At 44.3% G+C, this 72,089-nt stretch overlaps 1 protein-coding gene across 1 annotated transcript; it reads right to left on the bottom strand.

Annotated features, from left to right (window-relative positions):
* Positions 1-25,370: 25,370 nt before the first annotated feature.
* DAZL (deleted in azoospermia like) lies at positions 25,371-50,409 on the bottom strand. The gene is made up of 10 exons (XM_077809314.1): positions 50,275-50,409; positions 49,831-49,922; positions 48,826-48,877; positions 48,039-48,105; positions 47,465-47,601; positions 44,543-44,620; positions 36,727-36,777; positions 27,459-27,566; positions 26,388-26,486; positions 25,371-25,424 (listed from the first exon to the last, which is right to left on the bottom strand). The coding sequence occupies exons 1-10, from the start codon at positions 50,311-50,313 to the stop codon at positions 25,371-25,373; spliced, it is 777 nt and encodes a 258-aa protein (XP_077665440.1). The 5' UTR covers positions 50,314-50,409.
* Positions 50,410-72,089: the final 21,680 nt, after the last annotated feature.

Genomic DNA, 72,089 nt, shown 5'->3' with positions numbered 1-72,089 from the left:
GGCATACCAATCCCCTGGATCCAGGGACGGGATGAAGGCGGTCAAAGAAACCATACAGAACTTTAGTTTCTTCATGGACCTGTTGAGACTGCACAGGTCTAGGATGGGTCTGAAACCCCTTTCACTTTTGGTATGAGGAATTACCAGGAGTAAAACCCCTGCCCCTTAGTTCCTGTGGAATCTCCTCTACTGCTCCTGCCAATAGGAGGGTTTGTACCTCCTGTATTAGGAGTTGCTCATGAGAGGAGTCCCTGAAGAGGGACAGGGAAGGAAGGTGGGAAGGAGGGGTTGAACTGAATTGGAGGGAATATCCCAGTTCTACCATGCGTAGTACCCAGTTGTCCAAGGTAATTTGGGACCACGCATGGTAGAAATGGGATAGACAGGCCGAGAAGAGTAGTAACAGATCCAGGATTTGGGTTGGTGTGTCGCCCCGGACACATTTTCAAAAAGCGTGCCTAGGGCCTGGGGGTTGTCTCGATGACCCCAACCCCTGGTTGGTAGGGGGTTGAGACTGGCGATCCCAATGGTTTCTGCTTCTTCTATTGAAGTCCTGCCTTGAGTGCCCCTGATATGGGTACAGCATAGGCTGGGGCTTAAAATGCTTGTGCTGGGTAGCAGGTGTGTGCAACCCCAGAGATTTTAAAGTGGTTCGAGCATCTTTTAAGCTATGCAGCTTCGAGTCTGTTTTTTCTGAAAACAAAGTGGAGCCCTCGAACGGGAAGTCACAAATAGTCTGTTGAACCTCCCCCCGAAGGCCGGAGGCCTGAAGCCAGGAGCAATGACGCATCGCAATCCCCAAAGATATGGTGCAGGTTGCTGAGTCCGCCGAGTCCAGCGAGGCCTACGATGAGGTCCTCGCCTCCACCTTGCCCTCATCAACCAAGGCAGAGAACTCAGACTTTGAGTCTGCCGACACAAAGTCTTTAATTTTAAATCCTGGGATGCAATGACAAATTTATAGCAACTGAGATAATTTGCTGGTTCACAATGTGAAGCTGGAGCCCTCTGGTGGAGTACACTTTCCTCCTAAAGAGATCCATCTTCTTCACGTCCTTTGGCCGGCAGTGTCGACGATGATGTCATCTGCGGTTCTGATCACGGTGCTGGTAGTGGCACCGTGAGAGAGATCTCTGGCCCTGGACGGGGCTCGGTTGCATCAGATGGACAAGAGGGATCGCTCTGAAAAGGACCCCTGGGATTGCTGATATGCCCACAGGGTCCAAAAGGGACACTGCACTGGCATCTGCCACTACACTGGCCACAGCTTGAGTGGAAAGGATTGTGCCATTTCTGGTCTCCGGGGATGCCACTGTGCTCAGCACCGGCTCCTCCTAGACATAGGACTCCACCTCGAGTCTGATGCAGAGGAGTCCAACTGCAGAGACCATGGTGGCGCGGTGTCGAATGGCGCCGTGCAGGGGGCGAGCAGTGCTGCATCATCGTCAGCTTGCCCCTTGATGACACCGGTGGTCTTTACAGTGCTGGAGGCTTTGGGACCGATGACCTCTCGTGTTGGTCGGGAGAGTGAGGATCCATCAGGGCTATCACTGGCTGCCTCAAAGGATCCATCAGGGCTATCACTGGCTGCCTGACATGGAAGGGAGATCTAAATCTTCCACTTGACCCTCTTCCACTGCGCTGGACTCGACGAACCCCTCTGTGGGCCTGGAGTCAACGGTGCTGCCTCCTGTATAGATAAGGCAGAGTGGCCTGGCACAGGTCATGCTCCATTAGCAGGCTCATGCTCAGTCACTTGAGCGGGCGAGCGCCCTCTGTCCATCTTTCTATGCTTCTTACGTTGCACCAGCGAGCAGTGCCAAGACTCTGCACGTGAGGCACTCTTCGGTGCCAGGGAGTGGCGCTGCCAAGGGTCTCGGACCCCAGAGTCCTTCCTCCCTGTCACATCCCTGATCGAGGCCAGCGCTCTGCAAACTGATGCCGAAGAACCTTGTGCTGGATCCATAGGGCTTGACTCCAACTGCTGCCATAGGGCTGCCTCCATCAGCAACAGTTTTAGACTGTGATCCCTTTCCTTCTTGGTGCAGGGGTGGAATCCTCTGCAGATTTTGCACCTATCCATCTGATGGGATTGCCCCAAGCACTTCAAGCGGGACGTGTGCAGGTCGCCCCGGGCATCGGCTTTTGGCAGACCTCACACGGCTTAAACCCCTGGGACCAAGGCATGGCTCGGCCCCGGGAAGAGGAAGGGGAAGGGAACCCCGACTAACAAGGGACCCAACTGCACTAACCAACTATAAAAAACTATGTACAGGTACACTAGGGGATCATCTGAAAACGAGAGGAGAAGAGAACGCTCCAACAACCATCACTGCTGGTAAGAAGGAACTGGAGAGGCGGTGGGTCGGCAGGGCCCTATGTGCAGCGCCATGAAGGCACGACTCCAGAAGGCACCTGAGCCAACCCGATGGGTACTGCTAGGGGGAAAAAACCTTCTGGCGGCTGTGCATGCAGCACGCACACACCTACTTGGAATTGAAATGAGCAAGCACTTGAAGAAAGTAAGGTACGGGATGGTTAAATGACACAGCCAAGATCATTAGAAAGGCTGTATCAAGAAGTGAACATTGAGGGTCCCAGAAAGCCATGTACAAAATTGGTAACGTATCAGTTCTATTTTATGCACCAGATTTATAATTTTGATAGTCTTGCTTCAACAATCAACAACATTTTAATGCTTATGATATCTAAAAATAAATTCTTCTTCAAATTGTGAAATCCTGTGCAAATGAAGATGCCCAGGACTCTTTCTCTCCCTCTGTAAGTGGGTCTACAGCAGGGATCGGCAACCTTTCAGAAGTGGTGTGCGGAGTCTTCATTTATTCACTCTAATTTAAGGTTTTGCATGCCAGTAATACATTTTAATGTTTTTAGAAGGTCTCTTTCTATAAGTCTTTAATATATAACTAAACTATTGTTTTATGTAAAAGTAAATAAGGTTTTTAAAATGTTTAAGAAGCATCATTTAAAACTAAATTAAAATGCAGAGCCCCCCGGACCAGTGGCCAGGACCCGGGCAGTGTGAGTGCCACTGAAAATCAGCTTGCGTGCCGCCTTTGGCACACATGCCATAGGTTGCCTACCCCTGGTCTACAGTGTTGTAACTAGTAAGCTGGGGGGGATATGTGGACAGGGGCCCTACTTAGTGACTGCATAAGTCTTCCGAGGCCAAAGACCCATCAGGGATTCCTAAAGTAGGATATTTCCAAAGAAAGCCAGCAGCAAACGGAACTTCCAGCCCTAATTAAGTCCAGACGGTATTTCTGACAGTTTCTGAATTTGTTGAAATGACAAGTATAGACATTTAAATAAGAAAGAACTAGATTTCTTGGAGGAGGCTGTCCAATCTTACAAAAAAAAAAGAAAGTGATGCTAAAATGCATTGCAGGCTCCTGATGAGAGGAGTTGCTTAGACTGAGGGACCTGAAAATAGTGAAAAATTCTAGATAAGGATTGGGGGGGGGGGGGGAGGAGGAAGACCCCATGGACTGAAAATAAATTCAGAAGTAAAAAGTAAGTACCATGAGTCTTAGAGACTAGAGAAAGAATCACTAAAAAAATAGCTCCAGGGTGTGATGAACCTCTGAACTACCACAATTAAAAATGTCTGACTCCATTCTTTGCACTGCTTCTGCTCAGAACACACAAATGGAAAAAGCTGGCAATAAGCTTCAGATTGTTTATATCATAGCAGGATAAAATATTAAGATGTTTACGCACAGATTTTGTGCCATGTGTATATTATACCCTATTCCCACACTATGTCTACCTTGTCTATTTAGATTGTAAATTCTTTGGGACTGGGACCATCTACAACTCTGTGTTTGTGCAGTGCCTAACATGATGAGGTCCCATTCTTGGTTAAAATGGTATAGCTTACTAGGGGAGACAGAGTTTATCAGTATACAGGTGCTTACAAAGCTACAGCTTATTTCTGTGAATTTATGGGGAATAAGCTACAGCGATATAAGCACTTATATACTTGTATAACTGTATTCACACTAAGGGGTTGCACCACTTTATATCTGTTTCTAAATAAATATAATTAAAGCAGTACATAAACAGTGCATGTGGGCAACTCCTTAAGGAGACTGTCCAGTACAGATGGCAAACACCAGCTGCAGTCAGCAACAAATTAAAAGTCTTTTAAACACCAAAACAAAACTCCCACCCCCCGCAGAGTCTTAAAAAAGAAGTGCAAGGGATTATATGAAGTCCAGAAGGAACTTCACTAACCTCTCAGAATAGGACAAGAAGCAATGGGTTTAAATTGCAGCAAGGGCAGTTTAGGTTGGACATTAGGAAAAACTTCCTAACTGTCAGAGTGGTTAAGCACTGGAATAAATTGCCTAGGGAGGTTGTGGAATCTCCATCATTGGGATTTTTAAGAGCAGGTTGGACAAACACCTGTTAGGGATGGTCCAGATAATACTTAGTCCTGCCTTGAGTGCAGGGGATTGGACTAGATGACCTCCCGAGGTCCCTTCCTGTTCTATGATTCTATTGCAACTGATTTTATAGGGAGATATAAAAATCTACAGATACTACAGTAATAGGAAGCAGTATAAATCCCAAGACGGATAGAAATACTGTATATTCTCTGTAGTAAAATAGTTCAGGATGGCTGTAACCTCAGTTTTTAAAGTGATTAATTTCTATCTGAAGGCACATGGAACAACAATACAGAACAGATTTTCTGTATGTTTTAGAAATGTATAGCAAAAAAGGAAATATTTTCAATAGAATTAGAAGCAATCTACAGATTTGAGATGAAGCTGTGTACTTTTACTTAGTTTTGGAACAGACATATTGTACATTTCCACTCTTCTGGAAATGGCAAAAATGGATTCTACATAGCTGCAGCTTTACTTTCTGCATTGGCTGCTTTTTGGCATATGAATGTATTGAATATTTTAGTTTTGACTTCCAAAGCCCTTAACGGATGGGTTTCTACTGTAAGTTACTGTTCACGCTTCTGCACTCTACCTTTGCTCTGTGGGGCTGGGGACACAAATGGTACAGCTCATCTAAGTGTCTCTCCTGCTACAAATCTCTAGAATGTCTGTTCCCCTAACATGATGAGTGCCATGGGCTATATTTTTGCCTCCTCCTTAAAAGGATATAGGACTTGGGAAGAAGTTTGCCCTTAGCACTGTAATTGATTTTGTTTGATCTGTTTTTAAGCTTGTGAGAATTTCAGTCCCTGTTGCCATAACTGAACTGTTATGTCTGTGAAGTGCCTAAAATGCACTTGGATAATACAGGCAAAATTATAGGGCTAGGTAGTAGCCCTACTGTCTATTCAGATTTCCTCTATGTACACAAAAGGGATTGGGGTCATTCTTTCCCCTGCACACAGAGTGCACTCCACAAGGTTAAAGACAGAGCTGGATGGAACATTTCTGACAAAAAGAATTGTCAAGCCAAAAGGAAACATCCGTTTTGACAAATTTCAACAAATGTGGGGGTGGAGGGAGAGAGATGAAGGATGGGAAGAAGAGAGAGACATGCCTATGGTTAGGACACTGGCCTGAGATGTGGGAGACAAGTTCAGTTCCCTGTTCTGCCTGGATTTAGAACAGAGACTCAAACCTGGGTCTCCCACAAGTGCTCTAGCCACCCAGATGGGGGTCGATGGACAGAGACACGCACATGCCTCTTCCCCCATCAAAAGCTCAGATTTCAAACAAAAATCGATATTTTGACACAATTCTGTTTTTTGCAAAGATGTTTGAAAGGTTTTTGTTCCAATGTGAATTGCAAATTCCAACACCGCAAAAGTTGCTGTGAAATGGAATTGTCATCCTCTGGCCAGCTCTAGCTAAGGATCTGCTTGTGGGAGAGCGCGCTGCTGGAGCATTCAGAATTCACACTCCTCTACCACACGTGGCAGCCACACTGGCTGGCTCTCGAGGACAAGGAAGAAACACTGGCATTAAGTATTTACTAAGAAATGGAAAGAAACTGCTGGTATCTTGTGTGGTATCAGACGTGTGGATTAGCAATACGGCTGTATTTTTGCTTACTGTGAATGGTGCACATTTAAATTCATAATCAGCAAGGTATACATTTGTATATAAATGAACCTTAAGAATTTTTTTTGAAGCTTACATGGTCAAAGTTATTTACAAATAACTACATAATAATTTTTCTAAGAAATGGACTTTGTCATTGGACAATGTTAATTCCAGAATGAGAACATTTCAGAAGAAATTTTCTACTGTAGAATCAGCCATGGAAGCTGAAACACTGAAAAGTCCCTGATCCTCAGCTGGGAAATCCCCCAAATAATCAAGTCAGGGCACAGGGGACTGATCTTGCAAGATGCTGCACATCTGCAGCTCCCATTGGTTTCAGTTGCAAAGACTTAGCACTTCTCAATATTAGGCCCTATATCTGGCACACTTAGCAACAACTGATTGTATTTTAAATGAGTGGGCAAATGTCAGTGTCAGACTCCTACCTGCTCATATGAACGGAACAGAGGAATTGGCAAAAATTCTGAAGAGTCGAACAACATTCTTATCCATTTAAATCCTAACTCCACCTGGTGAAGGAGGAGACAATGCCTTTCAGTTTACATTGCTAAAGATAACTATTGTGGTGAATTACAATATCTTACAACAAAAAAACTTCAAATCCAGACTCCAGCGATAAACTGCTGAATTGGAATTCATTTGCATATTGGATACTATTAATTTAGGCTTAAATAGAGACTGGGAGTGGCTACGTCATTATGCAAGGTAGCCTATTTCCCCTTGTTTTTTTCTACCCCCCCCCCCCCCCGACGTTCTGGTTAAACTTGGATTTATGCTGGAAATGGCCCACCTTGATTATCATGCACATTGTAAGGAGAGTGGTCAGTTTGGATGAGCTATTGCCAGCAGGAGAGTGAGTTTGTGTGTGTGTGGGGAGGGGAGGTGAGAAAACCTGGATTTGTGCTGGAAATGGCCCACCTTGATTATCATGTACATTGTAGGGAGAGCGGTCGCTTTGGATGAGCTATTACCAGCAGGAGAGTGAGTTTGTGTGTGTGGTTTTTGGAGGGGGTGGGGGGGGGTGAGAAAACCTGGATTTGTGCTGGAAATGGCCCACCTTGATTATCATACACATTGTAAAGAGAGTGGTCACTTTGGATGGGCTATTACCAGCAGGAGAGTGAGTTTGTGGGGGGAGGGGGGGGGCGGAGGGTGAGAAAACCTGGATTTGTGCTGGAAATGGCCCAACTTGATGATCACTTTAGATAAGCTATTACTAGCAGGAGAGTGGGGTGGGAGGAGGTATTGTTTCATGGTCTCTGTGTATATAATGTCTTCTGCCATTTCCACAGTATGCATCCGATGAAGTGAGCTGTAGCTCACGAAAGCTCATGCTCAGATAAATTGGTTAGTCTCTAAGGTGCCACAAGTACTCCTTTTCTTATTGTGGTGTGGTCATTTGTACCCTAGGAACGGTAATGAAAGACAACTTACTTCACATAGCTAAACTGATATTTCTTACTTTTAATAAAATGAGTCAGACTAGCTCAAGATTTGCAGCACGCTGTGCTGCAGGATTCACATTATGAAAGGCAGTCACCCTAGAGTCCTAGTAGGATAACAGATATTAGGTTTTTGTTAGCTTAAAGCCCCATCTGCTGGCTGATTATTAAATTTCATCATGGCCCCTACCAAAGGAAGTCATGAGACTATTATTCTAATACCTCAAGGTTGCAATATGCTCTCACAGCAACTCAGAAAACTATGTGGAAGATGTGATGCCTGGTTGGGTGAAGTACTTTGTGTATAGATTAAAAAATGGTTACGTACCCTACAGTAACCAGGATTCTTTGAGATATTTTGTCCACATATATTCCACTTTGGATGCACATGCACCCCATTCCCATGAGACTAGAATCTTTCTGAACAGCACTTTCCATTGGGGCCAAGCTTGCTACGTCCTCTGGTGCCCCATAGCAGAGGGCATAAAAAAAAACAGGGTGGCTGCAACCATTCTCCAGTTCCTTCATTCATGTTGAATCCAAATTGGCAGGGATTCTGCAATAGTGGAGAAGGAGCATGGATCATAGAATATATGTAGATAATATCTCAAAGAACTACAGTTATTGTAGGGTAAGTAACCGTTCTTTCTTGAGCTCTGGTACAATGGATCTTAATGAGCTCAAGTGAGTCTAAATAGGCCTCTGTGTAGCATGGCTTTCAATACAGTCCAAGACCCATTTTAATAGTCTTTGGGTAGAGATAGGCTGACCCTTCATTCTGTTGGCAAATGCTGGGAACAATCTAGGAGAGTACCTAAAACAGTTTTGTTCTGTTCCGATAGCAGGAAAGATAACTGATAAATGTCCAATATGTGGAGTTAAGCCTTTCCCCAGGTGATGTGAGGCTTGGGAAAGAATGCAAGTTGGTGGATCAGCTGGTTAAGATGTAAGTCAGAAACTACTTTGGGTAAAAATTTTGTGTGAGGTTTTAAACACACTTTGTCCTTGTGGAATACAATATATGGTGGTCCTGTTGTAAGGAACCAAACCTCTCCTAATTTTCTGGCTGAGGTTACGGCCACTAGGAACGCAGTCTTCACAGAACAGTACAAAGAACAGGATGCCAAATGTAATAGAATGCTAAACTGTATTATACTCAAATAAATGTGTTAGTCTCTAAGGTGCCACAAGTACTCCTTTTCTTTTTGTGGATACAGACTAAGGGTATGTCTACACTACGGAATAAGGTCGAATTTATAGAAGTCGTTTTTTTAGAAATCGGTTTTATGTATTCGAGTGTGTGTGTCCTCACAGAAAATGCTCTAAGTGCATTAAGTGCATTAACTCGGCGGAGCGCTTCCACAGTACCGAGGCTAGAGTCGACTTCCGGAGTGTTGCACTGTGGGTAGCTATCCCACAGTTCCCGCAGTCTCCGCTGCCCATTGGAATTCTGGGTTGAGATCCCAATGCCTGATGGGGCTAAAACATTGTCGCGGGTGGTTCTGGGTACATATCGTCAGGCCCCCGTTCCCTCCCTCCCTCCGTGAAAGCAAGGGCAGACAATTGTTTTGCGCCTTTTTTCCTGAGTTACCTGTGCAGACGCCATACCATGGCAAGCATGGAGCCCCCTCAGGTAACCGTCACCCTATGACTCCTGGGTGCTGGCAGACGTGGTACGGCATTGCTACACAGTAGCAGCAACCCCTTGCCTTGTGGCAGCAGACGGTACAGTACAACTGGTAGCCGTCATCGTCATGTCCGAGGTGCTCCTGGCCACGTCGGCTGGGAGCGCCTGGACAGACATGGGCGCAGGGACTAAATTTGGAGTGACTTGACCAGGTCATTCTCTTTAGTCCTGCAGTCAGTCCTATTGAACCGTCTTATGGTGAGCAGGCAGGCGATACAGATTGCTAGCAGTCATACTGTACCATCTTCTGCCCGGCAGGCAAGAGATGAGGATTGCTAGTAGTTGTACTGTACCATCTTCTGCCTGGCAGGCAAGAGATGAGGATGGCTAGCAGTCGTACTGTACCATCTTCTGCCGAGCAGCTATGAGATGTGGATGGCATGCAGTCCTTCTGCACCGTCTGCTGCCAGCCAAAGATGTAAAAGATAGATGGAGTGGATCAAAACAAGAAATAGACCAGATTTGTTTTGTACTCATTTGCTTCCCCCCCTCCCCTGTCTAGGGGACTCATTCCTCTAGGTCACACTGCAGTCACTCACAGAGAAGGTGCAGCGAGGTAAATCTAGCCATGTATCAATCAGAGGCCAGGCTAACCTCCTTGTTCCAATAAGAACAATAACTTAGGTGCACCATTTCTTATTGGAACCCTCCGTGAAGTCCTGCCTGAAATACTCCTTGACGTAAAGACACCCCCTTTGTTGATTTTAGCTCCCTGAAGCCAACCCTGTAAGCCGTGTCGTCAGTCGCCCCTCCCTCCGTCAGAGCAACGGCAGACAATCGTTCCGCGCCTTTTTTCTGTGTGGACGCCATACCAAGGCAAGCATGGAGGCCGCTCAGCTCACTTTGGCAATTAGGAGCACATTAAACACCACACGCATTATCCAGCAGTATATGCAGCACCGGAGCCTGGCAAAGCGATACCGGGCAAGGAGGCGACGTCAGCGCGGTCATGTGAGTGATCAGGACATGGACACAGATTTCTCTGAAAACATGGGCCCTGCCAATGCATGCATCATGGTGCTAATGAGGCAGGTTCATGCTGTGGAACGCCGATTCTGGGCTCGGGAAACAAGCACAGACTGGTGGGACCGCATAGTGTTGCAGGTCTGGGACAATTCCCAGTGGCTGCGAAACTTTCGCATGCGTAAGGACACTTTCATGGAACTTTGTGACTTGCTTTCCCCTGCCCTGAAGCGCATGAATACCAAGATGAGAGCAGCCCTCACAGTTGAGAAGCGAGTGGCGATAGCCCTCTGGAAGCTTGCAACGCCAGACAGCTACTGGTCAGTTGGGAATCAATTTGGAGTGGGCAAATCTACTGTGGGGGCTGCTGTGATGCAAGTAGCCCACGCAATCAAAGATCTGCTGATATCAAGAGTAGTGACCCTGGGAAATGTGCAGGTCATAGTGGATGGCTTTGCTGCAATGGGATTCCCTAACTGTGGTGGGGCCATAGACGGAACCCATATCCCTATCTTGACACCGGAGCACCTAGCCGCCGAGTACATAAACCGCAAGGGGTACTTTTCGATAGTGCTGCAAGCTTTGGTGGATCACAAGGGACGTTTCACCAACATCAACGTGGGATGGCCGGGAAAGGTACATGACGCTCGCATCTTCAGGAACTCTGGTCTGTTTCAAAAGCTGCAGGAAGGGACTTTATTCCCAGACCAGAAAATAACTGTTGGGGATGTTGAAATGCCTATAGTTATCCTTGGGGACCCAGCCTACCCCTTAACGCCATGGCTCATGAAGCTGTACACAGGCAGCCTGGACAGTAGTCAGGAGCTGTTCAACTACAGGCTGAGCAAGTGCAGAATGGTGGTAGAATGTGCATTTGGACGTTTAAAGGCGCGCTGGCGCAGTTTACTGACTCGCTTAGACCTCAGCGAAACCAATATTCCCACTGTTATTACTGCTTGCTGTGTGCTCCACAATATCTGTGAGAGTAAGGGGGAGACGTTTATGGCGGGGTGGGAGGTTGAGGCAAATCGCCTGGCTGCTGGTTACGCGCAGCCAGACACCAGGGCAGTTAGAAGAGCACAGGAGGGCGCGGTACGCATCAGAGAAGCTTTGAAAACCAGTTTCATGACTGGCCAGGCTACGGTGTGAAAGTTCCATTTGTTTCTCCTTGATGAAACCCCCCACCCCTTGGTTTACTCTACTTCCCTGTAAGCTAACCACCCGCCCCTCCTCCCGTCAATCACCGCTTGCAGAGGCAATAAAGTCATTGTTGCTTCACATTCATGCATTCTTTATTCATTCATCACACAAATAGGGGGATGACTACCAAGGTAGCCCAGGAGGGGTGGTGGAGGAGGGAAGGAAAATGCCACACAGCACTTTAAGCACAGCACTTTAAAAGTTTACAACTTTAAAATTTATTGAATGACAGCCTTCTTTTTTTTGGGCAATCCTCTGTGGTGGGGTGGCTGGTTGGCCGGAGGCCCCCCCACCGCGTTCTTGGGTGTCTGGGTGTGGAGGCTATGGAACTTGGGGAGGAGGGCGGTTGGTTACTCAGGGGCTGCAATGGCAGTCTGTGCTCCAGCTGCCTTTGCTGCAGCTCAACTATACACTGGAGCATACTGGTTTGGTCCGCCAGCAGCCTCAGCATTGAATCCTGCCTCCTCTCATCACGCTGCCGCCACATTTGAGCTTCAGCCCTCTCTTCAGCCCGCCACTTACTCTCTTCAGCCCGCCACCTCTCCTCCCGGTCATTTTGTGCTTTCCTGCACTCTGACATTATTTGCCTCCACGCATTCGTCTGTGCTCTGTCAGTGTGGGAGGACAGCATGAGCTCGGAGAACATTTCATCGCAAGTGCGTTTTTTTTTTCTTTCTAAGCTTAACTAGCCTTTGGGAAGGAGAAGATCCTGTGATCATTGAAACACATGCAGCTGGTGGAGAAAAAAAAAGGACAGCGGTATTTAAAAAGACACATTTTATAAATCAGTGGCTACACTCTTTCAGGGTAATCCTTGCTGTTAACATTACATACATAGCACATGTGCTTTTGTTACAAGGTCGCATTTTGCCTCCCCCGACCACGTGGCTACCCCCTCAACCTCCCCCCTCCCTGTGGCTAACAGCGGGGAACATTTCTGTTTAGCCACAGGCAAACAGCCCAGCAGGAATCTACAGGGAATCTACAATGATTCCCGAGTACGTGTTACTGGCCTGGAGTGGTAAAGTGTCCTACCATTAAGGACACAATAAGGCTGCCCTCCCCAGAAACCTTTTGCAAAGGCTTTAGGACTGCATCTAGGAGAACCGTGAATGCCAGGGCAAAGTAATCCTTTCACATGCTTGCTTTTAAACCATGTATAGTATTTTAAAACGTACACTCACCAGAGGTCCCTTCTCCGCCTGCTGGGTCCAGGAGGCAGCCTTGGGTGGGTTCGGGGGGTACTGGCTCCAGGTCCAGGGTGAGAAACAGTTCCTGGCTGTCGGGAAAACCGGTTTCTCTGCTTGCTTGCTGTGAGCTATCTACAACCTCATCATCATCATCATCTTCTTCGTCCCCAAAACCTGCTTCCGTATTGCCTCCAGCTCCATTGAAGGAGTCAAACAACACAGCTGGGGTAGTGGTGGCTGAACCCCCTAAAATGGCATGCAGCTCATCATAGAAGCGGCATGTTTGGGGCTCTGACCCGGAGCAGCCGTTCGCCTCTCTGGTTTTCTGGTAGGCTTGCCTCAGCTCCTTCAGTTTCACGCGGCACTGCTTCGGGTCCCTGTTATGGCCTCTGTCCTTCATGCCCTGGGAGATTTTGACAAAGGTTTTGGCATTTCGAAAACTGGAACAGAGTTCTGATAGCACGGATTCCTCTCCCCAAACAGCGATCAGATCCCGTACCTCCCGTTCGGTCCATGCTGGAGCTCTTTTGCGATTCTGGGACTCCATCATGGTCACCTGTGCTGATGAGCTCTGCATGGTCACCTGCAGATTGCCACGCTGGCCAAACAGGAAATGAGATTTAAAAGTTCGCGGTTCTTTTCCTGTCTACCTAGCCAGTGCATCTGAGTTGAGAGTGCTGTCCAGAGCGGTCACAATGGAGCACTCTGGGATAGCTCCCGGAGGCCAATACCATCGAATTGTGTCCACAGTACCCCAAATTCGAGCCGGCAACGTTGATTTAAGCGCTAATCCACTTGTCAGGGGTGGAGTAAGGAAATCGATTTTAAGAGCCCTTTAAGTCGAAATAAAGGGCTTCATTGTGTGGACGGGTGCAGGTTTACATCGATTTAATGCTGCTAAATTCAACCTAAAGTCCTAGTGTAGACCAGGGCAAACACAGTTGCTACTCTGAAACCTGTATTCTACTGTGTGCCACTAGGTGGCACTTACATAAAATACCTTATTTAAGCTAAACCCAGCCACATCTGGCAGAGCATTAAATGATCTTATGATGAACACATCTGGCATATATAAGCAAGTTCTGTGTCCAGAAATACCTGGTACCAAGGGCTCAGAGAAGGTCCCAGAAGGGCAGAGTCTCCCTGACTGGTCGAATGACATGGAAGAGACCCTTGAGAAACTGAAGCACTGTCAGATGAGAGAAAACAGTGTGGCCAAAGGATGATGGGTGGAGATGGCTGCCAGGTGTACTCTGAATCAGCTGAGGAAAAAGGTCTGAATGCCTTTAAGACAAGGCAGAAGTCCAGGAAGGCAGCCAGTAGTGCTTCTGAAGAAGCAAAATGATTCTTGAATGCTCAGATAACCTCTTCCATTTAGCAGTCTGGTGGAGCCCTTTCTGCTGGAAGTCAGGATGTTTTCAACTACTAAAGAGCATGATCTGTGAATGGATGTCAGAGAATGAGGTTTCCAAACTGTGCTGGGGCAACTGATAGGACTCATGTGCCTTTAATTTGCCCTCCTCAAGGAGTACATAAACAGAAAAGGGTACTACTCTATTGTATGGCAAAACTGAAGTCCCGTTGGAGAGATCTACAGATCAGTTTTGATACCTTGCGAACTGGAGCACCGGCATGCAAGCAGACATGTGGCCCAAGAGTCTGAGCCCAAGCTGAAAACTGAGCCAATGGTGCCAAATTGCCTGAAAACGGTTGGTCAACAAAAGTGTTCTCAAACAGAATCTACTACAGTCCCAAAGAACTCAATTTTCTGAGTGGGAACCAAATTTGACTTTCCAGTGTTTAGGATGAGACCCAGATGGCCAAGCAAACACAGTACAATGTGAATGTGGGAAAAAAACTTCCCCACAGTAACCAATTATCCAGGTATGAGAAGATGTGGATTCCTTTCTGGAGGTACATCAATCACCACAACCATAAGTTTGGTAAAAAGTTGAGGGGCAGAAAAGAGGCCAAAGGGAAGCATCATAGATCCAGAGGCTCCATAATATCAGCTCAAAGACACTCTAAAATGGGCCTCCAGTTGCATTAACCACTGTTACCATGCACATAACCTGTTGCCCCTATCAGGAATCCTCATGAATTCCACAAGATCCGTTTCCACTTCAGTCGTGCTTGTTAAAGATGTTCCCATCTCAGAAATCTGCAAGGCAGCAACCTGGGCCTCTACCCATACCCTTGTGGAACACTACCTGATTACTCGAGACTCAACCTCTGATACCATCTTCAGATCCACAGTACTATCATCAATAACAGACTCCACTTCAAAGTCGCAGCCTTCCATGGGGGATACTACTGTGAAGTAACCTACAATGGAGCACCCATAGGGATAGTACTCAAAGAAGACGAAGTTACTCACCTGCCCTGGACTTTACAGTGGTTTAGGTGGGCTCTCCAGAGAGGCATCTGTTATTAGAATCAGTGTTGCTGGGATGTGTGAATGGGATGCCTGCATGGACATTGGATGACTCTTTCCACCAGTCAAGTGAGAGAGTGTCCCTAGAGGGCATTAACAGTGGCTTGTTTAGCCTGTCCTTGTGGGACAGTAGACAGATCTGAGCCATATCCAAAACATCTCATATATGATGTTTGGGGTGTGGGGTCACAAGTGTTCATGCCGTCATGTGTCCAAGAAGCTGAATTCCTGGCCGTTGTTTGTGGGTTAGCCTGGACTGTCTGTCTATGAGACTCATCAGGGTGTGGAATCCATGGAGCTGGAGGAATGCTCTTGCTTGCACTTTGTCGAGTTCAGCCCCCATAAACTCTAGACATTGTACTGGAGACAAGGTCTATTTCTGGGTATTGAGGGGTAGACCCAGTGAGCAAATATGTGCATATCTCAGGGTGGCTTTAAAGGAACGAGCCTGGAGAAAGTAGTCGTCCAGGTATGGGTAAATGACAATACCTAATGTTCATGAATGTGCTGCTATGACTGAGAGGCTCTTGGAGAATATCCTGGGTGCAAACGAGAGGCCGAATGGGAGCACTCTGTCCTGATCAAAGGTAAATCAGAGGAATCTCCTGGGAGATGATCAGGTTGAAATGTGGAAGTAGGCATCTTTTACGTCAAGTGCTGAGAACCAAAAATCTCCTTGCTCCAGAGATGGAATGGACTTAAATCTGTCCTGATGGGCTCTATTTCATTGTGGTTATGACCAAGGAATCTGGGGACAGATGCAAGTAAAAAGCTTCAAATCCTTGCCCTGGCACAAAGTAGCATCTCTCCCTTCACTTCATGGTAGACAGTACCAAAGCTGGCATACTCCAGAAAAATCTTAATAGGCTCTAGGATCCCACTGTTAATAAGGAGAGCAACTCTCCCAGAGGCAGATGGCTGCAGGATATCCAACAACTTATGGGTTTTCTCCTGCAGAACCTCTGCTTGAATACTCAAGGAAGTGGTCATGCACCACAAGAGGTCCTGGTACACCTTGAAATCCTCTGCTACCAAAAGGAGAAAGAACTAGGTACTGCAGAATTAGCCAGGGACAAAGACAAAGCAGTTAACTGTGCCAGAGCTGGATCCTGCTCCATGACGCTGAAGGCTCCACAAGGGGAAGGTTCACTGGTACCTGGGCCTATGGTGGATCGATGGTCATCAGTACATGCCTGCTCAGGGATCACTGCTTACAGTGAGATGAGGAGTAGGACCTCTGTGACCAAGGAGCATCCCATAGATTCCATGGAGGCCACTAGTATGGATAGGGCATTGGTGCCCAGTAGGTACCAGGCTGGGGCCCCCATCCTGACTGGGGCAAGCACCAACCCAGATACCCACAGTGCTCCAGGAACAACCCTAGATGTGCATCAGGTGATGGAGAACAGGAGGAGGACAGGCTTCAGAGGATAATTGTGGAGCCAACCCTGGGGATGTGAGCTACTGGTCTGCTAAACTGGTAGCCCAAAATGGAGAGGAAACTAGCACCAACGGTGGCAGCCAGTACACTCCCATTGTTTCCAGTGCCGGAAGTGGTGTCAACCCCAGCAGTGGTACAGAGGTCACTAACAGTGCTGAAGCGATGGTGGTGAGTGCCGCCACAGTAACATTGGCAGCACCAACATCAGGGGTGCCGAAGAGGTGATTTGCGCTGAGTCTAGCACCAGCCCCACTTCCGCTGACTGTAGAAGGGAAACAGTGGGGTTTGGGGCCAACTGACCCACAGGTTCAGTGCCCCTCCCCCCCACCAACAGGGCTGTAAATGATGCAGCCCTGACAAAGTCCTGAACCAAGAGAGGTTGGGACAGAAAAGCAGATGTCCATTGCATCCTGATATGCCGCTGGCACAGAAACAGCTGGTACCCACATTACCCTTGTTGCCCTCGGTCTCCCCAGGGCCAGAATTGGAGTTGATAGTATGGGGTCTCTGACCTCCCTGCATGGTACCTGAGAGCAGCTGATGGAATCTGCTTCATCTCACATCCCAGTATTCATACCATGCCAATCTGTAGTCCTTCTGGACAAGACAGATGAGTCTGCACACAACCTGGAATGGCCACAATCTGTCTTACATTACTTCTTCCTTGATACACTCAACAGGGAGCGACGACTTTGTCTCTTCAGAGCATGCAGTTCCAGGATTTATAGCAGCAGCACTCCCAGGACCCAGAGTGACCTCTGATCCAAAGCAGGGCACATGGCCTATTTGAGCAAGTGCTGGTTTAGACAAAGATCCCTTGTCACCTGAGTCCGTTTCATGAACAATTTGCAAATCAAACACTACTCCTTGTCATGGGCTTCGCCTATACACAGCAAGCACCATGTGTGGGGATCACGTGGGGGAGAGATCCCCCAACAATGACAGAATGTTTAAACCCCTATGAGGGTATCATCAGGAAATACTTATACTAAACCTAACTATATGCAAGTAGAGAAAAATCACTAAGAAATATAGAGGTTGTGAGGTTAGAAACCAGACGGAGCTCTGATTTCAGCCATGGGAGGTAAGAAGGAACTGAGGGCGGTTTGGGGGGCAGTGCTGCCTCATATAGCCAGGAGAGGAGCTATGGCCAGGAGGCACAAACATTGTCCCTCTACAAATAATGCTAGGCAAAGTTCACTGGTTCCAGTGCACTGGGTGTGCCCACACTTAAGAGGTATACACAGCTGCATCTACTAGAAGAAAAAAAAATGGCTTTCAAGGCATTTTTACTGTTTGCATTTCCTGGTTGCCATTTTGAATTCCACAAAGTTGGGGAGGGGGAGCAAGCCGCCGGTGGCATACAATCCATCATGGGCAGATGTAGTACATGCTGTTAGCCAGGGCTTCTAACGACTTTTGCATTGGTTCATAGTACAGAAATCTCTCTGTGACAGGTTTCAATCGGTCCACTGAGCCTCTAGGCGGTGATGGAGAGCTACTGTCCCACTGGCAGGCTTTAGTCACACCTTTCAGTCACTGGGGAATTAGCGGAGAAGGTGTGTAGGCCTGAGGCCACGGCGCGCCCCTCGGGCAGGGGAGCACCGGCCCGAGGCTGCGGCGTTCGGGATTCTGCTACCCAAGGCGGGTTGGCCGGGGTAGGGGAACGCAGGCCCACCCAACTCCACTGCGTTCCAGCCCAGGGCCCTGACAGTGACGGGAGGAGAGGGTCCCGCCGCTGGGTCAGCGGGGAACCATCCGTGCCCCGCTGACCAAATACACCCACCCCATGGTGCAGTTCTGCCCCTGGGCTACTTCCTACCCGGTCTCTCAAGCGGGCCTCTCTGGACCCTCCAGCTCATCCAGGTATTCAGCTGCTGGCAGCTCCAGCTCCCCCTCCGTGTCAAGCTCAAACTGGCCCGGGTTACAGCTTGGCCCCTCCAGGCCCTCCGGGTACTCGGCGGCGGGCAGTCCTGGTTGCCTCAGTCCTTCCTCCAGGTCAGGTTTCTCCTGGCCCAGGGCCTCCCCTGGGTCGGCAGCAGGGTCTGAAGGGAGCAGCCAGCAGCCTGTGTCCGTCTCCCTCCCTGGTGCTCCCTTCACTGGGCAAAGGGCCCCGCCCTCTGTACTTCCTGTCCCATCCCTCCCCTTCCGGGGATTGGCGTAAGCTTGGTCCTGCCCCGCCCACTCAGGCTGAGAGGGTGGCTCTTTACCCTCTGCTTCGGAGGGAAACCACCATGGCTCCCTACACTCTCCCATTATTATATTAACATTAAAATAGAGCTAGAAACTTATTGGACTCAGGGGTCACTTCTGGCCCTTCTGTGTCTACTGCAGGTTCTACCTTGGGCTGTTCTTTGGGGTGGGGGCTCAAACAGCTCCTATGCGTACATCCCAAAGATGTGCTGCTGCTGCTCCTTGTACTGCAAAGCCTCCTCTGGGACTGGTTTCAGCAAGAGTGACTGCCTTATCCTCACCTGGCACCTACTGCTGGCTCCCATCAGGTCCCATGTTGGATTCTGGGCCCAGCTGAGCACCATACAGGCTGACCAAGTCATCATGCACCATTGGCTCCATGCTTGGCCCAGTACCCAACAAGAGGTCATAGAATGGTCATGATATAGCCACTTTGCAGTTCTCATCCCTGGTTTTCCAGTACTCAGTCTTGAGCCACTTACTCCACTGCCTGCAGTGGTCACTGGTCTAGTAAATTTGCAACACTGCCAGCTTCTTCCCTATTTGCTAGTATGTATAGTCATTCCCGGTACTTTTACTTAAGTCCACTGTTTTGCTGGCCCTGCACCAGAAATTTACCAAAGTCTGGCTATGCTCCCCTGACCCTGGAACAGCACCCTTTGCAAAAGACTTCTTGTGTTTGCAATGGAGACTGAACAGAAGGCTCTTTGACGAGTGTTTGCAGCTCAGTGTTCAGAAGACAACGGAAGGATTGAACACTTACTCTCAGACCTGTTGCTCTACACCACAGGGAGATGCTTCCATTTCCCTGGGGTCAATTAGAGATTCTTGGAATCAAGAGGACAAAGGAAGTTGGCTCATGGGATTCTGGGATACTTTTGGCAGAGTCCCAGAACCTCAGCTGCAGGGGAAAGTGTGTCTGCACTGCAAAGCAACTGAATTTAAACCCCAGGTCCCAGTTTGACTAAGGCTTGAACACTTCAGCCCCCTAGGGTCCTAGCAATTTAGGTCCAAGACAAAATCAGAGAGAGTTGTGTGTAGACAAAAGGGAGTTGGGATCAACTCTGAGTCTGGTCTTAAATTGCAGCCTACACCTGCCTTGTGAGCCTTCTCCAATTTTCAGTAGTCTCACTGGATTCAGATTATATTTTCAAATATTCCCACTGAGTTCAGAATCATTAAATAAAAATGACCCCAACACAGCAAGATGAATTAAGCTTGCCTTTTTAAGTGCCTCTGAAACCCAAATATCTGCTCAGAGACCTCCCTCCAAAGGAGCAACACTTGATACATCAGGCCATCAAGGTTAAGACTGAGGAGCATTCATCTCCAATTGAAGACATGGGGAAAAAACACCCCATATTTAGCAACATGCAATATGCTGTGCTTGCCTTGAAATATTAGGTCCACCAAGATATACCTGTGAATAGCTGCAGCTTGTATACCTTTTAATTAGCAGATTTGGAAGACAGACCATCTGTTGCTTTAAGTCATACATAAGAAAGCAAGCCCTGTGATGTGAAACACAATTAAAGAAACATATCTTTACAAGTTACATCTTCAAGCATTAGATCCCTCTCACGTAAAACGTCACAAGGAATTTAGCAAAATCTTTGTTTTTAAACATACAAATACCTGAAATGGAAATACTTTTTTCCTTTTAGTGTCGACGTCATGTATATATCAGACAGAGAGTAGGATTCTAATGTAGACAGATAGTGCCCTTCTGTCTGATACAGAGTAAATCTGTCTCACATGGTGGGGCCTGTGAAAGGAAGGCATGGGGGCCACAGCAGTGTAGCAGGTTGGTTGGGGGCACCCGGCCACGGAACCAAGAGAAAAAGTAACAATAAAAACTTGATATGGTGTACTTAACACAAGCTCTAACATTATGATGGTATATTTACCTCTCTTGTCTAAGTACTCTTTGGGGAAGGGTCAGTCTTCTCATCCATTTCTGAAGTCCCTAGCACATTTTGGATGCTACCAAAAAAACAGCTTAATTTTCCATTCAAGGTTGTATTGGGAAATTATACTATTTCCTTCATTGCTAAAAATGTTTGACCCTGTAAACATCAATGAGATTAAACACACAAGACTGAGTGTTGCACATTAACAATCCACTCAGATTATATATTTGGTGCAAATCTGCAAGACGCTCTACTGTGTGTATATTCCGGTAATGCCCTCAACTACAGCCATACTAAACAGATGTTTTAAACTTCCTGAATGCAATGTACAATAGAGATTTACCTACTGTTCCCGTGTTATGGTTATTGTGTACTTCCAAAGAACATTAAAAAGTATATGTTATTACTTTTTACTTTTATTGGTGTATGCTACAAAATGTACAATTTCCAGATGGGAATAAAAAAAAAACCAAAACAACCCCCCCAAAATTTTCTATGGATAAGAAATAGCTCAGGGAAGCAGCACAATGCTATCGCATGGAAGAGAAAATAAATGACACTCATAAGGCCTGGACTATGCATTTCACCACAAAAAATCTTCACAGCATGATTGTAAGGACAATTCATATCCAGAACAATCAACACTCACCAGATGGTATTACTGGTAAGACTATCAAATAAACACTATGTACTCTATGTAGATATCTTCTTTTTATACTTTTGGAGGTTTTGCTACTTTGGTTTTTAATCTCATTTTGTAAGTAGTTTCTTATAGTTGCAACCAGAAATGTTAAGCTAAATGAAATTTGCATTAATGAAAAAACAATTACCTTTGGGGGGAAAAAAGGAAAAGTTTAACAAAAATCTATGATTTTGAGTCACAAAGGTAAGGGCACAGTGTTTAGTTGCTTAAGACAGCGGCAGGGAACAAAGAATCCCAAAATACAGAAAGTAGAGAACTCCCAGTTAAGTACAGGGGAATCACGTTCAATTACTGTAAAATTGCTCAGAAGCATATGGTTTGTAACTTACTACTGACGAGAACTAGAGTAAATTACAAATTAGTGATCAGATTTTATCTTTTCAAGAGTAAGAAAGGCAAATCTTTTGCGACACACCAGAAGGCATGGAATGGTGTCAGCTCTGTCTCATGCTATTCATAAGTCTATAAAATATCTCCACACAAGTTCTGAAGCAGAAGAGAGAGTAGCCCCTCAGCAATTCTGCCAACGAAGCCAACCTACTAATCTGTTCCAAGTTTTTTATTCATAATGAGGAAACACCCTAAACAGGTTTTATTAGTTGTCAGCCACAGTGTCATTTATAGGTCACCATGCAACAAAACATATAATTTTACATTTTGGTTGTGGCCTGGGACCTTTTAAAAAGATATCCCATCTTAAAGAGCTCAAATGATGGAGAATCCACCATATACCTAGGTAAGTTGTTCCAACAATTCATTATCCTGTTAAAAATGCACACACTACTAACCCAAGTTTGTCTAGTTTCAGCTTCCAGCCATTGGATCTCATTTCACCTTTTTCCATTGGATTAAAGAACTATCTACTCCCAGAAATCTCTTCCTCATGCAGGTACTTGTAGATAGATCAAGTCAACCTCAACCTTCTTTTGAATAAAATAGACTGAACTTCTTAAGTCTCTGACTTATTGGCTTTGTTTTCCAGACCTCAAGTCATTCTTGCATCACAAAACCTTTCCAATTTTCAAAATAATTTTGGACATGCTAACATCAAGACTGGACACAGCATTTCAATTATATAGTCTCACTAATGCCAAATGCAGTGTAATACCACCTCCATTCTCCTACTTGTTCTTCCCAGCTTACATGATCCATAGAGGTATAAGCCCTCTTGGCCATAGCACACAATGGGAGCTTGTGTTCAGCTGTTTATCAACCATTATCCCCAAATTATTTTCACTGCTACTGTACTCAAGGATACCATCTCCCATATTGTATGTGACCTTGCACCCAGGTGTAGTACTGCACACATTCATTTAAGCCCTCCTGACCAAATGATCCAGAGTGGCCTCTATAGCTGGCCTGTCCTCTGTTGTTTATCACTGAAAATGTTCATCTTCAATTTTAACAGCAATGATTGTTTTCTTCCAGATCTTGGATGAGATATTAAATAGCACTGGGCCAAAAACAGATCTCTAAGAGACCACACTAGAAACACGCCCATATAGTCTAATAACCCATTACAATTACTTTGAGATCCATCAGTTTTTAATCCATGTAATATGGGCTACATTGAAAAGTTAGAACTATACAAAAAAATTAGAATGTTGTGTAATACTAAGACTAAATCATAAAGAATTTAAGTATATAATCTCAATGTAGTTAGTTCTATCTTGTAATCTCAATTAAAAACAATATCGAGTTTGACAAAACCTATTTTCCACACAACTATGTTGATTGCCATTATGTTACCATCCTTTCAATTCTTTACTGGATGTGTCCCATGTCAATCTTCCCATTATCTTGCTCGGGAATGATGTCAAGCTAACTGGTTTATAGTTACCTGGGCATCCCATTTACCCTTTTTAAATACTGGCACAACTTGGTACCTGAAGATAATCCAAAACCTCTCCCTGAAAAGCCTGTATTTGATACCCAGAGATGCTTTCTTCTGGATGTTTACTAACATATACTTGAGTCACACTTCAAAGCAGTGCCTATACACTTTTGTACACAGTCACATCTTGGAGCGCCTAAGGCCCCAGAACATCACTTCCCTTCCCACTTCATACTCAGCTGTGGCAACTAATAGCTGGTGTTATGAGAGAAAGTGACTTGACAAAACCACAGCCATTTTGGTGTACTCAGCCATCATTAACTAGAAGTGAGATCACCAATGTGAATAACAGCTCTGCATAAACATATGAAATAGCTGCAGCTTCAGTTTTGCTGATACAGAAATAGAATTGGAAGAACCATGAGAACAGGAGGAAGTGTGGATAGTTAACCATGGATCTAGGTGTTCCTGATTGAGTTTTTGTTGATGTTATGACCAGAGCGGTTTTGCTGATAGTAGGAAAATTGTTAGTTTGCAAGGGGTTACTATGAGATAGGTTGCTCAAAACAAAGCACATATTAAAACGTAAGTCAGAGTGTGTAAGCTGGAGAAGTTTTTTTATGAGCTCAGAGGGTGATATCCCACTCCCCAACGGATAAGAGGAAGGCTGGCCACCAAAAACCTGCTGCTGACTGCTCGACACTATCTCAGACTTTGGGTAACTATATCTGGGTTGCTCTAGACTATTGCTATTTTAGATGTGTGCTGTAGACTCAAAATGGATTTGGGGGGGAGGGGAAAGGTGTGTGAAAGCACTGACGTTTGTATCAATCATTTATCAAATGGAGGAGTTATGTCCCCATTGATTTATTCCTGAAACCACCTGGAGAGGGGGAAAAATAGAAGTTACCATAGTTTTGTGTTCAGACAACCCTGGGCAACATTGGATACGGTTTATTTTTCGGAGCCAATATTACTTTGGAATTTGCCAGGTCACCTTAGTTAGTCCATTTTTAAGGGATCAGTGCACCATCTTTGAAGAGGCTTAACTTTGGTCTAAAAGCAAGGACTGTACTACAGTCTCAAACTAATTCATTAGACAAACTCTTTACCTTGATCTTTAGTTGCTGGTTTTGGTTACATTTTATCCAGTTACTACAAATCTATGTAACAGTGTAATGTTGAACGTAGCACAAGTACTGCAACAAATGGCTGCTGGGAGAATACAGCGAAATCTAGAATGACAAAATTTAACACCTGTGTCAACAGCTGCAATACTGTAATTAGCATCTCCAGCAGGAAGCCAACTCAAACAAAAAGAAAATTTATTAAGTTTTTCAAATACGAAACTCTAAAATCTACAGGTTTCAGAGTAGCAGCCGTGTTAGTCCGTATTCGCAAAAGAAAAGGAGTACTTGTGGTACCTTAGAGACTAACAAATTTGTTTTTCTAAAATCTACATAATTATTATAAAACATATTTCCTTACAAAATTCTTTGATTAACAGTTTGTGTGACATAACATAAGGATATTTTAATGTCAATATTTTCCCACAATTTTAAGATACAGGCATTGTTAAAATTTGCTCAGTAAAAAAGTGTAACCCACTGAGTAGTTAATGTAGCTTGTTATGTTCTTGGGTTTTTCTTAAATTAGATCTAGGAATTTTAGAATTCGCTTAATTACTTTTTCCAATCAAACTGATAGTGATGCTCAGACTCCAGGTGCATAAACTGTAACTAATAAATGTAATCCCCATTGATTGGATTATTTGTAGAGAACCAGCAATATAACACCGGGTACAGACTTGAAGGGCTTCAACTGAGTTACAACTTGAGGTCTTCTGTTCCACTGATTAAGAACGCAATTTAAAAACTACCTCTTGGGCAAATTTCTAGTTCAACTTTTGAATGAGCTAAACTTGTCAGACATTTAAGCTGTGTTTTAAGAGAAAACAAGTGCAACATGCAAACTGTACCTTAAACCCCAGAAGAAAATTCACACATTTACAAATTAAACCAAGAGTAATCTTTCCATACAAATTCCTTAAAAAACTTTAACATATTCTAGCATCAAGTGAAAGGACATGCACAAAACCCAAGTAATGTAATACTGAAACTTTCTAGTCTATCATATCCTTAAAATACTAGAAACAAAACAATCTAGGAACAGATAACATGCAAATATGAACAACTTCAACTTGAAGTAACTTTTTCTATAAGATTACATAATTGTACAGCACATATTGCTATACTGAACAGTAACACCCCAAATCAATGGAATACAGGCACTTTAAGTCTTCAAGTGTCGTTGGTTAAACACTTTTAAGCACTGCCCTACTTCTTCTGAAATGATGTACCCTTTTCTCCTGTGGAGGGAGGGAAAGAAAAAAATAGTTTAAATTCACGGAAAGGTAACAATATTGCTAGATATTACAATAGAATAAAGTAAGTTACATAAAGCAGAAACAGATTTTAAAATTTTGCTCCTTCAAAATCCCACGTTCTACGTAAAGCTTTTTACTTCAGATAATAGAGTAGGAGTGTCTATTCCGCAAAAACAGTAGAAACTGAAAAACTATTCAAAGATTCAGAAAGACAGCCTTAAAAAATCCTAATGGACAGTTTAATCAGAAGATACCAGTGTAATCACAAGTTGTATTTAGCCCAAACACACATTTGTGACCTAAAGCAAAGCAAAGCAAAACAAAAACAACCCTGAGAGTGATTGGAAACTTTAGGCCTTAGACCCGAGAGGTCTAAGAACAAGCCACCATTCTCCATTTCACAGTTGGAAGGGCTGCAGTGGCAACTCTTACTGATTTTGCATGTCAGAATACAGTTATGACAGATCTGAAGAGCATACTTTATAGAATCCAAGTCATCCTCTGGATGAGGGAGTAAACTGCTGCTTGTTCAGTACCAACAGACCAAGGTTCATCTATTTCTCTCTGAAGGAAAATGTGGAAGAAAAGGCTAATGCCAATATTGCCAGTTTGAATTGCAAGCAGTTTTTGTGCAGGTTTGTGATACTGCACTGTTAAACCCACAAATCAAGGACATCAATGATTCCACAAAGGTTGTCTTGGGCAGTAGTATTAAGATTCAAGACCTTCCAAATGATACTGCAATATTTATATCAAAGATCTCTACAGAAAAGCAAGCAAACAATCACAGTAAGTGTCAGAGCCAGACACAGCTATGGTCCAGAGCAGCCTACAGTTGCAAAAATGGAACAAGTCTATCAGCATTTGAGTTACTTGTCACCATAGTATTTAGTGGTGGAAGAAAAACTATATGTCAAATCTTTAAAGTTTGCTTTTACTCCGTACCTTGAAATAGTCCTCTTGGGATACAAGAGTGTTTCTCAGACGGTTCTCGGGATTAAACAGACAGGATACCACTGTCTGTATGCTTCGGTCCACAGACTTCTGAAATACATGTTTTCAGTAACATGCATCTACAACAATACTGATTTTATTATCTAGTTCATTGCTACCATCATGTCTATAAATCAGATGCTAAAAACTTTGAAGTGTAAACATTCAGGATTACTGGCAAGTGTCAATATTTATCAAACACTTATTTTTTATAGTATCTGAATGCTAAAAAACTAGTTTATATTCACACTATATCAATATATTACACAACAATTTTGTTCTTTCCCTCGGAGTTATATGAAGCTTTTCTGTTCTTTGTGAAAGAAAGTTACTAGGCTGCGGTTTTACAGCATTATCTGAAGGACAGATTTCAGTTAACTTGTTTCCTCTAGTAACCTCATCCATACCTGAAATGCCACTGACCAAAAAAGCGTTCCATCTCCATATCTCAAGCCAGAATTTATTATTAATTGGCAATATGAGTAAGTGATGTCTATTGAATACCAAGTTAAATTTAAGTCCCAAAAGTTAAGAATCTACAACAAGAAGGGGACATGATGCCCTTTCCTAAACTATGAGTCTTCAACATGAAAGACAAGTGTGATACTCCCCAATGTTTGTCTCTACAAATGTTAGAAGCAAAATAAAATTCACTTTAACAATTAAAAAAACAAGTTGTACCTTGTTTCATGTGATTCCCACTGTAAGTCAAGCCAAATGGTTAAACAAAGTTGCTTGCTGAATTAATGCTGATTTATACATTTGTCTATCATAGTACCCAACAACCTCACACTGTCTGTTTGAGGAAGTATTTACCCCCCTCTTACTGAGGGGAAACTGAGGCACTGGGTAGACTGTGACTTTGGACAAGTCTCTCAAAGTCTAAGACTATGCAGAAACTGAACCCAGTTTTCCAGGATCCCAGGACTGTGCCCTATCTATTACATCTTCCTTCTACACAAGTTCCTAGAAATAGGTTATAGGGTTACATTAAGAGTATACATCTTCAGAGTGAACACTTGCCTTTTGTGGACTGTTTCCAGATGATTGTGCAGGCTCTGGAACAGAACATTCTGCTTGGATAACTTCTGGCTCTACTTCACTGCAGTGGTAGTTTACTGAAGTATAAGCCTGTATAATTAAGTGTTGCAGTTAAGGAATGAAAGTATAGATGCTCCCCATCCCAAGGTGGATGGTTGTAGGTCTACTACAATTTGAGTTGGAGCAGTTTGGAAGAACAGCAGCTGGGTCCTTGGTCCTCAACTACCGCTAAGGCACAGTAATAATGAAAAAAAATATTGAAGAAAAAGTAAAAGTGTTGACACTTAAAAAAAAATAAATCGAAAAATGTCACAGCAGTATCTATTGCTCCTTCCAGATAAGCTGAATGACTGGTCCACCAGGACACATTTCATGGTATTATGCTGGAAGTTAGACCCAGCTCTCCCTCTCAAAAAGGGTTATTTTAATAGGGAATTTTATCTAATTTGGGTGGAGAAGAAGGGGAAAAAAGGTGTTCACAGCTGAAGCCAATAGACTGCAGAGACCGGGCCAAGAGCTGGAAGGGAGCACATGTAAATCGTTTCTGATTGCCACCAGAAAGAATCTGGCACGGGAAGTTCTGCGGGATCCAACGTACTGACAGGTGGGTAGTGCTCAAGACACTAACAAACAAAGGCCCAAAAATCCTTGAGAACCACTGAGGTTCCAGTAGTCTCCTAGTGAAAGATTTAGGAGTACAAGGCCATTCCATTAGAGGTATTGCACAAAAGTAGTAATCATTTCATGGTTCAACTGGCATATCAAGGCAAAAATGACACGACAGTATCTTCTACCCTATATGACCACCCAAATGGGAGATAAGAACTCAGTCTAAAGCTATTCTGTGAGAAAGTTATAACTAAGCATTACAAGAAACTTGCTGGTATCTGAAGCTTCAGCCAAGAAAAACTGCTGTAATCAAGGAAGGGAGCTTGGCTGACTACTCATATGGCCACAACACCCTTGTGGCCACTGCCCTTCTGAGAAACACCCCCTACACACAAATCTGTGATAAATTTTCTTCCTAAAAAAGTCTGTTCTCCCTACTTGTTCACTCTGTGTTCAGACTACTACAATTAAAGGCTTCACTTTTCCTGTTCCACACTATAAAATGCTTAATACATTGCCACAATGAAGCACTATACCATGAAGCTGTATGGTGCTTACTACATGCATACATACCAGCAAAATGTCTCATTCAAAAAAAAGACACTTTACCCTTTCCATAAATGGCGTTCTTCGAGATGTGTTGCTCATATGTCTATTCCACAATAGGTGTGCGTGCTTGCCACATGCACCGGTGTTGGAAGTTTTTCCCCTAGCTGTACCCATAGCGGAGCGCCCCTAGCAACCCCTGGAGCGGCGCCTCCATAGCACGGTATAAGGGGCGCTACGCGCCCCCCTCCCACCCTCAGTTCCTTCTTGCCAGACAACTCCAACAGAGAGAAGGAGGGCAGGATGTGGAATAAACATGAGCAACACATCTCGAAGAACACCAGATGCAGAAAAGGTAACTGTCGTTTCTTCTTTGAGTGATTGCTCATGTATATTCTACAATAGGTGATTCCAAGCTATATCTGTTGGAGGTGGGTAGGAGTTCACAAATTCTCGGGACGGAGCACAGCCCTGCGAACCCAGCATCTTCCCTGGTCTGGGAGACAATCGCATAATACGAGATGAACGTGTGAACTGAAGACCATGTAGCAATCCTGCAAATGTCCTGAAAGGGGACATGGGCTAAAAAGGCACCCGACAAGGCCTGTGCCCTACTGTAGTGTGCCCTCACAATTGACAGCGGAGGGATTCCCGCCAGGTCATAACAGGTATGGATGCACAAGGTGATCCACTTGGAGAGCCACTGAGTGGAGATCGGTGGACCACTCATGCGTTCGGCCGAGGCAATGAACAGCTGCGAAGACTTCCTGAATGGCTTATTCTGCTCCAGATAAAAAAGCCAGAGCCCATCTCACATCTAGTGTTTGGAGATGGCGCTCCTCGCTGGACTCCTGGGGCAGAGGATCAGCAGGAAAATGTCCTGACTCATGTGGTAAGCGGAGACCACCTTTGGGAAGAACGAAAAATGTGGGCAGAACTGGACCTTATCCTTATGGAACACCATGTACGGGGGCTCCAAGGTCAGGGCCCTGAGTTCCAAGACCCGTGATCGCCATCAGGAAGGCCACCTTCCATGAGAGGTGCAACCAGAAGCTCGGCTCAAAGAGGGGGCCCATGAGCTGGGCCAGCACCAAGTTCAGGTCCCACTGCGGGATGGGGGCCTAACGTACGGGAAGAGACGACCAATCTCTTAAGGAATCGGCCAGTCATAGCATGGGAGAATACCATGTGTCCCTGCACCGGCAGGTGGAAGGCAGATATGGCTGCCAAATGCACCTTGACAGATGACGGCACCAAGCCCTGGGCTCTAAGGTGAAGGAGTTAGTCCAAGATGAGCTGTATCAGGGCAGTCATGGGGGAAAACCGAGACCGCTTTACCAAGTAGGCTCGGCGCATGGAGGGTCGCCTGCTTTCCCAGAGGACATGCTGAACCCCTTCCAAGCATGTCCTTTCCTCCTGGCCTATCCCCTGAGGCAGCCACGCCATGAGGTGGAGTGCTGCTAGGTTGGGGTGAAGGAGGCGGCCCTGGTCCTGGGAAAGGATGTCCGGGTGGGACGGTAATGGCCATGGTAGGGCGACTGCCAGGGTCGTGAGGGTCCTGTACCAATGCTGGGCCACACCGGGGAAATCAGGAGGACCCAGGCCCTGTCTTTATCTTTTCCAGGACCTTGCTGATCAGCAGGAAAGGCATAGAGAAACTGGCCTGACAAGGACAGGAGGAAGGCATCGGAGATAGCGCACCATCCCAGCCCCCTCCCCGGAGCAGAACCGGGGACAGTGACGGTTCTGCCAAATTGCAAACAGGTCCACCTGGGGAGTTCCCCACTCTTGGAAAGGTCTGGGCACCACCTCAGGGTGAAGAGACCACTCGTTCTGAGAGGAGAAGTCCCAGCTCAAGCAATCCACCCGCGAGTTCCAGGCGCCTGGTAGGTGGTAGGCCTGTAGGAAAATGTTGTGGCTATACAGAAATCCCACAGCCTGAGGGCTTCCAGGCAGAGGATCGGGCCCTGTCTATTGATGTAAAACATCAAGGCCGTGTTGTCAGTGAGGACCTTGTCAATCCTGTCTCTGGCCTGGGAGAACACAGAGGCCAACGAGAGCTGGAGGGGCCTCATCCTCAGTCTGACCATGATGAATCACATGTGCACGCCCACATGAGACCCAAGAGCTGGAAACACGCTCTGGTTGTTGTCACTGTTGTGACTGTATTGAAGAGCCCCTTCAGGGTCCTGAACCTGTCCGGTGGGAGGGAGGCTCTGGACGACATGGCGTCCAGGACCGCCCCGATAAACTCTATGCGTTGTACCGGGACTAATGTGGACTTGGTGTCATTTACCAACAGACCCAGAGTGGTGCACATGGACAGAATGAGCACCATGTGGTCCTGCACCTGAGACCGGGAGCTGCCCTTGACCAACCAGTCATCCAAATAGGGGAAGATCTGGACCCCGCAGTGCCTGAGGTAGGCCACCACCAGACATACACTTTGTAAATACCCTGGGGGCAGTGGACAGGCCAAAACGGGAGGACCGTAAATTGGTAGTATTCCTGCCCCACCGTGAAACGGAACAAATGTCTGTGCCCCTCAAATATATGGACATGGAAGTACACATCCTACAGATTAAGAGCAGCGTACCAGTCCCCAGGATCCAGGGAGGGAATGATGGAGGCCAGGGAGACCATGCGGAACTTGAGCTTCACCATGTATTGGTTAGGCCTCGCAGGTCCAGGATGGGCCTGAGCCCCCCTTTGGCCTGCGGGATAAGGAAATAGTGGGAGTAGTCCCCTTTGCATCTGAACTCTGCTGGCACCACTTCCACTGCTCCTAGGCTAAGGAGTCGTCCCACCTCCTGCTCGAGCAGAGCCTCGTGAGAGGGGTCAAGGTAAACTGGAGGGTGTAGCCCCGAGAGATGGTGCTGAGGACCCATTGGTCCGAGGTTAGCCGCAACTAGTCCGGGAGAAAAGCACACAACTGACTGGAGAAGGGAAGCTTTATTGAGTGTGAAAAGAAAAGGAGTACTTGTGGCACCTTAGAGACTAACCAATTTATTTGAGCATAAACTTTTGTGAGCAACAGCTCACTTGTAGCTCACGAAAGTTTATGCTCAAATAAATTGGTTAGTCTCTAAGGTGCCACAAGTACTCCTTTTCTTTTTGCGAATACAGACTAACACGGCTGTTACTCTGAAACCTGTCTTTATTGAGTGTGGATCCCTGATGAGAACTGGTAGGTCTCCCCTGGGCATCCCATCAAAACTGCTGTTTCCCTGCCTGTTTGCCTTTGGATGACCCAGGCTGGGGGGCAGATAGACTGTCTCTGCGGCCGTTTCTTATAGTCCTGCAACTTTTTATAAGGGGTCTCATATTTAGAGTGGGTAGCCTGGGTGAGAGCCTACTGCGGCTTAAACTTAGCTCTAGCCGGAGCCAGAACATAGAGACTTAAGTGTAGTGTGGGATTCCTTCAGGCCATGCAGTTTTATGTCCATCTGTTTCACAAACAGAGCCTTGCTGTCAAATTGCACAAATTGCTCTGCACGCCTCTGGACAGCAGGAGCCACGCCACCCTTCTCATGGATACCACAGAGGCCATGGATTGCGCGGCCGTGTCTGCCATATCCAACGCTGCCTGCAGGGTTAACCTGGCAGCTGCTGTACCCTCCTACACTAGAGCTCTGAACTCCTTCCTGTCATGCTCCTGGAGGGAGTCCTTGAACTTGGGCAGAGAGCCCCATAGATTGAACTCATACGACCCAGGAGAGCCTGATGGTTTGCCACCCGTAACTGGAAGCTCGAGGACAAATAAATTTTTCTCCCAGATCAATCCAGCCTCCTTGAATCTTTATTTTTCTGAGTAGGGACTGGCTGGCCCTGCCCTTCCCTGTGGTTGACCAACTCAAGCACCAGGGAGTTAGGAGCAGGATGGGTGTAAAGGTATTCATGTCCTTTGGTGGGCACAAATTACTTGCGTTCCGCTCTCTTAGAAAGGGGGGCTAATGAGGCAAGGGTTTGCCATAAGACATTTGAAATTTTCACCACCCCTTCATGGAGTGGCAAGGCCACCCTGTCTGGTACCGAGGCAGACAGGATGTTGAAAAGGGAGTCTCAGGACTCCTCCACCTCCTCTGCCTGGAGGTTTGATGCCACCCTTTTCAATAGCTCCTGGTGGGCTTTAGAGTCCTCCTGCGGGACAGAGGGAGGAAGGGCTATAATTGCCTCACTGGGGAGGGCGAGGAGGTAGGGGCGGTACTTTGCATGTCCACTGGCACCGGAGATCCACCCCCTGGTTGCTCTCTGGGCCCAGTGCTGAAGATGCATGTGCCACCGACTCCTTCCTAGGATGCTGGGAGAGGGAGGCCGATCCAAGGCTCGGGCTACCGAGCAAGCCCCCACCGGGGGTTGCGTCAGGGGTCACGGTGCCCACTGGTACCACTGTGCCGGCCACGGGGCCCGGTGACATTGCACCTGCTGTAGCACCAGCGGAGCAGGCTGTTTGGCCTGACCCACCGACGGGAGACTACGAAGGGAGGTCAGGCTGACGTACAACCTGCCGCTGTCCCTGGACCAGGAGGAGCAGCGGGCCGGGAGTGGTGCTGACCATGAGACCATGACCCTGATGTAGAGGAACGATACCGCGGGTAGCAGCTCCTCTGCAATCGGCTCCGGCGGGCTGATCCGCGATGGTGAGGTGATGACAATTGACAACCAAGACTACGGGAGCAGTGGGGTCCTGGAGCGAGACGAACAAGAATGGTGTCAATGCTTGTGTCGCAACTGGCTATGATAACACTAAATGTCTTCGTTTTAGAAGGGCTATCTGCCTCAGTCCTGTCGGTATCCGCTCCTCGAGGTGGAGCGGTGCCTGGAGTCTCTGTCAGATGGAACCCAGCCAGACAACCGGGGGGGGGGGGGGGAGGGAGGGTGGGGTGGGTGGTCGATGACAACCTGCATAGACTATGCACGGACGGTTGCTGAGTGGCGAATGGCGTCAGGAACATTCCCTCAACCAAGATCGTACCAAGTTGGGGGTGACTGCGGAGATCCCAGTGGCAGCTTGCCTCTGGACCACGGGGCCAACATTGGCGGTGCTCCTGGTACTGGCATGGACATAATGTCCCGAGCCGCTTGCAGGGCCTCTGGCATGGAGGGCATCCCAACATCCGGGGAAGCCTGCTCCAAATGGGCCAGGCTGGACCTGAGTTGGAGGCCTACAGGCTGATGGGGACAGAGGACTGCCCAACATGGGTCTAGCCTCTCCCACAGTCTTGCTCCAGTGCCGCGGCAGAGAAGGCCTCTTCGCCATCTTGGCGTGCACTGCGGATGGGGACAAGTGCCGACTGGTAGATGGCGCTGGTGGGTTGCCGAGTACCAACACTATGGTACTCCGTACCGACTCAGAGAGGCATGCCGGAGTTGGGGTCAACACCGACTCCACCAGGATGGCCCAGAGCCTAATGTCTCTCTCTCTCGGTCCAAGGCTTAAACGACTTGCAAATCTTGCAGCGATCACAGAGATGGGTTTCACCCAAACAATGTAAGCAGTCTGTGGGCAGATCACTCACTGGCATTGGTCGCCTACAAGTGTCGCATGACTTAAAACCCAGGGCACAGGGCATGCCCTGGCCCAGGCGCACTAACTAAACTACAGGTACCATACACTGAATGAACAAGAGTTCTGGGGACGAGCTAAAGCAAAGCTGGAGCAGAGCAGTTCCGAAGCACCTTCACTGGCAGCAAGAAGGAACTTGAGGGTGGGGGGAGTGCACAGCGCCCCTTATACCGTGCCATGGAGGCACCACTCCAGGGGTCGCTGGGGCACTCCCCTACAGGTACTGTTAGGGGAAAAGCTTCCCACATCAATGCATGTGGCGAGCACACACATCTATTGTGGAATACACATGAGCAATCACTCGAAGCAGCAGCTGTGTTTCTTCTAAAGAAAAAATTCTGCTGATCCATACAACCCAGCATAAGCATTATAATTCTGAAAGACAGCTCACTCTACAGCACCTGTCTTTAATGCACACTATTTGTCTGCCAGCTAGTAATTGGAATGGAACTAGAAGTTGCTTTTAGGAGAATGTTTAGCAGCCTGTTAGAATGAATTCCTTTAAACATTAACGGTTATGTAGCTTAAACTGGCTGGAGATTCAGGGATATGGCCACTTCCAGACTGCTGTGAGTGGTCAGTGATAAGTCTGTTTTGGTGAGCTCCAGTAAATGGAAGACACACTGGAATGGATCTACAGACTTTCCCTGCAAAGAATGTGTTGAGCACAGGGATTTCTCCCTCTATGTTAGATGTAAGAGTATGCTACTAAGAAAGCTTGGTACACATGATCTACCCCTACCCACTCAAAAATAGGACAATATAAGTCCATTTCTTAACTATGACTTGAACTGAGTAATTGTTCAACATGGGGATGGGTGGTGACACCTGCAATAGTTTGTGAAAGAGAAGTCCATCCCTGAGACTCAAAACATCAGAGTGGGAAAGCAATGAACATTATTTCCAATCCCCCACCCATCCTATAGGGGGACTGTGAGAAATGGCATTGAAGAGATACCATTCACAGTAAGAAAAAAAGGTTTCAGAGTAACAGCCGTGTTAGTCTGTATTCGCAAAAAGAAAAGGAGTACTTGTGGCACCTTAGAGACTAACCAATTTATTTGAGCATGAGCTTTCGTGAGCTACAGCTCACTTGATGAAGTGAGCTGTAGCTCACGAAAGCTCATGCTCAAATAAATTGGTTAGTCTCTAAGGTGCCACAAGTACTCCTTTTCTTTTTAGTAAGAAAAAAAAGAAGTGTAGCAACTTTGAGATAATTCCAGTGTAGATCTAGTCTAAGACACCTGCAACCGGCCCATGCCAGCTGACTTTGGCTTAGGGAGCTTATGTGTTTAATTGTGGTGTAGACGTTTAAGCTCAGACCCAAGCCCTGCGATCTCCAGGCTCCAGCCCAAGCCCCAATACCTACAACTGCAATTAAACAGCCCTTTAGCCCAAGCCTCACAAGTCAGCTAGTACAGGCCAGCCGCCGGTGTCCAATTCCACTGTACACATATCCTATCCATATACTCAAACAGCACAATTTCAGATCATGGCCAAATAATTCATTGCACTAAAATAAATTATCCCTAAAGTGATGTCAGACCCTCCAATGGAAAAAAAAAGTACATCTGGATTAAATGTGGACAGTGATTTGAGTTTTAGGTTTTATACAAGTAGAATAAAATTCTTACAAGTCTCTAAAGGGAAAATAAGAGTAAGAATTACATGTTTTGTCACTTCTGCAAAACCACGGAAAGTTACCTTTCTTTGGGAGTTGGAGCTGATGGTTTCCAATCACTGTTGCCAGTTCATTCAATTTGGCAGACATACTATAGTCTATCTTGCTTGAGTAGGGTTTGGAAGGAACCAGATTCAGCAACTTGTAGACACTTTCAGAAATACTACAAGCGTCTGCTTTACTATACACTATCAGAGAGCCTTTCAAAAAAATTGGAACAATCAATAAGCAGCAGTAAAGCCCTCGTTGTACAGCTCTTGGAGAAAAAAGTGAAGGCTATGATTTTATCCCCTCTAAATTTCCATGAAAAAGAAGTAGTTCAAATTATGTTATTCTGGAGCCTTAGAACTCTCCCAGGGGCTCAATTGGGAGAATATGAAGAAAGAAGAAATGAAACTTGTTTTTGTTCTCCCAAGAAACCCTTCCTTAAGAGAGCTTCCATGCAAGTACGAAACCCTAAACCAAGACTTAATCAGCAATATCAGTCATGAGTACCACTCTCAGCATTTAATCCAGAGATGTCTACTCTTTGCAGAAAGAAAAGGAGTACTTGTGGCACCTTAGAGACTAACAAATTTATTTGAGCATAAGCTTCTGTGAGCTACAGCTCACTACATCGGATGCTCACGAAAGCTTATGCTCAAATAAATTTGTTGGTCTCTAAGGTGCCACAAGTACTCCTTTTCTTTTTGTGGATACAGACTAACATGGCTGCTACTCTGAAACTACTCTTTGCAGAGCAATTTTACACCAATAAAAGTTTGATTTTGATTACGAGTGTTAAGATAGCAGAGCATGACTCAAACAAGAAGGTTGAAATTTCATGCACTAAGTTTTAATCACCTTACCGGAGGTATAACATAATTCCTTTGCTCCCCAGGAGGCCACTGTGGTGGGACCTTAAAGATTTAATAAATAAGAATTATCCTTTATCTTGTCTTGTGCAAAGAACAATTACTTACCTCCAAGAACTGCAGTTATTGTAAGTGAGAGAGTTACAATTGTGGTGCTCATACATTCTAATTCATTCACTCTAAATCCTTAAATTGACCCTCAGCATTATCTCCTCATGCATGCCCCAGCTGAAGAACTGTACGACAGCGCAGCCCTTACTGCTTCTCACTTCCCTCACTAATTCAGAATCCCAGCAAACATGGACTCCAAAAGCACAGGGATAGAGGATAGGTCATGGGCGCTACACAGACTAGACATCTTGAACCACTGTAACTATAAAGTTGCGAGTTTGTCATGAAGGTCACGGAAGTCAGAGTCCTTAACTTCCAGAGATCTGCATGAGTTCAGCCCACAGCATCTGGGAGCTGCAGGGTCTTCCCACCACCTGTGGTGGCTGGAAACTGCAGGGTACCCCCAGGACCTCCCAGCCAGACCCCACAGCTCCCCATTTTGTCACACATATTTTTAGTAAAAATCAGGATAAGCATTGCCTTCCGTGAATTTTTCTTTATTGCCCGTGACCTGCATGACTTTTACTAAAAATATGCGTAACAAAAATCTTAGCCTTAACGATAAGGAAATGTGCTCTCAGTCTTTGTCCATGTGGATATGAGTTCTAGCAGGTTCCAAAGGAAGTGGGGGGAGGGAAGGTTCAAGGAGTTCTATTTATATCTAACTACAGATTGCAAAACTGTTCTCCAAAATTTGGCATCTGACCTAGATGCCAAATGTAGGGCATATTTTGTAAATATAGAAACGGCACTCCTTGTAGCTATTCTGCAGATTTCCTGTATAGGAGTCTCCCTTAGGCAAGCTGAAGGGGTTTGTGCTAGCTAGGCAATAAAGAAAGGCTCTGAACACAGGGTGTGCAATTTGGCTTCTCTATGTCTGAATAGAGTTTGGAGAAGAAAACTGGGAGATTGAGGGCTTGGTTTAAATTAAAGTTAGACAGCACCTTGTAAGGAATTTAGGCTATGATCTCAGCACCACACTTTGGAATACCATCTAAGAAGGATATACCATTAGTGTTTGGCTTTCACCAATGCTTCTGGCTGAGGGGATAGCGATCAGGAAGACTGCTTTAATGGTGAAGTGGTAGAGTGCCTTGGATAAGGGATCAAATGAGAGATCTACAAGGTCCATGAGAACTATGTTAGGCTTAACAGTTTCTCGACAAAGGAGTTGTAGGTACTCCCTTGCTTGTTGACATACTACAGGAGTGGCTAAACTGTGGCTCTTTTTACTCCTAAGGGTATTCTGTGCCACTGTTCAATGCAGAATTTTGCAGAAATTAATGTATGCACACAATTTCCTTTCCCCCACAGAAATGGGCTGAAGTGCTGCTAGCCCCCACTAGGGGCCACTGGGCCCAGCAGAGCCACGCTCACATATAGAAGACACTGCTAGGGAGAGGGAAGAGGATGTTAGAGCGTTCCTGGCAGCTGCAGTCCCCAGCATGCCCTGAGGGAAGGAGAGGGTGGCACACAGGAAATTCCATGCAAGCCTGGGATAGAACATCAAGCTGTTTCTCCCTCTGGATCCCTGGGCTCTGGAGGTGGGGAATGTCTGGGTTAGGGGGACCATAGCTAGCCTCTGGCAAGGGAAGGGGTTCAGGAATCTGGGCTGGGGGCCCCGCTGCTGGCCTCTGGGGGGAGGGATGCAGATATTGGAGCTGGCGGGGAGGGGGGACACGCAGCAGCTGCTTTCTAGGGAGGAGAAGAGATTGTGGGTGTCTAGCCTCCCAGCTGGGCTTGGGAAGGGGGGACTGGACAGAGAAACAGGAACTGGGGTGTCAGAGGGGTTTCTTTAACTCTCTACTCCTGAGGGAGAGAGAGCACATCTGGTTACAGACATATGTGGCTTACAAGTATTTTTAAACAAATTAGCAAAATAATTGAAAGTGGCGTGATACCGTAGTGTTACTTTGACAAATAAAATTTGCAGAATTTTAAAATATTGTGCACAGAATTTTTTTTTTTTGGCAAAGAACACTCCCAGGTGTATCTTTTACAGTTAAAGTGTGGGTCATGGTGCTCCCCTTGCTGCCCTTCCCAATTCTCCACCTCCCAGACTGGGCGGGGGAGGGGGGGGGAGCTTGGGACCTCTGCCTTGCAGGTAGCAGCTTCTGCAGAGAAGGGGTGTGTGTCTTGGGGCTTCAGCCCTGCAGGGCATACCTGCCAGGGCTCCAGCAGGAGCACGGCTGAATCCCCAAGCCCCAGCAGGTACCTGCTGGATCTCAAACTTCTGAAGATTGTTGTATGCAGCTCAGAGGCTCAGTAAGTTTGGCCAACCCTGACATAATATATTGTTAAGCAAGTATTTGCATCAGAATCTGCATTGTGGTTTCTTTCAGAAATGGTAGAAAGCTCTGCAAGGTAGCCAAATTACCAAGAATGCTTTACAAAACAAGACTACATCCTAAATTTTTGCCTGAGTGACTAGTGATACTGGATGCCCCACCAATCACTGATCAGTTTTGACAACTTGACCAAAGTAATTCATGGAGCTCAGGATAGCTAGAGTGGCCTGCACCATTAAATTCAGCATTTTGACTAATCTAATCAAGATTATTAAGAGCCTTTACACAGAACTCTGGCCATCCTGTAGATATCTTTGATTGCACCCACAGATTAGTGGCTCAGACACAGCTGAACTTCAAGATCTCTCAGGACTGGGATGCTCACTTCCTGGTATCAGATGCATTCTTTGACAGGAAGCATTTGTTTTAAGACTGAAAGCTAAGTAAGAGAGGGTGTTTTTTAAAAATCAGACTTTAAAACTTTCCTATAACTCAAATGGCTGAGAAATTCTTAGAAGAGATCTCTTAAAAAGAGAATACCCCTGACTCTCAGTTAAGAGGTGAAAAAACTCAGAATACATATTTGAAATCTCCAATTTTTTATCAAACCCAGGGAAAACCAGACTTGACATTCCAAATATTTTTAAAGATTATACACACACTTTGATCACCTGGCTTCTCAATTGTCTTTTGGGCATTCTTTATATTTGAAGAATACAAAGAGGGCTCAAACCCATTTTTCTTTTTTTTTTTTGCATGTCACCTTTAAAAGCATTTGGTGAAGATATTTACAGCCTAGCTTGAATAGAGCATCCAAGGCCCACAACTAGAATATCATCCCTTCACCAAGCAGAAGATTTCATGTTGTTAAGAGTCACTTTATCAGTTTAAGTTGTACCAAGTTCAACTGAAGTACTCTACAAACTTTTTAAAATAATGCAATAGGCAAGATAGAATACCACCCCCAGTTTGGCAGGAGCATGAGGTGCTTGAGGTCAGTTATATGTGCAAAAACAAGCCTACAGATAAAGCCTGTAGCCCAGTGTGTGTTACCTAAGCACGTCAAGAACAACATGTGTCAGTGTATTTATGGAGAACAGGTATTCAGCCCTTAGTATTTTGGTTAAGTATGTAGCAGTTTTACCCCGATGTCGCACTTCCTACTTCTTTATGTAGGTCAGGATGATTTTATTTAAATCAAAAGCAATTTCAATCAGGAAATAGGGAACATGATTTAAACAATCAGTTTTAATATGGTTTTGAATTTGTACTTTAAGTTTTCCTCAATAAAGTCTGATTCTTATTCTCAATTTTTCCTTTCAGTGTTAGAAAACAATATTTTAAGTACTACAGGATTAATTTTTACTCATGCAGTGTGTAAAACTGCATTTGTGTGGCAACTGGAGTTCAATAAATATAAAAAAAATAGCTACAAAAGTTACATTAGATGTGCTGATACATAATAAAAGCTTATCAAATCTTGTATGAACATTTAAAACTAAAGAAAGAATTAGCGGCAGATATCTGAATTATTTAAGTGCTAAACCAAACAACCGGTTCCAGTTGTTTAGCCAGTGACTTAGCTGTTCAGTAGTCTGACATTTCAGCAGCATGTATGTATGCTTGGACATTTTTATTTAAATAGGATTACAATAAGTTTAGGCCTTTTTTTTTAATTAAAAAAATATGCATTTAAATCAGTTTTTTTTTTTTTTTTAAAAAAAAAGACATTTTTATCCACATTGCTGTGCAGAATGTTTACTTATTCCCAAGCAGTTACTGAAGCTTCCTCACCAAACTGCTTGCATCATAGTCTCACAGGATGGGAAGGGACCAAGAGGTCTCCTAATCCAGTTCCCTGCACTCATGGCAGAACAAGTATTAACTAAACCATCCCTGACAAGTATGCGTATCTAACCTGCTCTTAAAAATCTTCAATGATAGATATTCCACAGCCCCCCTAGGCAGTTTATTCCAGTGCTTACGGACCCTGACAGTTAGGAAGTTTTTCCCTACTGTCCAACCTAAACCACCTTTGCTACAATTTAAGCCCATTGTTTCTTGTCCTATCCAAAAAGTAATTTTTTTTTTTTTAATAAAAACCTTCTTGTAACAAACTTATGCACTTGAGAAGAAGCCTGGGGGTGGGGGGACATAATCATTTTCTAGACTAAACAAACCCACTCCCCCGCCTTCAATCTTCCCTCATAGGTCATGTTTTCTAGACTTTTAAATCATTTTTGTTGCTCTTGTCTGGACTTCCTCTCATTTGTCCACCTCTTTCCTGAAATGTACTGCTCAGAACTGGACACAGTAGTCCAGTTGAGGTCTAATCCGCACAGAATAGAGCAGAAGAATTACTTCTCACATCTTACAACACTCCTGCTAGTATATCCCAGAATAATGTTTTTTTTTAAACTGATGACTCATTTAGGTTGTGATCCACTATGATCCCCAGTACTTCTTCCTAGGCAGTCATTTCCCATTTTGTAAGTATGCAGCTGATTGTGAATTTAATCCTATGCTCCAGAGCACTTGCAACCCCTCCAAGCTTGATATTATCCACAAACTTTAACTGTACTCTCTGTAATTATTTAAGTCATTAAGATATTGACCAGGACTGGACCCAGAATGGATGCCTACAGGATCCCACTCGATATGCCCTTCCAGCTTGATCATGAACCACTGACTTTTTTTTCTGGGAACAGGAGTACCTGTGGCACCTTAGACACTAACCAATTTATTTGAGCATAAGCTTTCGTGAGCTACAGCTCACTTCATTGGATGCATTCAGTGGAAAATACAGTGAGGAGATTTATACACACACAGAACATGAAAAATGGGTGTTATCATACACACTGTAAGGAGAGTGATCACTTAAGATGAGCTATTACCAGCAGGAGAGCTGCTGAGAAGAAGCCTGAGGGGGGGAACCTTTTGTAGTGATAATCAAGGTGGGCCATTTCCAGCAGAACATCTGAGGAACAGTGTGGGGGGGGTAAACATGGAGAAATAGTTTTACTTTGTGTAATGGACTCATCCACTCCCAGTCTCTATTCAAGCCTAAGTTAATTGTGTCCAGTTTGCAAATTACTTCCACTTCAGCAGTCTCTTGTTGGGGTCTGTTTTTGAAGTCTTTTTGTTGTAATATTGTGACTTTTAGGTCAGATCGAGTGACTAGAGTATGAAAGAGTACCTGCCCCCAACAACCTTACAACTGAAACAGCAGACCTTGGCTGGAGTCTGTGCAGGCCCCTTCAGCAGGCAGCGCGGTGCAGCGGAGCCCAGGGAGCCGGGTGGGGAGCTGGGGAATGAGCGTTCACTTCAACAGCTCCTCCCTCCAGCTCCACCATCTTCCGTGTTCTTTTTTGTCTCTACATATTTGTGTTGTTTATGTTCATCCTTTGATATTTGACCTAGTTTCCACTTTTTGTAGGACTCTTGAGTTTCAGATCACTGAAGAGCTCCTGGTTAAGCCAGATAATGGTTTGGAGAATTCCTGCCCTCTCCCATCAGAACATTTAGCAACATGATCAGTTGTCTATTGTTTGCTGGCAAACAATTTCTAAACAGCCATGCAATCCAGGAGAAAGTGTCCAGAATGTCTAAATTGTTGCCAGTATTCATCTATGTTTAAACAAAGTAGGGCTGTCAAGCATTTACAAAAATCACGATTAATTGTGCTGTTAACAGAATACCATTTAAATATTTTTGGATGTATTCTACATTTTCAAATCTATTGATTTCAATTACAACAGAATACAAAGTGTACAGTGCTCACTTTATATTACAAATATTTGCACTGTAAAAAATATAGTATTTTTCAATTCACCCAAGTACTGTAGTGCAATCTCCTCATAATGGAAGTTGAACTTACAAATGTAGAATTACGTTAAAAAAATAACTGCACTCAAAAATAAAACAATGTAAAACGTAGAGTCTACACGTCCAGTCAGTCCTACTTCTTGTTGAGCCAATTGCTCAAACAAGTTTGTTTACATCTGCAGGAGACAATGCTGCCCGCTTCTTGTTTACAACATCTGAAAGTGAGAATGGGTGTTTGCATGGCAATGTTGCAGCTGGCATCGCAAGATATTTACATGCCAGATGCACTAAAGATTTGTATGTCCCTTCATGCTTCAACCACCATTCTAAAGGACATGCGTCCATGCTGATGATGGATTCTGCTTGATAATGATCCAAAGCAGCGTGGACTGACGCATGTTCATTTTCATCATCTGAGTCAGATGCCATCAGTAGAAGGTGGATTTTATGTTTGGTGATGGTTTGGGTCCTGAAGTTTCCACATCAGAGTGTTGCTCTGTTAAGACTTCTGAAAGCATGCTCCACACCTTGCCCCTCAGATTTTGGATGGCACTTCAGATTCTTAAACCTTGGGTTGTGTGCTGTAGCTATCTTTAGAAATCTCAAATTGTTAGCTTCTTTGCATTTTTTCAAGTCTGCAGTGAAAGTGTTCTTAAAATGAAGATGTGCTGGGTCATCATCTGAGACTGCTATAACATTAAATAGATGGCAGAATGTGGGTAAAACAGAGCAGGAGACATACAATTCTCCCCCATGGAGTTCAGTCACAAATGTAATTAATGCATTATTTTTTAAATGAGCATCAGCAGCACGGAAGCACGTCCTCTGGAATGGTTTCCAAAGGATGAAGGGGCATATGAATGTTTAGCATATCTGGCACGTAAATAATTGCAACACCAGCTGCAAAAGTGCCTTGCAAACACCTGCTCTCACTTTCAGGTGACATTGTAAACAAGAAGCAGACAGCATTATCTCCTGTACATGTAAACAAACTTGTTCAGCCAATTCCAAAAAGACACACAAGATAAGGAATGAGTGGACTTGTAGGCTCTACAGTTTTAGATTGTTTTGTTTGAGTGCAGTTATGTAACAAATAAAATAAATAAAATCTACATTTGTAAATTGCACTTTCACGACAGAGATTACACTCCAGTACTTGTATGAGGTGATAAGCAAAAGAAAAAAGTATTTTTCAATTCTTTACGGTGCAAATGTTTGTAATGAAAAATATAGAGTGAGCACTGTACACTTTGTATTCTGCGTTATAACTGAAATCAATATATTTGAAAAATGTAGGAAAACCATACAAAAATACATTGAATTGGTAGTCTATTAACAGTGCTATTATAACGGCAATTAATCAGGTTTTTAAAAAGTTAATTGTGATTTTTAGTTAATCATGTGAGTTAACTGTGATTAATCAACAACCCTAAAACAAAGAATTTATCAAGTCAACTGGAGAAAGATTTTTTTGGTGGGGGGTGGGACCAACAAATTGAGGTCCAATATTTAGACATCAGAATGTTTAAATATTCTGATTCACAATTTTTTTTTAAATCAATTAAGCCATTTTAAAAAATACGTACCTGATAGTTGTAGGCAGGCTGGTAGCCTACAGGAACTTGCTGTTGTATCAGTACAGCTTGCGACCCATAAGGGTATGCCTGCGGGGGGGGGAAAAGTTTTGCATTTCATAGGTTAAAGCAATTAGGTAAAGTACATCTACACTGCAGCCAGTGTAGCATTTCCAGCTCTGGTAAACCTACCAGCACCAGCTGATTGAGATTGCTATTTTTAGTGTAACTATCAGAATAGCAGCCGTGTTAGTCTGTATTTGCAAAAAGAAAAGGAGTACTTGTGGCACCTTAGAGACTAAAAATTTGTTAGTCTCTAAGGTGCCACAAGTACTCCTTTTCCTTTTTAAAAACAGCAATGTAGCCACAGATACATGGGCAGCGGCATAGGCTAGCTGCCCAACTACAATTGCAGGGAGTCAGGTATGCTCAGGGTGGCTAGCCCACGTAGTCATAGCTACATGCTTTTTTAGCACAGAAGCTTGACGACAGCTAACACGGGTATGTGTATGAAAGCCAGTAGTTATACATCTGACCACAGTGAAGTCTTAGACACTTAGGGCGTGTCCAATTTTCAAAAGGGAGCTTAAAGACTTGTCTACACAGCTACTTACAGAGTGGCAAGCCATGGTGTGATTTTATACCACACCAATCTGCTGTACAGTAACATCCTGTGTAACCACTGTTTTATCATATCCCACCAAGCTGCACTCCGCTGCTTTCACTGTATGGAAACTACTCCAATGCAGGACTTCCCCACAGTAGACCCACACCTTGGCTTGCAACAGAGTAAGTCAGTCAGTCTCACTGAGCCTCAAATGGGGCTTTTAACATACACTGACTAACAGAACATTCTTTAGGGCTTATCTATAAAATACTGAATTTGCAGCAAGCTGGCGTGTAAATTTAGCTCACTTTAGCCTTCTGTGCAGTAAACATTTGTATAGGAATGGAAGTAGTTGCTTCTAACAATGATTTTTTTATTTTAACCAGATTCTGAGTTTAGGCAAAGTAAACAATTCACTTCCAATAGTTGAACATCAACAGAAGTCTGAAGTAGATTGTTCTCTCAGGACATGCAAGGTTTCAAGCAGTTGAGTTAGAATCAAGTATCTACTGTCCCCAAAAAGTGTTACACTACTTGATTTCTTAAAATCCTCCCCCTTCTTTCCTTAAACTAAAGGTTCATCACGAACAGCAGTTCTCATACTGTGGGTCAGGAGCCCAAAGCGGATCGCAACCCTGTTTTAATAGGGTCACCAGGGCTGGTGTTAGACTTGCTGGGGCTGAAGCCGAAGCCAAAGCCAGAGCCTGAGCCCCGCTTTCTGGGACCAAAGCCCAAGGGCTTCAGCCCTGGGTGACAGAGCTCAGATTACAGGCCCACTGCCCAAGGCAGTGGGGCTTGGTCTTCATCTTTGACCCCCCACCTGGGGCTCAGGCTTCAGTCCCCACTCCTGGGATCATGAAGTAATTTTTGTTGTCAGAAGTGGGTCATGGTGCAATGAAGTTTGAGAACCCCTGGTCTGGAGTTGTTTAAAGAGGACTTGCAACTGGAAAATTGAGGTAAGATTTTACAGACAGTTTATTTTTGGTTTGTTACAGCTCGTTTGATGCTAAATGGTAAAGCCCTTCCAGTGTCTACTTACACTATTTCAGCACATGAGGAATTAGAATCATTCCCACCCCCCAAATTTTTCATCCTTCAAATTTTAGGGCCAGAACACATTTACCAAGTATTTTACTTTTAGTAAGTTATTTTCTTAACTCACCATGGGATGCATGCCTTCTTAAGAAAAAAGAAGTAGCCAAATCCAAGCAAGTTTACAATAAATATCAGGATTTGGTCATAGTTAGTAGGCAATGGGGTTTGGGGGAGTTCAGAAGAAAAGCTATTAGGGGATCCTCCCAATGTGGTGCTGGAAGGGAACAAAGCATGACAACAGCTTAGGAGACTACTGCATAGATATGTATGAGCATGTATTCCATTTCCCCTCATTAGATGTATAAAGATATCACTTAAATGGGGATATTGATCATGCCCACAATAATGGTATGTCTTACAGAAGTGAGTGCAATATTTGTGTTTTATACAAGGGTACCGTACCAATCCGAAGCAAGCAAACGGTTTTCCCTGGAGAAAGCGTTGACAGAGCCAGCTTTGCTGTTCCATACCCCGTTAATAAAAGGGACGCTGTACACTAGTCCTTTAACTTACTCTCAAGCAAAATCAAAAAGATCTTTTAAATAAGTTTCTCTGCTCAAGTGTTATGTAAAGAATTGTGTGCTTTGGGAGCAACCTCCAGACTACTCAACATCTCTTATAAGCTAGGTTACTTCCCCCCATTCCCTTTTCTTGCTCCATTCTGTAGCATTACCAGGCTGAAGATTTCTGCTTTGCCAGAAGATGGGAAAATGGGTAACCGGGGATGGACCACTTCATGATTACCTGTTCTGACTGCCCAGTGCCAGGTGCTTCAGAGGAAATGAACAGAAGACAGAATACTGGGCTAGATGGACCTTTCGTCTGACCCAGTATGACCATTCTTATGGTTTAGCTTCATTTAGAAATCAACAATCTCCCTAAATACAAAGTGAGCTTACACATTGCAGAGGTACTTTGTGGTATAGTGGGTTAGTAACTGGCTGCCCGTATCAAGATTCTATAAAGTAGAAGACTAATTTGAAAGACATATTGAGGTGGTATTTCTAAGTTGACAGTTCTGCCTGCTTTAGAAGACAATTCTGTCCACACTTGGTTTATTTGCTATTGTTACAACTAGATTTTCATTTTTAGGGGTATGAATGTCAAAAATTAAAGTTCCTCTAGTACATATTTCAGAGGCCATGCAAGTGTGGCTCTCAGAAGTGTTACATTCTAGTGCTTTAAAGAAAGCAGTTATGATCCAAGATCAGACCATAAAGAAATAAACTTACCTGAACATACTGAGTTACTGGACTCATCATAGCTGGAGGAGGCATGTATGTTTCTGCGTTTTGATTACTCCACACGCTATGAAACTGTGGCACAGGAGGATTAAAACCCGGATGTCTGGGTTGCACATGGTAAGCACCTAGTTTAGAGACAAACAAAAGATGATCCAAAACATTTTTTTGTAATTTTATCAGTAGTTTAGGCCTAAAAAAAAAATCAAGGTTTGTAGGAGTTCAGATATGTATGTTTCCATTAATTAATAATTATTATTATTTTAAATTAAAAAGTAGCGCAGGATAAGAGATCAGTTCAGCAGTGTTTGCCGTTTACATGCTGGGGCATTATGATAGTACAAAATTTATCACAGTTGGCTTTCTTTGTCAAAACCGAGTAAAAAAAATTAACAGTCAATACTGAGATAATTACTTAGATTTGACTTTAGTTGTAACACTTTTCATACTAATAATACAAGATTGTAAATATCACAGATAAACAAATGACTTTAATATCTTACATGTTTCTCCTTAGGAAAGGATGCTGCTTTACAAGTTAAGGTTCCAGTCTAGATCTACTTACATAAATTCTGTTGTTTTCTGATTGCTGGGCCCAGTTTCAGTTTTTTACCATGGAAGTTTATTTGTGACTGGGGGAGGGGAAAAAAAATAAAACCAACAAAAATCACTCACCACTTACTATACTTTCAGATTCAACGACAGGTCAATAACTATTTAAGTCAATCTACGTGCTGCTGTAAATGTAGATGTACCTTTAGAGTACAGAGACTGCATGCACAGCTAGCATGGATATAAATGGTAGTGTGGACAGTGAGGCACCACCTAGACGAGTAGAGTGCCCTACACACCCGAAAGCCCAGGGTGTTTAACCTGCTTTGCTCTCTACATGCTCAAGCATACTGCTAGAGCCTTTTTTCACAGCTGTCATACTACAGTTCTGTTGTACTCTTGGTCTTTTCTATCAGTTAATAGTGCAATTTTTACATAACTTGGTCAGTGTATCTTGCCCTTAACTACCCAAGTGTGCTTTGAATGGCATCTAGGAGTGGAAGGAATGGACTTTGAATGGACACCTCCAAGCAATAAAACTAAATGTTTTAGTCTTATTTCTGGCTAAATACGTTGCGTAAAAAAAGCCTACCTTAACAGCACGGGGCATTTTAGAAAGATTGTTTTGAACAGTCTTAATCTTTGCCTCTTCCTAATCACTTAATCTATTCCAGATGCTCAGATAACCTTTAGACAACTCAGTTTCCTTGTTATTACCTCCATAAACCAACCAACACTGCATTCTTCATTACAGAATACAGATACGAATATGAGCATCCTCAAATAGCCAAGTAACTTACTTCCACTATTTTCTGAACATCCACATTGTCCAAAAAGGATACAAATCCATATCTGGAAAGGAAAAAAGTTCAGTGTGACTACTGCACAACCTACAAGCCTGTTTTGAACAAGACTCAATAGCATAAATTGGGTTACTATATGCCAAAAGATAGTCAAGTCCAAGTCAGTATCATTCCACTGGATTCTGTGAACCAAAAACTGATGCAAAGGTGTATATATTACAAGGTGCCAACTAGCATCCAGGTAGTGATTTGAGTCTCATTTCAGACTGGGTGCGACTGGTGCAATTCACTTCACCTCTGTCTTGGTTTCCACAATTTGGGAAACTGGGATAGTATTTGGTCCCATCACAGAGTTGATGCGAGACTTAGAGCAACAAGATTTTATTACATTAAGCATGGACAAAACAGTAATTTTAAAATCAAAATTAATCTTCTGTCTAGCACATTACCAATAACCAAGACTTCCAGCTACCCAGAGTGGATCACAACTTGCAGGGGGAAGGCTGGGGCACCAGGTATAGAGGAGTGACAGGAGAGTTCTTTCCAGCTCCAAAAGCTCAGACCTAGAAAGTGTATCCATGATTCTTATCTTTTTAGCCCAGCTGCTTACATTACTGTTCACCCAAAAGAATTTCATCCCATTCCGTCCCATCAAAAGCTGGCTGCATTTGGCAGCCAAGGCAAGTTTTAAGTTTTGCTTCCACCAATTATATGCCCCCTGAAAAGCAAGATTTATTAAGTCAGCTAAAGCATACCATATTATTCTTTACAAAATCAGCTATACTTAAACTGAGTCTATATGAGCCAACTGGTTAGTTGTAATTCACCACTTCTGGAAGTAGTGATGCATACAGGGCTCAAGCATTTTAATAGCGTGTTGTAGGGTTGGGTTAGTCCAACTCTCCATGTGTTGCTGCTTCCTCTGGTGTTTTATAGTTACCAACTTCACTAGGTTAGAAAAGGCTTTAATGATCCAAGACAAATCATTCATGTTCTACTTACCCTTTGGAAACACCAGTTCTATCAGTGATTATCTTCACTTCTTTCACTGTACCATATCGTGCAAAGAAGCTTCTAATTTCTGTTTCATCCATCTAAAGGAACAGAATTTGTTTAGCTTAAAAAAAAAAAAAATCACTGGCCACCACAAGAAAGCCTTGAGCACAAGTTTGCAAAAAGGAGTTAACTGTTTGAAGTGGATTTACAGAAGCAGGAGCCACTTTCAAACCCACCCACTGTTACTGCACAATTCAGTGCTGCTCACCTAGTTAAGGGACAAAACTGGAACTGAACTCAGATCTCACATAGCAGTGCAATACCATAAAACTGGTAGATGCCATGGGATCAGGTAATTCCTGCAAAAAAAGTCTGTTTTCTGCTCTGCACTCCCAAAAAGAACAGTCCAATCACTACAGAATATATGTGAAAGACAAGACATTTAAATACCCTTATATCAATTCCACCAACGAAGACAGTGTTCGGCATGATTTTTCCTTCTGGTAAAACATATCCTTGACTGGTTGTTGACAACTGGGTGTTCTCCTCCCTGGAGATGCTTGCACATTGGGACTCTGGATTTGCTGCAGACTGCAAATTCGATAAATTTATATACTACATTTTAGGATACTAAAACTTCAAAATGTTCCCATGGATAAAATACTTTCCATTTCCAGTTTACTCTATTTACAACAGAAATACCACAAATAATTTTCCAAAAACATATGTTCTGAATTAATTCCACTTCATGGACTGGTTTTTCAGTATTTACTCTTTTTACCTAGCACTAAGCTGCATTTAGAATAATTAAATATGTATAGTTAAAGCTGCTTTTCCTCAAAGCTCCATGGTCACTTTAAACCTATACGACTAATTCTACAATGAAACTTTTGAAAAATGCACTTCTATATCTATCAATTGGGATTTAAGACAGAGTTAGTAGACATAGAAGACTGCCAGATCTGCTTGCAGAGTTCCAGAATTCCACATTATCCAATCCCCCCCCAAAAAAATCCTTAAACAAGTAATTAAATGCGGCACTCATATATGAGCAATCCCAGAACAAAACCCAGCAGCTACACATGGAAGAAATTTATCTTTAAAAAACCGTTATAGCCACTACAACTAGCTCTTAATATGATCAAATTATTGTGATCCCTTTGAAGGAGAGATTTTGTACTCTGTCGCAATTTAAAGTTATATCAAATCAGAGGTCTATCAAGATCTGCAACTTTGTCTTAAACAGTCTGAATAGCTTGAGATTAAGTGACTTTTACAAATCATTTACATTTGTAATAGGGTATACACACAGGCCACCATGTCCCCCCCGATTAAACAGAAAGAAACATTCAAAAGAACAATCTTAAGTCAAGCACTCAGAAGTTAAATTAGTAGAATTAAGGCTGCCTAGGCAGCCTTAATTGCATGCATTTATGTTTATACATTATGATACAGTCTTTAATTACATGATCATATACTATTTTTTCCCCACAGGACCCCAGTTTCACTTAGCACACAGAATGGATGGTACTCAATGAATGAGCAGCTATCCAGTATTTTGTTCAAAGAGCATATAGCCATGAGTGGCCCCTTGTTTTTACTGCACACCATTCAAACCACACGCTCTGAAGAATGAATTATTAGTTTCCTCATGGGCTTTTCTATGGCACGCAACACTGTCATATCAGAGAGCTTCACAAATGTGAATCTAATTTATATTCACAAACACCCACATGAGGTGAGATGGTATTATAAGAGCTGCACAAAGATTTTCAACAAATAGCAAATTCATCAAAAATGCATTTTAGAATACTAAAACTATTTGCCAATTTAACTCCAATTTTTGAATAGTTTCAACTAAAAAAAACCCTGATTTTTAGAAGAAGTGTTGATTCAACTCAATATTTTTGTTAGTTTTAAACCAAAACAAATGGATTATTTACGTTCTCCCGCTACACTAAATTATTTAGTCAGATCTAATTATCCTCATTTTAGCCACAGAGAAAATGGAATCACAATGAAGGTCAAAAGCATCCACTAAGTTTGGGTGCCTAGGGCCTGATTTTTCAAATAAAATTTAATACATAGCACCATATGTTCAAAGCACAGCCACCACGGACTTCAGCTACAGTTTAGTGACCAGCACTTTGGCAAATTAGACCCCACAGGTGCAAGCTGAGCACACACAAAAATTTGCGTGTAGTTAGTGACCAAATTTTTAACATGTGGTTTAAGTAACTTGCCTAGCATGACAAAGAACACCCATGTGGCAAAGGCAGGGTTAGAATCGTTGCCCAAGGTAGCTTTCAATTGCCTTAACTATGAGACCATCTTTTTCCTTCATCCAATCCCCTGCTTCATTTACTACATAGTTTTGGCCCACTGACCTTCACTCCCATCATTTCTTGTTCCCTGCAGCTTGTGGTCTGGGTTCACTGGCCTGCCTCTTCCTTCAATCGATGGGGAGGGCCTTTAGTTCTGGGCATGGTTAGGTCTACCATCTCCCAGAACCACAGGAACACAGTTTTGGCCCTTTGACCTTCACGCCCTTCCCTGTTTTTTCACTTGTTATCCCCATTACTCACATGCAGCCTAGGTCCAATGGCTCATCTCCCTCAGCTGAGAGGGCAGGTCTTTAGCTTTGGGCAGGCCTAGACCAGACTGTCTCACTATCCACAAGCAGTGCACACACACTATTTCAGCTCTGTGACCTTCACTCCTTCCCCCCCACCCCTTTTTGTCCCCTCAGAGGAGGAGATGGGCCTTTAGTTTTGGGCAAGTCATCCCAGTATCTGCAGTAGGTACATGCACCCTCAATATCTACAACAAATGAGGGAGGGGGTCCTACTGCCTTCTTCCATTCACAATCCTGATTCATTCTCAGAGCAGGTCCAGCCTGTGCACTGAATGAGGGAGGAGTGCAGGGGTGGGGTCAGGGGAGGAGCAGTAAATGATCATGTAATCAAGGACAGTCACAATACAGACGCACAAGGCACACAAATTAAGTTTGTACAGCCAATCTTAATTCTGGCATTTCCTAACTTTTGAGTGTTTCACTTTTCAAACTTAATATTCTTTTAGTGCAGTTGTGTGCAAGTGATTTCCTGGGTTGTTCTTTATTAAAAGAGAACATAAAGCTAACTGAAAAGCAGAAATTCCATCAGGTGGCTCTTACTCCCACAGGAGTCATCTACAGGACTGGAACCTTTAGATCCAGACAGATCTCTGCCACTTGAGATACTGGAGAAACTGGTAACTGTAGAGGATGTCATTCTCAATGTGGACCAACGCTAGAGGGGGACTTGACACACACTTTGCCAATGGGTTTCAGACATTTGTCAAAAGCAGACCACAGATGTGAGTCTTAGGTTCCACTCCAGGTTCTGGAGGGAAGCAGCCTCTTGCTGCTTTAGATCCTGCTTCCCCCTTTACCCCCCAACCCAGTGCTATCTGTTCCACACAGACCCCTCTGCTTCTTCACCCCAACCTCCCTGCCTAGTTAGACCCAGGCTCCACCCCTCAGACTCTGCCATTTGAGTTCCAAATCTTCATCCATCTCTGGCTCCTCACCCAAACCTGTCCCAGTCAACAAGAGTCAAGGAAGAAAGCAGTATCCTCAACACTGAATCCTTAATGATGCAATGACCAGTCACTTGCTGGGCAAATATCTTTAATTATTCCTGTAAGCCTCACCCCCCGCCCCCCAAAGGGGTAAATTTAAGATCTGAGAGAGCAGCAGCACAACTTCCAGGCCCTCAAAAAGGAATAAGTCTTGACTGGTTGAGCCTTTTGTACAAAACAGAATATTTGTTAGAAATAGGTAGAAACACAGCAAGAATTAGTGCCAGAACCAAGTTGTAGAGTGTCATCTGGAAAAAAGTCAGTGTATCTGTCTAATGGTCCCATGAATGCGGTCTCTTAAACATTTTCAATAAAAGTAAGCATTTGTAGATTGAGAGGACATTTGTCCCATGGCATTTTTACTCAGATTTTTGCATCCCAAGGAACAAATATTGCTATATCAAGAAAACTGAATAGAATGCAATCATTGTGCATGAACTAAGACAACTTTTATAGAATGTTATATACATAAGACTGCTACAGCAAGACTAGCTATTTCACTGGATATACCTATAGGATCTCAAAGGATCCTCATCTTTTTGTGCCTGGCTATTAACTAGCTCAAGTTTCTCTAAGCAAACTCACGGAATGGTAGTCAAATTTAGTGGAAATCAGCAATTGAGTTTTGTTAGTTTTTCTACTCTACTTGCAAAGCTCCCCCAAACCCTTTTAGGCTACAGCAATCTTTTAAACATCCAGATACAACTACTAAATGCAATTACTTTTGCATTCTTTAAAAGGATAACTTCTCCTATTTGGGATACCTAGCAGACATGAGGTAGTTGTATGGAAACTCATCATCAGTTTAGATATATTTCTAGTATAGTTTGACCCAGGGTAGCTATCAAATGCAAAAGTAGAAACCAGCAACCCCAGCTTGTTTCCTGCAGATATCCCTGCCATTAATTTCATATGCACAGGAATGAAGTGCTACTGTATATGATGAAGTATTTCTCCTCAGTGGTATTACACACAAGGACTGGGCACTCCTCTTTCATCTCTTTTCATAAGAGAAACTTCCTTGATTCTTCAAGGTACACATCTATCTGATTTACAGACAAGGGTGCTGGTGTAGGTAGATCTTCCTTCTCCCCCACCCTTTTATTCTTCTGTGTTTTTCTTTCAAGCCATTTGTCCCTCCATAACAGCCTTCTGCTATAATTGGGGAGAGGGGATAGACATCCCTTATGGTTCTCCTGCTGTGATTTATGTCCCACCTCAAACTACACAACTACAGAAACAGGACTGAAATGAGACTACAAAAAAAAATACTTTTCTGGATTGTCAAAAGGAGTTATCTTCAACTGAGGGGGAAAAAGAGACAGTAGGGAAAGAAAAGTATGCCAAGCATCTATGGGAAAAGCAGCAAAAAGGTAAATGAAGCCTCAGTGATGTAGTAAATAATATGTTACGTTACTTCCTTTATTTTGTTCCATTTCTCTGGAAGATGACCTCCAAACATTTGAAGGAACAGGATCAAAGTAATACTCAATTAATGTAGCACCGAAGTTATATCAGATCTTCAACAGGATCCAGAGTGTGAAGGAAAACACCAGCCTGCCATGACAACTCTCTCCTATATAAAAGGTATCACAAGGTTCTGTTCTGTCAATCTTCCTGATGCCTGTGTAGACAATACATCTGGGGGCAATACTGAGATTTAGACTGTATTGCCATTGGGATACAGAAGATAACACCTAGCTGTCAGTGGACTTGGTTTTTTACTGGATCTGGGTGACTCAAAATCTGTTTAAGCCAGCCTCTAACCAAATCAGGACTCAAACCAGAAGATGCCAGTGGCTGAGAAGAAAAACAGTATAATTATTTTCAGTTATTGGTCCCCTCTCAGATGGTGTTTGCCCACTTTCTGCTAGCAAGTACACAATTGGGGGGGGGGGGTGGTCTTGTTGTCTCTTGGCTGTGTTTTGAAGATAAGGAAGCAGCTGAAATCAAATAAAATACCTGAGCCGCTAATTTGAAGTGGCAGGGAGTGATCAGAGAAGAGGCCTTTACTCTAAAAGAGAATCTCCATGCTGGGTCTGAAAAAGTAAGTTTGACTTTCTAGGCATACAAGATCTATACCTGAATACATGCTTGACAGCGGGGGATACTATCAAGGGAATGAAGCTATCATTGCAGTTGCCAAGAGGAACCTTCTCTTCCTCTTTCCTGACAAGCTTCAGAGCCTCCTCACTGTTGCAAACGAGTCTGTTACACTATTCTTCCACAGCCTTTTGAGTGTGTCCAGTATCTGCCACAGCTCCTGGCTTTGTAAGCACAGTGAAAATGACAACTGCCATTTTTGCTAGTTCCTACAAGATTCTGAACCGCAACACTTAAAGTACTCAGAGTCTACTAAATCCCACATTGTTACTGCTGCCTGACAATACCATGAGCAGCAGCAGAGGCACTGGAGCCATTTTTCTTTGATCTCAGGAAGGCCTACACTACATCACTTTACATTCAGAAGGTTAACTTGAACCATAAGGCTAAAAAATGTAATCCATTTAGTTCAAGGTAACTTTACAAAGTGTAATTTGACTTAGAACAGATGTTTACATCTTTCCTTGCTTTTTTACTTTCATTGTTCTTCTGTGAAGTCTGTTTTACTGTATTCAGAAAAAATACAGAAAACTGCAATAGCCATTATACATGAATTCAATGGAGATTGGGGTACTTCTCACGTGGCTGGAGGCATTTTTAGCCGCTTGCCTCTCAATGAATCAGCTGTCTAACAGCCTATTACATACATCTTCCAGTGACTTATATTGCTATACTTTAGACACTTTTCCACTTGTTTAGACAAACTAGTTTGGAGCCACTGACAGGTTTTTGATTTGTCAACTGGATCTTGAAGGAGAGAGAAATTAAACAAGTTTCATTGCTAACAATTTCTTAAATCCAGCTACAAAATGACCTGCAAGGGAAGATAAAGTTACATTTTGTGCCCTTTTTGCTTTTGATGCAAAAAAGGCAACCTTAGTTTATTTCAGGAAGTTTAAGCTGTGTGTCAGGAGCATGTTCCTATGACTTTTCCTGGTTTTGCTGGAAGACTCGAGTGTGAATTTTGAGTTTCTTGCACCTTAAGGTTCAGAGTTCTGGATCTAGACATATCCTCTCTCCCAGATGTTTATCGGGCACTGGGATTAAAGAGGTTAATGGCACAGACTTAAACAATCCAATTAAAAATCTTTTAACTTCCTAACTGCTCAGCTGTTACTCCTGTAATTGTCCTAGTTCTCCAATTATCCATGAGTTCCTGAATAGACCAAATCAATTTTAGTGTTGAGACAAGTTTAAGAAAAGTCTTCTTACAAAATAAAGCAGCAAAGAATGGGTACATGTCTTTTCCCCCCCTTGGTATGTCACCTTTCAAAGTCTAATGTCATAGTGCATTTCAGCCATATTCCAGTTCAAATTGTCCAAGATGGGCAATCTTTCCTCCTGACAATTGGCCTAAACTGTTCGCTCTCCCCATCCCAAACGGGAATCTATTTAAATGCAAGCATGTAAACTGTTACCATTTTAAGTTACCATTTTAAGCTCCCACAAGGCAAAGATTCTACAGTCTTTTACCATATATGCTGGCTGATCCTCAAGAGTCCTGTGTATTCCATAGCCACTGAATTTACATCTTGCTGGAGAATTACACTCTAAAATGAGAGCTGAAGTTCAAGTCTTTCTTACTCTTGTAGTTAGAAATAAAACCTCAAGACGGTTAACTGACTATACTCAAACATATTACTGCTTTAGTTAACAGAGCTATTGTTGCAGGCTGTCTAAGTGTAGTGGGGTAACCTGCCTCATTCATCTCAACCTGGGGCCTCTGAAATCAGATTCCAAAATGCCAAGGAATTCAACATTTATGTCACACCATTTGCTATTATGTCAGATGCATGGCTGCAGTAAGTTTTCTTCTTGCAACTGTCTCTTATTCTCCAGATTTCATGACAATGGGAAGTTAAACAGATTACAGTGTATGCTCTCTCTGTACTGTCAAGAGTCAGGTAGCAGGAAGTTGGGGAACTAGAACAGGAATCTAACTTGCAGCCAGGAAACCAAGCAAACCAAGAGTGTAAGATGTCAAACTGAGCTTCCTACAGAGCATGATCACAGTTAGGAGTAGCCAGCTTCAGCAGATGACTGCAAGCTCCACCCTTCTCTATTATACAGGGGAATAGGAAGAGGTTTTGATCCAGGCTGGCTGGCCAACATCACAGGGACCAAAAGTTAGGGAGTGCAGCTAGGTTGCCTAGAAAAGTTTGGGTGGGGGGGCCAGGGGAAATCTTCAAAACAAAAAAAGAGCAATAGTTGAAAGTACTAACTGACATAAAATCGATGAGCCTCAGATGTGTATACAGAAAGATGGCAGATGGGAATGTAGGACATTTCATGACAATCATAAATTAGAGTTGCCAAAGAATTTAGGTATTGTTGCTGCAGCACTAGGTCCTATTCTGCCTCTGCATAGGCAGGACCTCTGTTATACCCTACAATATTTATAATAAAGCAGAGTTGATATTTATGAAAAGCAATGCAGAAGAAAGAACAAACCTCAACAAACTTAACCAACAGTTCTGTTGGATCCTCACTAGAGCTTCAATTAGCCCACCCCAGAGCAATATGCCTGTGCCTTTTTTCTCTCCTACACAGGAAGTTTGTCCTACCTTTCTCCACCCCTTCCACACCCTGCTCAGAATATAAAGAGATGTAATGTCTACTCACACTCCTGGTATTGCACCCACATGTGCAGCACTTCTACATACAGGAGTTGAAGTTATCATGACAGCATATTACCTGAAAGGGAAAAGGAACGTGGCTCCCTATTAACAGTGATAGTATAGTTTACACATCAAGCAGCAGGTGGAGCTATTAGCCACGTACTGTACATGCTTTTTGCAAACTAGTAGATATCCTAGTCAACTTTTTCAGGACTTGGGTCTTACTCCTAGCTGTAGCTCTGTTTTATGTACGTCAGTTGTTCTCAAAATGTGGGGGCATGTCCCCTAGGGGGAATGGAGGAACATTCCGATGGGGCACACGGCACAGAGGGATCACCATGTTTCCAGCCCCACACTGCTCCCAGACCAGCTGCACCTCCAACCCTGTCATCCCCCAGTCCTGCTCCACCTCCAGACCCAGCTCCACCCTCACTCCTCCTCTGCCCCCAGAGCAGTTCCACCCTAACTCCTCCTCTGCCTGTAGGCTCAGCTCTTCCCCTCATCCCCAGTTCCACTCCCACCTCTGCCTTCAACCCAAGCTCTGCTGCTGAGGAAGCCTTGGCTATGCAAAAAAGAAAAGGAGTACTTTTGGCACCTTAGAGACTAACCAATTTATTTGAGCACAAGCTTTCGTGAGCTAAACTTGCCACAGTATGCATCCGATGAAGTGAGCTGTAGCTCACGAAAGCTTATGCTCAAATAAATTGGTTAGTCTCTAAGGTGCCACAAGTACTCCTTTTCTTTTTGCAAATACAGACTAACACAGCTATTACTCTGAAACTTGGCTGTGCAGTAATTGAAGGGAGGGCACAGACAGATTCCATCATTGATAAAGGGAGTGGAGCACGACTGGAAACGTTTGAGCACCACTGATGCAGACCAATACAATTATTTATAATTAATTCAACCTCTATTTTTACCTATTCTTATAAAGAGGCTGGAAGCATGCAAACATTCTCTAGCAAATAGTTTTGGAACAAACACCCAAGGTGAAAAAGGCCGCTGTTCCAGTGTTAACTGCTTTGCTTTTCAATTTAATTTAACTGATAAATTGAGTCTGGTAACACAAGATATCTTACATGAGGGGAATGGGGAGAAAGTGTACCTTAGATCAGTGGTGCCCAAACATTTCCTGTCACACCACACACACCCCTTACCAGTAATGGAATCTGCCCATGGCCCCGCTCCATTATTGCGGTTGGCTCAGCACAGGAGCTTGGGCTGAAGACAAAGCTGGCCTGTGAGTGGAGCAGAACTGCAGCTGGGGCCACAGCTGAGCTATGGCTGGGGCCAGAGCTGCAGGGAGCATAGTGGGGGGTGCTCCCTCTCCATCCTCCACTGGAGGCTGGCCCTTGCTCCACCACACCCCCACCCCTTGGGGACCACTGGCTTAGATTTGTAAAACTAATACTTAACAGAACATGTACAGACTGAAAGTTGTTATACAATCAAGTCGCTAATATGACAGGAAGTGGCTTTTGGATTGTGTGTGTTTAGGACCTCATTACAATAGCTATGAAATATAGCAGTGTCATGCGCTGCTATAAATGGAAGAATGTGAATATGAAAAGCAAGTCACTAAAAAAAATTTGCTATTTCACAAAAAAATTAAATATTAATAAACAACCAGCTTTGAGAACGCAAAAGGTCAACTGAATTAGTGTCACCATTTGAAATATTTTAAAGCCAATTTATAAGATCTATCCATGCACACCTGCAGGAAAGGCAGTTTTTTTATATTTGTACAGAGCATAGCACATGCCGAGAGTTACAATACAACTGCTACCTTTCAACTGACATTCTTGATTTCTAGTATCTTCAAATCGTTTTACCAGTTTAGTCTTATTGTTTGCATCACATCAAGCTTAATGCAGAACACGCCCACACCCACCCCCCAAACAGACAATAGTATAATTTACTGAAAGATGTGCAAAGAGCATCAAGTATTTTCTTGAAAAAAATTCTCCATATTCTTATCTAGTAAATAGTTAACTATATGTGGGAGCCAAATATGTTGAGTACACCCTGAAAGTAAGAGAACTCACATGAAGTGAACTAATTACTCTCAAAAGGAAGAAGGTACACTTTGACTTTTAAAAGTTTGACAGATAAAAAAAAATGCATGCTTTAGTTACTAGTACACCTCTACCCCGATATAACGCTGTCCTCAGGAGCCAAAAAAAAAAAAATCTTACTGCGTTACAGGTGAAACCGCGTTATATCAAACTTGCTTTGATCCACCGGAACGCGCAGTCCCACCCCCACCCCAGAGTGCTGCTTTCCCACATTATATCTGAATTTGTGTTATATCGGGTCACGTTATGTTGGGGTAGAGGTGTACTTTCAACATGCACATCTGAGAACTGCAGTTGTTGGGTGTTGTTGGTTTTTTTCTTTTTTAAGAGCAATTAGTAGCAAGCTCATGATATGAAATTGCTTTTGAAAAAATTCAAACCAATTTTAGTTCAGCTGAAATATGTAACCGTCTAATGTACATAAATTAGAATTGCTTTGTTATGTATAACCTGGGCAAGTCTCCATAGAAGCCAGTGGAAGTTAACATTTCCAGGCAGTGCCTGCATCTACTACTGCCAGTGGAGAACCTGCCATGAGGCCAATGAAAGCATGGGTTTCAAACAGTCTGCAAGATCTGACCTCATATGGGGCACTACACCCTACAGCCCACGAGAGAGGCAGGAGGGAAGAGGAGGTTTGACGCCTCTCCTGAAAAGGCTTCCTACAGACAGGCTGATCTGAGCAATCAGTAACCTCGCGCTGAAGCCTCCACCCCAAGGGGCATCAGAGCAGGGAAACCTCGCCACAGACCAGCTAAACCCAGCCCCCCGAGGCGAGGCACACGGGGAAGAAGCCCAACTCCCCCAAGCTTGGGGGCTGCTGCTCCGTCCGGCAGTACCCCGAGGGAACGGGCCGGGGCTCCACTGGAGTCACACTCTAGTCTGCCCTGAGGGTGGAAAAGCCCGGGACCGGCCCCACCCCAGCAGGAGACCGACCGGGGCAGAACCCGCCCGTTGTGAGCCCCCGGCGGCGGCGAGCTGCAGGCGCCATGTGGCGCAGTAAGCGTGCGCGGCGCGGGTCCGGGGAGGGGGCAGCGAGCGGAACAGGCCAGGCGTCGCAAGCCAGGCTGCAACAAAATGGCGGCGGTTGCGGGGCATGGCCCAGTCTTCTCGCCGCCCTCGACCGCCTGAAGACCAGTCTCAGCGGCCGCGGCTTCCTCCCTCCTGCCCTTAGCAGAGTCGGCCCATTGCATCCCGCGGCGACCGCTCGCCCTCCAGCCCCGCCTCTTCCACCCCACATGGACCTCAGTCCCGTCCCCCCCCAGCCTCCGTCACATTGAGCCCTAGGCCGTGGTGAGCCCTTCCCCATAGGCAGGCCAGCCAGCCCTGCACCCCGTTCCCAGCGACCCTAACCCACGACTGGGCAGCGGCTTTGGACCCCTGCCTCACCGCTCCAGCCACATCCGCCCCCCGCGATCCACGGCTTCGTCGCCCCGGGGACCTAGAGCACGGCCTTTCTGCCCCCAAACCACATCGCTAACCCCCCTGAGCACGTGCCCCGCCGCCAGCCCCACTCACCATCGTTCCCCACGCGCGGGACAGTGCCCGTTCCCTGCTAAAAACAGAGGGGGAAGCTAAACACTAACCCCACCAACTCCCTCCCTCCCGCCTACCCCCCTAAAAACAGCCGCTCCTCCCGCTGGGCCAGCCGCCTCTCTAAATAGTCAGTGAGGGGAAGGGGGCGGGGAGAGGCCACACCCAGCGGGGTACTGCTGGTCACTAGACAGAGGGAGGGAGGGAGGCCGTCTTTGCTCGAAGACTGGCTTCTTCTAGGTGTTCCCACCCTGCCTTTAATGTGGTACAGGATTGGGGTGGATTTTGCTCTAACCCCTCTGGAGTTGGGAAAGGTATTTTACTGTGTGTCCTGTAGCTTCCCCCTGCCCGCCAGTGAAAAGGGTAACATTTTGCAGTGTAGCATAATCTCTTTTCATCAAATGGGAGGACTTTGCTCAGGATGTGTTAATTTTAATGAGGCACCCATTCTTTGAGAATCTTACTTCATTTAATAGGTCCTCACTTAAGACATGGCCCTGGAGAAGAGGTTTCAGTTTGATTTCCTCATTTTAACAATCACCTTCAAACTGGAGGTTTTTGTAATATAGATTATTTTCATAAGAGAACTCTTATTGCCTTACTACATGTACTTCTGAGGATGTTTGTGCCTCTTGGGACTTTCATCCTTTCTTTTGAGGCTTCTCTACACACCCTGTGTCTAAGCATCTGTCTAATGTGAGGCACTTGTTCCAGTCAAAGCCAATGGGAGTTCTTTTATTGACTTCAGTGACACCTGGATGGGGACCAATGTTTGGTATCTGTGCTAGTCTCTAAGGGTATGTCTACACTGGCTTGGACTAAGGGGATGTTTAATTGAGGTGTAGATGTCTGGGCGCAGGCTCAAACTCTGGGACCCTCCCACCACATGGGTCCTAGAGCCATGTGCCAACCAAGTCCAAATGCAAATAAACGGCCCCTTAAACCTGAGCCCCATGAGCCCAAATCAGCTAGCATAGGCCAGCCAAAAGTTTTTAATTGCACAGTGTAGACATCCACACTGCCAAGAAAAACCTGCTGCACCGAATCTCACAGCCTGGGTCAACTGATTCACTGGCACAGGGCTCAGGCTGCAGGGCTAAAAATACCAGTGCAGACATTCATGTCCATACCGCCCTTCTTCTGTCGGTGGTGCGCATCCTCACCAGGAGCACTTCCAGTAACATAAGGGGGGGGGGGGCTGAGAGCCAGGGCTCACAGCTGCCTGCCAGGAGCTGGGCTGCATCCTCCCTTCGGCTCCTCTCGCCACCGGGAATGGGATAGCCACACTGGGCTTCTTGGCTCCCTGCTGGGAGCTGGGCTGCCCTTCCCCCCTCCCCACCCCCCCCGGGCTCTCAGCTTCTCCCCCCCCCCCCCCCCGGAGCATGGCAGCTGACCAGGCTCCAAGTGTAGAGCTCCCCGCCGGGCACACTTGTGCTCTCAGTGTGGAGCAGGGAGCTGAGACCCTTGCAGGGGTTGCGGGGGAAGGGCAGCCAGGCTTCTGGCAGGGAGATCTGTACCTGGAATCTGTGCTGCTGCTGTGCTCCCAGTGGAGAGTCAAGAAGCCCAGTGCAGCTGCCTTGTTCCCAGCAGGGAGCCAAGAAGTGTGGTGCGGCTGCCCTGTTCCCAGTGGGAACTGGAGAGCCCAGGGACAGCAGCTGGGCTCCCAGCGGGGAGCTGAGAGCCTGGGCAGCAGCCTGGGTCAGAGCAGAGAGCCAAGAGCCTGGGCAGCAGCCCACTGGTAGCAGGGAGCCAGGACTCTGGGAGCTGGCTTTCTAAGCTGCCTTACGTCGACCTAATGCTGTAGTGTAGACCAGGCCTCAGTCAAACACCTTTTATCAAAGGAAAGAAGTAAAAGGCTTTGGTACTTATGACCAGGCAGAGGCCAACGGTTTAAGGACCTACTTCTACAAAGAGATCCATGACGGCACAAAGGATCTTTGTGCATGAGGATCTTTTTGAAGGATCAGATCCTAATGTTCCCGTCAGACTGTGTGCAGAGACTGCTTGGTAGCTTTGAATCCTGTTTGTTCCCAACTAATCAACTTTCCAATGGTTCTCATTACTAATTTATTTGCAAGGATTTTTAAATCTATATTTGACATTGGATAAAAGGATGTATGTAGTGGATAAAAGGTTTACTCTATGTTTTAAACCTACCGGTATAAATTTGTCTCAATTTAGGGACAATTTTCAGAGTTTCAACAAAACCCTTCTTAATAATGAGGATTTTTTCCCCTAAAAATTTATATAAGTGAAAACCCATCAAGATCTGGATATTTTCTGATCTTTATTTCTTACTCTGTGCTGCTCCTTTTTTCTTTTCTTTTTTTTTTTCTTTTATAGTTGTAAAAATTCTTGATCATTCCCACTGAGTAAAACTTGTTTAAACTGTTTATCCCCATAAATTCCCAAATTTATTTCTAAGTAATTTAAAATATACTGCAGTTTACCTTCATGCCACTTATTTTTATTGCCACAGACAGGAAATTATTCTGTGAAGGTGGACTCACAGATGTGCAGTTACACATAGACTCTTTGATGTCTGCCCTGTGCTATTTAACTGTGTTATCATTTTGCAATAAATTATCATAAAAACCCAGTGCTTTGTCTGTTTTGGTCCCAATGAACTGCTCATTAAAGCCCACACAGAGGCATAATCTGAAATAATGATATAATTTATCTCACTTTGTTGTACCGTGTGAAGATTACTTCTATCAGTGCAAATTAAATCAATTCTAGAGTAAGAGATGCATCTCAGAGTAATTTCTCTTATGCATTTCTCTCCAAATATCCGCAAGCTGTAGTTTAGCTAGCTTTTCTGAGAGTATCCATGTTTTTTCCTTGCTCTCTTTCCTTGAATATTAACAATTTTTCTTGTTAGAGCCCAGTTAAAAGATCAATATACAGCATCCTTTTGATGTGTTCAGCTGAAATTATGAGGGGGGGGTGATGTTTATATATATATATATATTAGGCACATAAGATTCCTTGATGTGATATAGAAAATCAGGTGCCTCCTCAGATGTATCAAATAACTTTGTGTTTGTTGTTGTACACATATATGACTGGATGGGATACTGCAAAGCAAACTAGATTTTTTTTACTTTCAGTCTTTTTTTAAATGGAATATACTGCATTTGTCTGCAATATATTTCTATAATGACACCAATCAGACTCCTTTATAAGAAACTAGATTCCATTTCTTTTTCCAATCTGAGTATTTTTCCTCATTCCTGAATAGATTGATTCAAGGATTTTTGCCATATACCAAGTGTTTGACCTGCCTGTATGGTATAACCTACTTCATTGTAAAAAGTTAAGAATTACTTATTGGCATAGAAGGAAATGAAGTCTGCAGGCAGCCTACTGAGTTTACATTCAGACTCCAAATGCCATGTAAAAAAAAAAAAGGGCTAACAACAGAAGCATATTGTGAGACCAGGCAACCCCGATGACGTTTATAAAAATTACAAGTTCCAAATTTTATGTCCACACTGCCAGGAAACTATGACTAAAGTATGTGTGTGTATTCAGGCACATATTTCTACTTGACCCACTAAGTCTGCTGCAAAGTTTTCCTTTCAAGCATTGAAGGAATGTGTATTGTTTTTGCTGATACTTTTTATGCATGTATAAGTGTTTCTTCACCTCTGATTAAGGTGAAAATCAGAATTCAAAGACATGGCAATGATTCATTTAAGATAATGTTTTTTATTCTATTCAAAAGCAAATTTATTCCTCTTTCTTCACTGTCTGGCTTCATGTGGGATCAGACTTCAAGAGATCCCAGATTATGAGTTCCAAGTTCAAGAACTTTTTTCCTATTCACTTCGAAATGAAATTTATTAGCCATTTTTATATTTGTGACCAGCAACCCCTGCTTAAAGGCTCTCATTTGTTTTGTACCTTGTCACTAATTTCTTTTGAATCTGATTCCAATACACTTAGTGAACACCTTGCAAAGAATACTACCCAATTATCCAGTTCTTTTTGTAACCCTTTTTATCTTTTAAGAAGTTATAACATAGAAAGGCACATGTAGTGCAGGTTATTGTTCAATACATTTCCAGGACATCTCAATAGTCAGCACTAGTCTGGTCTGGATACAGGGCAGTTTGAGGTTGAGTCAATGACTGCTGCAATAATGACTAATTAATATATTTGTTACTTGTTTATGGAATGATTATTTTTAAGTTTAACATGATTTTACATGTAATTGATGACTTAAGACTTATTGGCCAAGAGATCTCACACAAGGAGAGAGTTATTCTCATGGGTGTACTCTCCTTTGGAAGGTAAATCCAAGCACACACACTGATACAAAATTAATAATGTTGTTGGCATAGCTACAGAAGCCAGTTCCATAGTTTCTGAGCTCTAACACATCACTAGCTTTACAGGTGCAGAGACTCAACAGACAGTGGTGGAGTCCAGTTCCACTCAACAAAGTGGGGAGGAAGCTAGATTTGGGATCCAGGAGGACTGCTCAAAGGTGGTACACTCCTTGCACAAAGCTGAGTTTTTCAGGGTCCTTACGTGGGGAATCACACAGGGACAGTAAGGGGCAAGCAATAGGGATCTGACACTGTTCAGACCTTCTTCCTTCTCTGTCTTGGCCAGAGGGTCACATAAGAATCCACAGGGCTGAGGGCTGCAAAGTGCCACACATCCTGTGTGACACACATTTGACAGCCTGTCGCACATTCCTGCAGCGCATCTGAAATAACACACATTCAGTTGGACTACAAAAATAGCCTGTGATATTTGATGCCAGTGACCAGGGGCCACTATGGTACCTACTGAACAGGCAGTGTCACTGCTCCCTGTGCTGGGTCCAAGCATGAAAGGAAGCTGCTGAAAGGAAATGTCATTAGTTTCAGCAAGAACAAATGGGGCATGTGGCAGCAGCAGAAACAGTAAGGGGCCTAGAACTGGCCCTAGCTTTGTTCCCAGCATCCTCATCAGGAAGTATCATCATTGACCCCAGAAAGCCAGCAGCCACTGAACCCAGATACCCTAATACCCTCCAGTACCTACCCATCTACCCAGCGCCTGCCAATCCCAGGTTCAGCTCCCAAATTTTATTCATCTCTGTGTCCTACCCTACTTGGGGGAGGGCACACTGACCATCAGCTGAAGTTTGTGGTTATATATAAATCAGCTAATTCAATGTTTTGTGTAAAATGTCACACACAGAGTGGCACAAAACTTGGCACTTATAAGCAGAATCTGTGGATAAGGTTCACAGCTACTCTGCAACCAGGGGTGCAGGATTCCTTCTGTAGTTCTAGTCAATGGATAATGACCCCTGTCACGTGAGAAGGGTGTTACTGTCTTAGGGCTCTGACTCATGCCAGCTGACTGGGTCAAGGAAATAACTTTCAGCACTTTACCAGTAGTCCTCTATCTCATACTTTTACAGCATTGCCATCTCCAAGCATTAAAAAATCGTAAATAAGGCCCCAAACATTTGCCTAAAAATAATGAGATTTTAAAAATAACATATTTTAGATTCTTTTTCTTTGTCTTCTGGTATTAGAGCATTTAGGGTTCATGTTTTTTAGTTCTCCTCCACCATCATGGGGTTAGAAACCAGACTGCCAACACCAAAAATTTAAAAATCATGAGTCAGGCCTTAAAAAATGAGATTGAACATAAGAATGGCCATACTGGGTCAGACTAACGGTTAGAGCCCTGCATGGATACAAAAATGTGGATCTGCATCCAATCCGCATCCACTAGTATCAACTCGCAATCCGACCCATGATCTGCTAGCCATCTTTACCGGCATCTGCACCTGCAGCAGCAAGCCGTCCAAAAGGGCTAGCAATGTGTGTGTGTGGCAGGGGCAGAGAGAAGGGAGTGAGTGGGGGGCGGGGCCTTGCAGGGAAGAGGCAGTGCGAGGGTGGGAACTGGGGGTAAGGGGCAAAACAGGGGGGAGTCTTGAGGAGAAGGGATGGCATGGAGGGGGCGAGGCTGGGGGGAAGGGACGTTGCATCACATGCTGCTCCTGGGGGCTTGCGAGCAACAGCACACGGCAGCAGCAGTGCGAATTGCATCACAGTGGGATGGAGGGGTGGGGTGCCGGGGCCTCCAATCCCCATGCCCAATGGGCCATGAAGGGGATGCTGGTGCTGCCTGAGGGGCCTGAGCTGCTGGACAGGAAGTGGCATGGTGAGCAGGTACTGGACAGCCCCAACTCCGACCTGCCACCCAGCCCCAACTTCTAGCTGCCAGCCCCGAGTGTGCTGCGCCCCCCGGACCGCCTGAGCCAGAAGTCGCGGGCCAGGAACCGCCGGAAAGTAGAGCCCTGCATGGTTGTATCTGCATCTGATCCACTATCTGCAAAAATGGTCCACGGATCTCAGCAGATTTTCAGGGTTCTATTAAGGGTCCATCTAGCCCAGTATCTTCCGACAGTGGCCAATGTCAGGTGCTTCAGAGGGAATGAACAGAACAGGTAATTATCAAGTGATCCATCCCCTATCGCCCATTCCCAGTTTCTGGCAAACAGTAGTTAGGGACACTTCAGAGCATGGTTATGCATCCCTGTCCATCCTGGCTAATAGCCATTGATGGACCTATCCTCCATGAACTTATCTAGTTCTTTTTTGAACTCTGGCCTTCACAACAACCTCTGGCAAAGAGTTCCACGGGTTGACTGTGCTCTGTGTGAAGAAATACTTCCATTTGTTTGTTTTAAACCTGCTGCCTATTAATTTCATTTGGTGACCCTAGTTCTTGTGTTATCAGAAGGAGTAAATAACACTTCCTTATTTACCTTCTCCACACCAGTCATGATTAATATATACCTTTATCATACCCTCCTTTAGTCATCTCTTTTCCAAGCTGAAAAGTCTCAGTCTTATTAATCTCTTCTTATATGGAAGCTGTTCAATACCCGTAATAATTTTTGTTGCCCTTTTCTGTACCTTTTCCAATTCCAATATATCTTTTTTTGAAATAGGGCGACCAGATCTGCACACAGTATTCAAGATGTGGGCGTACCATGGATTTATAGAGAGGCAATATGATATTTTCCATTGTATTATATACACCTTTCATAATGATTCCCAACACTCTGTTAGCTTTTTTGCCTACTGCTGCACATTGAGTGGATATTTCAGAGAACTATCCACAACAGTGGTGGGCAACCTGCGGCCCACGGGGCCACACGCAGCCCATCAGGGTAATCTGCTGGCAGGCCACGAGACAGTTTGTTTACATTGACCGTCCACAGGCATGGCCGCCTGCAGCTCCCAGTGGCCGCGGTTTGCCATTCGCGGCCGATGAAAGCTGTGGGAAGCAGCAGCCAGCATGTGCCTGCAGTCCGCACCACTTCCTGCAGGGAACGGTGAACTGCAGCCACTGGGAGCTGCGGGAAGCCGTGCTTGCGGATGGTCAATGTAAACAAACTGCCTCACGGCCCTCCAGCGGATTACCCTGACAGGCTGCACCCACCACTGATCCACAATGACTCTAAGATCTCTTTTGTGAGTAGTAACAGCTAATTTAGACGCCATCATTTTATATGTATAATTGGGATTATGTTTTCCCATGTACATTACTTTCATTTATCAGCTTTGAATTTCATCTGCCATTTTGTTGCCCAGTTACCCAGTTTTGCAAGCTCCCTTTGTAACTCTTTGCAGTCTGCTGTAGACTTAACTATCTTGAGTAGGTTTGATCATCTGCAAATTTTGCCACCTCACTATTTACCCCTTTTTCCAAATCATTTATGAATATGTTGAATAGTACTGGTTACAGTACAGACCCCTGGGGGACACTGCTATTTATCTCCCTCCATTCTGAAAATTGGCTTTAACACTATTGAGTTTTTTTTAAAGTAATACAGTTTAGGAATTTTTTTTATTTGCCTTCTGGTTTTTGAGCCTTTAGTGTACACTTGGTTCACATTTTCAGTCTTTTCTCCACAACCATATAGGCTGGAAATTTACTATTTTTAAAATAAAAGCTGACATTCTCATGTATTCATATGATTCCAGAAGCTAAGGCTTCAAGAAAAACAATTATAAGACTCATGATAAAATCATGGAAGTTGGAAATACAGTATTGCCAATCTGAAGAGATCAAAAATCATGAGTCAGACGTGCTCAGAGATCAAAAATCTTGAGACTGCCTGAAAAATTCATGAGGGGTTTTTGTTGTTTTAAATTAAATCGTGTTCCTTACTGGACTTTTTAACAGCCTTCTATTCCTCTGCCAATAAGTTCAGGTTGAAAAGTCAACCTTTAACACACACACAAAAGCACACCTTTTCCTGGCTGCTCAGATGTAGACTTCACTTACTGTCTTCTCACCCCGATATACAGAAATTGCCATCAATTTCCTATTACAGTCTTGATCCAACAGCAACACTTCTCTGCCTCCCTCTGCCCAGGGCTTCTCTCTTTGAGCCCAGTGGCACCATTTCCACAATTCCCCCCCTCATCTCCCGCTTTCCTGGGGGAATCCCAATGATACCACTTCCCAGTTCCCCTGCCTCCTGCTCTTCTGGCGCCTCTCCTCTGCCCAGGTCCCACCAGCACCACTTCCCCAGATGCCCTCTCTGGCTGCCACGATTCCCCCTTGCCTGCCTTTCGCTGCCCTGGGCTCCTCTCTCTGCTCTAAGGCCAGACATGAAGGCAGGGCTCAGTGTCAGAGCAGGTCCATGTGCCCACCACAAGGCTCTCACACAGAACGCTGCCCACATGCCAAGCCCTGAAAATTGCAGGATCAGAGGAGCTTCTCACAACATCGGGACAGCTCCTCTTGGAGGCAAGAAAATCCTGCAACTTGCAAGAGTTGACCACGCTGCTCCCTGCCCCTGACTGTTAGGAGGGGAAACTCCCCCTTTCTGACTACCCGCAGGCCAGAAGAGCTGCCATTCTATCTCCACCATCTCTCACTCCCCTCATCCACTCTCTTGTACCCCTAAATCTGCTGCCTGCTCCCCTCAGTGCCCTGCTGCCCTCACTCTCTGCATGCACCTCTCACTGCTCCCATTTTGCCTGTGAATGCGGCTTCAATCTCATTGAAAACAATCAGTGATGACAGCCAACTTTATTAAGGGTAGCCTCACTTCCATATGCAGATAAACTGTAGGGAAATGGCAGCTATTTGGCTTCAGTCCCATTGACAATAATAGGAGATGGTGGAATAAGGGAAAAATATGAGTTGGCAGCCTTTCATCCTGTTTTCCTAAGACAGGTAAAAAACCTTCTCCCAGATCACTAGACTCATGATAAAATTGTGCAAGCTGGCAATACTGGAATCACTGCCTTTATTAACCTCCCCTCCTACCATTTCATCATGTATCTGCCCATGTATCTGGCCTATCTACCTCTCAGGAAGGCACACCCAGAGGGAATCTAAAAATCTACACATCTCTCTTAACCTCAGTGGCATTCAATTTTCTACAGCTAGCTAATTTAAGATAGCAACGTTTGGCGGAGAAGCCTGTTGTTCACACACATCTGTCTTGTAAAAAGAGTTTCAAATGCAGAAATCAAGAAGACTTAGATACTACATTAAGACTTAGATACTACAAGAAGACTTAGATACTATAGTGCGAGTGTTCTAGAAATGCCTAAAATTAATTTATTAGAATAGGCAAATACTCACACTTGAGTTTAGTGTTCAAGTCCAGAGGGCAAAGCTATAGCGAGTGGACTGCTAGTACTAATCATTCTTGATCCTGACATTACTTCACTTTGATCTTGTGCACTCCCTACCAAAGTACCAGAATCACTGTATAATAATCATATAAGTCAGAGATAGGAAAGATCTAGTCCTTCTCAGTGTGGGGAAGAAGGAAAGGGAAAGGCATATGGACCACTCCATGTATAAAAAATTTTAAAATAAAAATTGATACATGATTTAAAGGGAATTTTTTGTTCTTTATTGCTTTCATTTCTAAGAGTATCCTAGATATTTGCCTACAGAGCCAGCATTTTCATAGTAATTCCATCCATCACTGTCCTTAGATAGTCTGCTACACTTGTGGCCTAGCCTTAAAATGATGATAGTGCTGCTGATCAGGCAATTACAGACAGGGTTTTGCTAAATAAATAAATAATCACCTATTATGCTGTAGCTGCCCCTTTTACACTGCTATTGTCATGAGTCAGCCTCTTCATTATAAACCAATATTTTCACAGCTGTAAAATTTCCATTTGAATTTCCACATGCATCTGACGAAGTGGGTATTCACCCACGAAAGCTTATGCTCCAATACGTCTGCTAGTCTATAAGGTACCCCAGGACTCTTTGCCACTTTTACAGATCCAGACTAACACGGCTACCCCTCCGATAC

This window comes from Eretmochelys imbricata, chromosome 2 (genome assembly GCF_965152235.1).
Source record: "Eretmochelys imbricata isolate rEreImb1 chromosome 2, rEreImb1.hap1, whole genome shotgun sequence".
Classification (NCBI taxonomy): Eukaryota; Metazoa; Chordata; order Testudines; family Cheloniidae; genus Eretmochelys; species Eretmochelys imbricata.
This window is presented reverse-complemented; position numbering and strand designations above follow the sequence as displayed.

Coding starts and splice junctions, on each gene's coding strand:
- DAZL (XM_077809314.1), bottom strand. CDS start 50,313: ATGCCGAACACTGTCTTCGTTGGTGGAATTGATATAAGG. Junction 48,106..48,825: donor ATGTTCAGAAAATAGTGGAA/GTAAGTTACTTG, acceptor CCCCTCCCCCAG/TCACAAATAAACTTCCATGG. Junction 44,621..47,464: donor CAGTAACTCAGTATGTTCAG/GTAAGTTTATTT, acceptor CCCCCCCCGCAG/GCATACCCTTATGGGTCGCA.